This window comes from Physcomitrium patens, chromosome 8, assembly GCF_059467195.1.
Source record: "Physcomitrium patens ecotype Gransden chromosome 8, ASM5946719v1, whole genome shotgun sequence".
NCBI lineage: Eukaryota > Viridiplantae > Streptophyta > Bryopsida > Funariales > Funariaceae > Physcomitrium > Physcomitrium patens.
Window position 1 is genome coordinate 11264475 of NC_143417.1, and position 71261 is coordinate 11335735.

Genomic DNA, 71261 nt, shown 5'->3' on the forward strand with positions numbered 1-71261 from the left:
TTATGTTTTTAATAATAGAAATAAATATTGTCAAAGAAAAGTTTATTTGTTACTTTACTTGTGATAGTTTTTGTACATGGTACAAAATATGCTTTTGGTTCTTGTTAGCTACACCATGCCCACCTCAAAGAGACTTGATGTGTGGATTGTGGAGTTACTATAGTAAGTTCTAACTAACTTGTAGATGTATAGGTGAAGATTTGTAATGTGTAGATATAGATGTAAATATAGGTTTGTAGATAAAGATTTGCTCCAAGCTTCTTCTTCTTTTTTGTTAGCAAAGAACATTTAACATTTCTTTGCCCATTATATATGCAATTGTGTTTATTTCACCTTTATTAATAATCAATTCAATGCATTGGAGCAAGTCTCTTTTCCCATACAAACAAAAACTAAGATTGAACTAAGTCTGTTTCAAATTATTAATGTACATGCGTGTGCATGTGCAAATATATAAATAAAAAAAACTAGCGTAAAGTTTTTGATGTTAAAACATTTGTTTTTTTTTACTAATTTTTTTTTTTTGTTTTGTTTTGTTTTGTTTTTTGTTTTTAGAACAAGATGAAGCATATAACTATGAAAATGTTGGATAGAATCAAAATTTTAATGTTTTTTGTAAAATACACTCTATAGACATTTTTAGTGATACATTTCATTTTTATTGATAATTATTTATAGAATATATAAAATTAGATTCATTCAAAGTAAGAATACTATTTATAGATTTTTTGAAACAAATTTATTAAATATTATTTAATAAGTTTATTTTAAAAAATAATATTAAATAAATAAATTTATTTAATGATATTAAATAATATTAAAATTTATTAAATAATATTTTTATATTTTTTATATTTAATATATTATTAAAATAAAAATCTACTATAATGAATTTAATTATATAATATATTTCAAAAAAATTAAATGTATTAAAATAAATATTAATATCTTTACACAAAAAAGATAAAATAAAATTATAACACACATTTATTCAAAAAAACTTAAAAAAATTCAAAGACCATGTATTTTATTTATATAAAATATAAATAATTTAATAATAATTATTATTATTATTATAAATTTAATTTAATTTTATAATGAATTTCTTATATAAATAAGTATTGCATGCATTTGTTACATTCAATTTGAACAAATAAGAAAGCTCTCATTCAATGGTAGTCAATAGTTATTATATAGTCTATTCTAATATTTATTTCTTAATTTATTTTTAAAAAATAACAAATAATAATGTTTCACATATTTAACATATAAAAAACTTGCCTCGTAAATTAAGATATATGTTTCATAAAGTCAACATGTGTTGGAGGTCCTATAGAACATTGTCGTGTAGTTCCTAGTTAGATAGTATATATGGACGCAAGAATGTAGTCTTCTTTATTCCTATCAATGCCTTTTTAGTCTTTAGTCTTATTTCAAAACTTTCTAATCTTCTTATCTTTGATAATACTCATTGTAGTTCAATATATTACCATCTTTGAGTGACTTTCTAATCTTTTTGAGTAACATAAGCATATGTTGAGTATTCTTTCTTTGAGATTCATATCCTTGATATTTTATCAAGAGTGCTAACTCATTATTCTTGCCTTGTTTTAGAAGTGAGTGGATTATCCCACTTTTGTTGTTGTGTTTTGAAGGTTGTGGATTATCTACCTTTAAACAAACAGTTTAATTTTTTAACACTGATTTTTTTTTTAGATGGCAAATCATTATTTTTTGTAGAAACTTTTATTTGATGTTAAAGATTAAGGATTACCTTCTTCAAATTTGACTAGTGAATTTACTAACTTAATTGAAATAGAAAGAAAAATCATGGATGCTATACTTCACAAAAGTGAGAATAGATTTGTAACTATTACAAATCTTCACGAGCTTGTCTACACTCTTATGATGGAAATTTCAGGTATCACCAATACTAAGTATGGAAGTAGCATTCCTATACCTATAGAAGAAGTTCAAAATCTATGCCAAAAAATTGTGCAATTGAAAAAAATAAGTAAATTAACCACACAATTAAATTCAAAAACTCTTGCTCTTATAAGCATAAGGGAGCCAAAGATTAGTATGCTCAAGAATTTTGATGGAACAAAATCAAAATTTCAAGGATTTTTATAACAAGTTAAGCTCTATTAAAGATTGAATCTTTTCTAATACATCAATGGATTTATTTAAGTTGGGTTCATAAGTGTCTTTTTTTTAGAAGTACTCTCTTTTGGTTTGTATCTTTGAAAGAAAAGAATTCATGATTTTTTTATGATTTGAATATATTTTAAAAAGTATTTACGATTAAATTTAGAAAAAGTGATAAAAAAAAAATAATAGAGACTAAGCTCTTATTTTTACAACAAAGATTATGATCAGCCATCATATTTGCTATTGAATTCAAAAACCTTGCTTCACATCATGGATTGGAATGAAAAAGCCCTCATTAATTAATATTAATATAGATTATAGGATAATGTCAAATATTTATTAATAATAATATCAAAAATAGATTTTTAAAAATAATTTATCGCTCAAGCTATTGCATGTAACAATTAACTATTTAAAAGATGTCAAAAACAAAGTTTTAGCAAGAGAGGAATAATTCAAGTAATGATGGCAGCTCTTAAGCTTTCAAAACCTATTTATTAACACCAAAATCAATGCAAATTGATGTACTAGATTTTAAATCTTTCATTGAGCAAGAAAATACTTCACATTATTAAGAAGATTTATGCTTCTATTGTAGAGAAGCTAAACACATTGCTAACATTGTCCAAAGAAGCAACACAATTATAAAATAAAGAGTAAAATTTCCAAAGAAAATAATTGTCAGAAAATAATTTTCTTCAATTATAATAAGAATTATGTGGCTCATATCATATGCAACACCTAATAAAGATTTTATTCTCTTCTTAGTTCTCTCACCTTATTTTACCATAAATGTATGTTTAAGACCTAAAAATCATAAAGTCTTTTTTATTAGATTTAGAAGCCTCTACCTATGTCATAGACAAAGATTTTATCAAAAAATAAAAAAATATATTTAATCAAGAAAATCAAATTTGTACATATAGAACTCATAGATGGTTGTTTGGTGTCTTTTAGAGATATTATCTATGAGATTTTTTCTTTAAATATAATTATTAAATATCATAATAGTATAAAAATATTTAATACGATAAGATCTCTTTTCAACTCAATTATTTTGAGATTATCATGATTAAAAATATATAACCTCAAAAAGATTAAATTTCTTATAAACTTATTTTTTCTTCTAATTTTATTCAAAATTCCATTAATCAAGTAGAAATATGTAAGTCTAATGCGTCCAAACTTTTATTGGTAGGTGCAAGAGCTTTCATGCATGCAACAAAAGAAGGATCATCTTTTGCTATATATGCCACATCCATTTCTAATGGTGGAAAGACATCAAATATTATTTCTAACTAGTATCAATTTTTCTAGGACATCTTTGAAAAAAAGAATGCACATATTCTTCTAAAACATGGATAGTATGATTGTTCCATTGATTTGTAAGAAGGAGGTCAATCACCATTTGGATCAATCTACAGCTTATTTCAAAATGAGTTGACTGTAGTCAATGAATACATTGATGAAAATTTGACAAAGAACTTCATACACCATTCAAAATCTCCAACAAGAGCTCCTATCTTACTTGTAAAGAAGATATCTTTTGGATTTATAAACATACCAACGGCTTTTTAATATCTCATGAATGATATGTTTTGTGAGTTTTTTGATAATTTTATTGTTTGTTAGTTATATGACATTCTAATCTATTCTAAAAACATAAAAGAACATGAACTTCATGTTTTTTGAGTGTTATAAAAATTTAAAGATGTAGGATTATATACTAAGATAGAAAAGTGTGTAATCCATACTACTAAAATTGAATTTTTAGGATACACCATTTCCAAAGAAGGATTGATAATGGATCCGACAAAGATCTAGACTATCATAAATTGGAAGATTTCAAGAGCAATAAAAGATGTGTAATATTTTTGGGGCTTTGCCAATTACTATCAAATCTTCATAAAAAACTTTTTTCAAGTTGCAACCCTACTTACACATTTGACTTATTAAAGAAGCTTGAGTGGAGTAAAGAAGGCAAAGTATTGCTTCATGTTTTGAAGAAAAAATTCTTATATTGACTTTTCTAAGGCATTTTTCATGAAAATAAATTTGTCAAATTTTTCCTTGGATGTGATAGGAGCAAATAACAAATTCTATCTAGTAGCTTTTCTCTCTAAGATATTTTCAACAATAAAGATCAACTACAAAATCCATAATACTGAAATTTCTTACAATTGTAGATTCTTTTAAGAATAACACCATTATATAGACAATGCTTCTAATCTAATCATTATATACACAAATGATAAGAACCTTGAGTACTTCATATCAGCATAGATATTGAATTATCACCAAACTTATTGAAATATGTCATTATCAAGATTTGATTTTAAGTTTACATATCAATCTGAAAAACAGTAAGGTTTGTGAAATATATTTTCTAGACATTCTTATTTTGTATTAAAAGAAGAAGATGCAACTTTTGATCAATAAAGAATGGTTTTCTTGAAGCTTGAGCAATTTCATCTTTGAGCAATAAAATCAATATTGGCTATTGATTAAATTTTTATTAAGAAAATTCAGTCAATTATGTCTTCTAATTTTCTTATTTATGATATCAAGAATATTTTTTTAAGTCTCATGATACTTTCAAGTTTGAGTTTAAAAATAATCTATTCTATTTTAATTGTTGCTTATATAGAAACAAAAAGATATATATATATATATATATATATATATATATATAATCACATTAATACTTTCTAAGGATAGAATATTTTAAATATAATAAGACTTTAGAACTTATATTCAAAGATTTTTGATGGCTACAAATGTAGAAGGTTATGAAAGACTTTATATAGTCATGTGATATTTGCTTAAGATCAAAAACTCCTTGTCATCAATTCTATAGACTTCTCTAACTATTGCCTATTCCAAAACAACTATTTTTTTTTTTTTTATTTCTATAGATTTTATTATAGAAGTTCTAAATTCAAGTTCATATAACTCTATGTTTGTGATTATAGATTGCTTCACCAAAATGGTATATTTTTTATTATAGAAAAAATCTATTTTAGGTAAAAAAAAAAAAAAAAAAATTTCTTAATAACATCTATTACTATCATAGATTACTAAAAGATATTATATCAGATAAAAAGATACAATTCATATAAAGATTATAGAAAATACTTTTTGAGATATTGAAAGTGCATATAAAACTATGTTTGGCTTTTCATCTTTAAATTGATGGACAAATAAAATAGATAAATCAAGTTTTGGAGTAGTATTTGAGGTATATTATCTATTATCATCAAGATAATTAGACAATTCTTTTGCCATTGACAGAGTTTACGTATAATAATTTAAAACATTCTTTTACTCAACAAACATTTTTTTTTCCAATTATAATTATCATCTATGATTTGATATTTTTGGCTTTTTAAAAATTAATAATCTTACAATAAAAGATTTAATAAATTATTTGTCACAGCTATATGCAATAATGAAGGCACAATTAAATGAAGTTCAAGAACAACAAAAGATCAAAATGGATGCTTATTGCAAGAAACAACCATAATTTAATATAGATGACAAGGTATGATTACTTTGTTGTAATATCAAGATTACTTATCTCTCTGATAAGTTGGACTATCATAGGTTTAGATCTTTTCTTATTTATGAATAAGTCAATTTTATTGCTTATCAATTATATCTACTTGACTTTATGAATATCCATGTCCTATTCGACATGTTTTTTTTGAGCTATGTAAGACAATAAATATTTCAAGAAGAAAAATGCCACCCCTTCTTCTAGAAGTGGATAATAATCAAGAGTTTGAAGTAGAAGAAGTCTTAAATTCAAGATGGCACCAAAATAGATTAAAATATCTTATTCATTGGTATGGATATGATATTAGTGAATGTACATGACAGCTGGCAAAAAATCTTGCAAATGCAATAAAGAAGATTGAGACTTTTTATGAATGACATCTATCAAAACCACGATGAAGAAAAGCAAGATTTATAAAAGACGATAATTGCTCTTTGTGGAACTCATTTCTAGAAGGAATGGTAATGTCACAGACATACGTATTTATTCCAATAATTACTTATATGATTAAGTAGTAGTAGGTAAAAATAAATAAATTTTATAATATTTTCTAGAAAAGCTTCTTACAAGTGTCATAGACGTGGTTTTGACTTTATACATGTTTGTAGTTGATTGGTAGGTTAGAAACTTGGTCAACAAATGCCACCCCATTTTTTAAAATTCATGTCTTTGATACATGTCAGATCTTGTTTGAAATAATTTTATAAAATTAATTATATAATATTTTTTAATTATTATAAATAAGTTATTTATAATGATAATAATAATAATCATTTCAAAAAGCTTTATATATTGATATGTGCATCTGTTTTTGTGTGCACATCGTCAAATCAGTCTATGAATATTTTATTTATCTTTTCAAATAATATTCCATATTCATTCTTGGCCCAAAAATATTTTGTATATACTAGTCTTAATACTTCTCACAACAATTGTTGCAAATTACTTCTAATATATTTTTGTTCATAATGTGTTATTTCTAAGGTTAAATTTTTATTTTATTTTATTTTATATATATTTATATATATTTATATATATTTATATTTATATATATTTATATTTATATATATATATATATATATTTATCTATCTATCTAAAGGATTGTTAAATTGATCCTTATATTTAATAAATTAATCCATCTATCATCCTTAGTTGCAGATTCAACCATTTTTTCATTTATTTTCAACTTCTACAAATTGAACATTGGAAAATTATTTGATTATGGTTAGGATAGGTGAGTTGATTCAGTAATTGCTTGGATCAATTTAAAAATTCTCTCTCTCTCTCTCTCTCTATATATATATATATATATATATATATATATCAATTTATTATATAAGTAAGAGTTGATTTGCTTGCATTTATTAATACCACTTAATGAACATCATTTCAATCCATTTTCATTAAAGATTTCTAATAAAAAAGATCAAATTTAAAAATTAATAGATTCCACGTTAATCTTAGGGCCTATAGAATGAAAATCCAGCATGGCATTTGTAGTTATACCTTTACAAGCAACTAATCAAAAGGATCATTCACAATCAAATCCAACCAATGTCAACACCAAATTCTTGTTATTTGTGGTTCAATAATTGTACAAAATCCAAAATTTTAATTGGTGATTTTGTAAAGCAAAATATGAATATCTATGTAGAAGAAGAATATTTTTTCCATGTGCACCATCTATTGCCATATAAACATGAATTGAATTATACATGAATTTCAATAATAAATAGTACTTTTGTAGTTAGCAATTCAAATGAAGGTGTCCAAGTTTTAAGCCTAAGAGTTGAAGTTACCACAGTGTTCAATAGATCTTTGTATGAGATGTTTTATTGTCCTAATAAAAAAAATAAAAAAAAATAAATAAAATAAAATATTTATATTTGGTTTTTTCTATTGAATTATAAAGTTGTGACAAAAGAATATGTGAGATTAATAAATCTTGATGTAAGTAGTGCAATGAGCAATAGTAGATGATCAATAAATGATATTGTATATAAATTTTATTTCAAAATATAGTAAATAATATTAGATTAGATTATCATAAATTGCTTTAATATAAAACAAATTATAGTAGTGCATAAAAATGCAACAAGAATTGATCTTCATTTAGTTAATTAAGAATTAGAGGATTAGAATGAATACATTTTGATTTAGTTTTTTTGCAACTATTCAGGTATATTATAGGCTTATAGAAACTACATGTTTTAATAGTCAATTCTTCAATGTAAGGAAATTATAGGCTCTAATAGCTAATAACTCCAAAAAATATAATTTCTTTTAATTTCTTGTCTCAAAAAAAATTCAATACAAAATATTCTAAATTAGAGGTTATTCAACTTATTCAAATATAACTAAAATTTATTCAACATATCAAATGTACATAGACCTACAAAATAATTATAATAATACTAATAAAAAAATAAAAAATTATTCCAAATAATTTATAAATACTACAGAATAATATAAAATAGTCTATACAAAATAAAATATAAGTGATGATTTTAAAGAATAAACTATCATAAAAATATATTATGCAATAAAATTTTATAAGTTAATAGAAAATCTAATATAATTAGTTTTAATTTTGAAGTATTAATTGTTTGTATTTTTTTTTTTTTTTTTGTACCTATATTCTTATTTAAAAAAAATAACTTTACTTCAAATTTTCTAACAATAAAGGAATTATAATGTTCATTTATTTTTTATTTTAAATAGAAACTAAAACAAAATAAAAAAAAAACAAATAACACAACACATTAATTTAAAAAAATAAACATTAACAAAATGTGTTGTTTAAAAAATTAAAAAATAACTATTCACTTAGAGACTTAAGTTGTTTTACAAAAGATTAAGTCTTTTGGAAAACATTCTTTTGTATTTTAATAATACTATGATTTTTAATATGTGTAATTCAAAATAACGAATTAATTAATTAAATTGCAATTATATTGTACTAAAACCATGACATGATAGGAAAAACTAATAATAGAAGTATCATTGTTTTGATGACCATATACTTTTAGAATAGTTCTGTAAGTAGTTTCAAAACTGTATAAAACAAAACTTATATATTTTTATAAGTACATATTCAAAAATTTAACTTCTGATTTCTTGTTTTTAGTTCCCTGAACTTATTTTCAAGAAGATGAAAAGAATAAAAGCAAACAAACAGACAACCAAACAAACATGTATAGCACATGATATTATATTATATTTTAGAATTTTTTAGTCAAATATTTTAAAATTTTACTATTCAAATAAACAATACTTTCTCTTATGATTTATATGCAAGTTAATTATTCTTTATTTGTATATGTATTGCACTAAGAATGAATTCATAATTATATCTATAACACTATTGAGAAAACGTTTTAGTATTGTGTAATTTGAATCTCTTAAAAAACATCCAGTTTCTTTTGTTCTTTTTTTAAAACAAGTATAATCTTCATAACACTCAGTATGCACATGATACAAACATTATTGTCTAAAATTAGTGGTGTTGTGGTTTCTATTGTAACAACCATTTCAACATGCTTTAGGATTGTGTATATACTTAGTAAGATTTGCTGAGGAGAAAACCATTTAAAAGATTAAAAGTGGAAATCTAAATATGATTCACAAACATATGATATTAACAGACCATTTGACAAGAAATATCCAACTTTTAAGAATGATCTCATTTATATAATCATATTGGATTAGCTATTTGAAAGACATTTTCTCATGTTGTGATATTGTCAAAATGGCCACAACGATAAGTTTGACCTTTCTCCCAATCAGATAGAGACTTCTCCCCGAACATGACTATACTTTCTTATTCGATTATATGCAAGTTAAGGTTTAAAACACCTTACCAGTGACCGAGTATCAACATTGAAGGAGGTTACAAGGTACTTCAATGACGCCCAAGTCCACATTATAATCTGATCTTGAGCTGGAACAGGAATCAAAGCCCTCAAAGCATTGCTGAAATAATATTAGATAGGAGTGAGAAATCACCCAGATCTCTCCTGCAAGTTGTTGATACAATCCTGGATCGATTCCACCTACAGCGTTGCAACTGCATACCGATATTAGAATGTTCGTCATTAGTTATGAGAATATTTATTACTAGAAAGTTCAGAAGTTAAAAAATGGACCACGGAAAGTGTCAGCACAGCAAAAGCTTCGAAAACCAATGCCACTCAGGAATCATGTAAAAGTTTCGTGAGCAACGAGAACATTGGAAGGATGAAGTGTTTTAGCCAGGATTCCTGCCGAGAATTTGCAGCATATAATATAGAGATGACTATCAGCTTTGGCACGAAGGCCGGAACAAACATTAGGCTTCATCTAGTACTTTAGCGTTGACGTGTACACTCGTATCATTGATCCCCAAGCAGAAAGTGAAACTCCATGCACAAGATATTCGAATACAAAATAAGGATGCTTCCATTTCTCCTAGAGCTTATGAACACAAACGCTAACCGAGGTTGTCAAAAGATCAAAATCTACAACTGAAGCGAGCAACAAGCTACACCAGGTGTTTCGAGCACAAAGCCAGATAAAGCACCATACATCCAAACTTTCTATGGGTTCAGAGATGGTGATCATTGCCAGCTCAAGTGTGCCCCTCGCAACGATTGTTGCATTTCGGTTCATTTGCTCGTACTCTTTGTACATCTTGCATGAGTCCCACAAATTCTTCCTCATCCCCTCAAACTTTCCTGTGCTTCAATGTCCTCACATTTGCCAAAACCACCAAAAATTGCATCATGAGCTAGGTTCAGGAGCATGCTGGACGTCTGCTGCCATGCGATGAATCTATGGAACTAGTGAAATACAAGGTTGAATGTCTGGCAGTAGAAATATTTCACCCAGTCCAAGTGAAACTTGGTACAGTTGACCAGATCAGAACACGGCCACCCCATCTTCTAAAGAAGAGACATGCATAAGGAGACCAAAACTTCTCTTCAGAGATAGCTGTTGCCCCTTCCTGTGAATGAACGTAAATCCTTGAATTCGTACTGCGCAAACCTCGGTTTCAAATACAAGTTGTAAAATGTCAAAATCTTGGAGTTATCGTCTCCTCCGCAACTGTCTCCCGCTTGTTGTTGCTGGTGTAGCAGGTTCTATATCTTTAGGCGGGTCAGGCTCAGAATCATTGTCGCTGTCCTCATCCTTACGATTACTTTTCCTTTTGCTCTTCTCCTTCACTGTGCAAGAGGGACTAGTGTCTTCATCCTCCACTTTATCTTTCCTTTTCTTCTTCTCCGCAGTTCCAGGGCTGCTGTCCTCTTCTTCAACACTTGTGTTGCTTTTTCTTCTACTCCTCTCCTTCGCAGGGCAGGAAGGGCTGCTGTCCTCATCCTCAGTGATACTTTTCCTCTTCTCTTTCACGGCGGAGGAAGGACCTGCCCCGTTGGCCATTTTTGCAGCAGCTCTTTTCTTTAGTATCGCAAAATCGTCATCATCATCGTCATCGTTTTTCTTCCCTTTTGCTCTTCCTGCCTTGCCCCCATCAGCTTCATATACCTGGATCTTGACCGTCTTCTTCACCTCTGTTGTTGCATTCTCATGTTCAGTTACCTCATCATTGGCATCTCTTGGTCTCCAAATGAACAGCGACCTGCAATTGAAAAGAACACTAAAATTAGAATATCTTTGCGGCAACACGTTTTCTAAAAATTAATCATGAATAGCACACGGAGATGTTACCAAGATATTACTTGCAAGGATTTAGAACCATGTCCAATTCATAGTCACTTTACTACAGGTTTATGCCATTAAATTAATCCTAGCGTTGAAATTAGAAAAATTGGTGTGTGTGTGGGAGCGGGGGGGTATGATGGTGGTAAAATAACCATCTGCTCTAAAATAAACAATAACCAAGCTCTAACGCTTGTTCTATTGTAGGATAAACTCACCTAGAACTTCCTGTTGCCATGCAATCGAGTCTTGGATGCAATTTATTCACAGTACATATCGTTGTAATACTGGGATCATAGACTTGCTCCACCAGCCGCCCGTTGCTCACGTCGATAAAGTCAATAGGATGCAAAGCCACTCCATTAAAATCATCACTTATGTAGCGACCAATCACTATCAAACATTCCGAGCGGTCCTTAGGATCCCACTCGGCTTTGAAGGCCGTGATGTACCTATTGAAATTATGGCTGTGCACGATCTCGCGACTGGGTTCTGATAGATCAGAACATATATTGTCCCAGACTCGGATGCGGTTATCTATACATGTAGTCAATATCTTGTTTCCGGTAATTGGGCTGAAATATGCGGAATTCACCACTCGTGGATGAGTGAGCGTTGCTAAACAATTGTCAGGACTTAGCATCCTCATATCCCAGATTCTTGCCTGCATATCCGATAAATACAGACAATTTACTATGAGCATAAAAATGCAAGTGAACATTTATTTGAGCTGTCTATCTACAAGATTCCCAACCAAATCAAATGTTCAAAATTGTATCTTCTAGAAATGTTGTATACATATTGTCAATTCTAAGCAGTGTACTTGAAGAGAGAAAGTTGGAATAAGGTGCACTGAGATGTGAATAAAATAGTCAAATCAGCAGAATCACGCACCATATGATCATTTCCACATGTAATGAAAACATCAGGATCTATGGGATGACAATGCAAGCCAACCACTTTGGTGCCCTTCTTATGCACGGCCGTGGGTTTCCCAACCTCTTTGTTGGCACGTGTATCAACCCTGTGAAAACATAAACATTACCAAGGTATTATTCAACTACAACGGCGCCAAAAACAATGACCTGAAATTCCTGCGGACATGTAAGTAAAAGACAAAGCAATAAACTTAAAGCTTACTGGTATAGAAATCCAAAGTTGTCGGCCGTTAAGGCCAACTCTCTCTGGTTGTTGAGATCCATAGCATGAATCATCCGCCATGTTGAAGGACCCTGCAAAGTATACAAGCTATGTATAAACACAAGCATTGCTAAATTCTCGTAATTGATTTGGAACTGACGTGCAGAGCTCAATTTCAATAGAGAGGCATCTTCCAGATCATAACAGTTCATAAAATACGTACCGCCCATCCATCTGGATTAAGGTCGAGGACTTCATTGGATGTTCCTGACTCTAAATCCGTAAAGCAAACCTTCCCATCCGAAGAAGCTGTGTACATCATACCATCCTGCCAAGGATGGAACCTGCACACATATCTTACAGGTAAATCTGACTAGAAATATTGCGAATTGATGATGGTACTCGATACGACTAGGTACTCATATCCAGGACATCTTAATATCTAAGTTACACTACATAATATAATGACTAATATTACACAATGCACCAGCACGGCCAACACTTCTAAACCACGGAAGGTAGCAATTATATTACAAAGAGTCCCTTACTTGATATTGTTCACAAGAGCACAATGTATGTTCTCATGTACCGTTTTGTTGAAAACCTTCTCGAAGTCCCAAATACCTACTTGACCTCTCTGTTATTCCCGTGACACACCCAATCACGTGTAGTTTAGAGTAAAAACAATATAAATTAGCATTTCAAAACAAAAAACAAAAAAAAAAACAAAAAACAAAAAACAAAACAATGAAAAAAAAAATATAAAAAGTCAGAATTCATCACAGTTTATCCTCATAACAGAGGTTAAACACAGAATTCAACGCGTTAAAGATAGTCATATGTCAATAAGCGATCACCTTGTCGCCAGAAATTAAAATGTTGTCTTTCGTCGGATGAAACTCCAAATACGTCACCCTCCGGCTGTGCAGCCGAATAATTGCACTGTCCACTTTGTTCGGAATAGCTTGCGGCAGATGCACCTGATTCATAAATCGTAAGCAGAACTTTAAATGCATGCTTTATCTAAGATTGTAATTCAGAGAAACCCAATTCAACTCTGAGAGGGCACAAAAGTATAAGGATGTCGCAATGAAGACATTTTGCTTTCAAAAATGCGGCATTCCAGAGAATATGACGCTGAGGTAGCTTACTGTGGGTACGTGGCTGCGAAATTGCCTCTCATGCACGAAATCAAGAAGACCTAAAGCCCGCCTGCGAGGAGCAGCAACAACCCCGTGCTCCGTTGCCATTCTATGCGGACATGTAAGTGTTGTATGACCTGCACAATAGAAAACTCAAATACATATACAAACGAGCTCCGTCTTCAAACTGCAAGTTTGAACCACTAGTATTTCACGAAGTCTGCAAGATAACCACTGTAGTACTAATGGCAATTCCCTCAGCAGCACTGCAGATACGTACAGTGAATTCCAGTCAACAGTCGAGTGATTAACAAAGACGACGCAAAGAACATATGCAGCATCTTAGACCCCCAAAAAAAAAGAAAAAAAGAAAATCCTAGCATAAGCTCCTCAGGATAATCTCAAAAACACAAGAATGACAAGTGAGGAATACAGACCCGGTTTCTTGCAGAGGTAACAGGGCTTGTTAGGACAATCCAGGTACACAGAACCCACAAAACCAGCTTGATGGTCTTTCGCCTTACATACCTGTGAATCACAAAAAATAAATAAATAAATAAATAAAGATTTCCATCGATTATCAATAACATGTTCTCGATACAAGAACAAGCCTTATCTACCAGGGCATCATCAGCAGATCATGAAAATCCAAGCTCATCAAAGAAAATTGGATCTTCAAAGGACCATGATAACAACCATTCTTCCACCGTGGCAGCCCACACGATGTACTATTAGCGTCAAGATACTAGCACACAGGCAGTCCTAACGACACATTCCCGTCCTTGACTTTAGAAACCATGCATCATATAGGGGATCCAAAAGTCCTCTTCAACTCAGTATCAGTTTCTCCAAGAAAGGCTAAAGTTTTCGCTACTGTTACACAGTCAAAACCTTAAAATGCACATACGTGTAGACAAGCCATACCACAAGAGTATGTGCATCACCATCAGCACGGATGGACAGACATGTTAAAACTCCACCGTCAGCAAGTATGATTAACATACGATGAGCTACATTATATCTGTGCTACAAGCTGAAGGTACGTTTTACATAGAACGTTGATCACAACTTTGGAAGCCAAGGGATGTACTCAACAAACCTTGCAAACTTTCTGGCCCTTCAGACTGATTGTGATGCGAGCTTTCCTCTTTTTCTGTTTCTTCTCTTCTTCCTCATTCTCTTCCTCCTCATGTTCCTCGCCTCCGGCATTCTCACCCTCGTCACCCTCTGCTTCTTCATCTTCCACATCCTTCGACTCTTCGTAATCTGAATCTACAAACTCCTCCTCCTCCTCCTCCTCCTCCTCCTCTTCCTCGGACGACTCTTCCGCATCACTCTCTCTTTGCACCACCACCATCCGCTTCCGCATTGCAGCCCTCGTCATTGTCATTTTTTTTTTTTTTTTTTTTTTTTTTTTTTTACCCCCTCAAAGACTAATAACACCACACTTGCTCTCCTAAACCACTCCCACAGCTTAATCGAAATTCTCACAAACGCACCACAGCCACCAAATTCACAACACTCCAGACATAACAGACCCACAAAGCAACAGCAACAACAACAACGCACCCAAAAAAAAAAAAAAAAAAAAAAAAAAAAAAACAATGCCCTCAGGAAGGAAGGAAAAGAAAAAAATCGCTCGTTCACTGGCACACTTGACACCGCTCCAAAACAACAACCTTAATTCCCGGACTCTCTTCCTCTAGTCACCGATCCACTCACCCGCACACGAATTCGAAAGCGACATTGCATCTTCAACGAAACAGATAAGCAAGTGCGTGACCAAGACCCGCCTCTGTCCGGCAGCCTCAAGTTGCCGACAATCACGGCCGTTATGAGCAAAGTCCATGCCCGCCGCAACCCAAAGAAACAAAAGGGAGAAAAATCTGGTGCGGGAATGTGATAGAATCACCGCATTCTTGAGCTGAGCCGATGAAAAGCTGTGCGAGGAGCATGAGTCTCAGGTAGCTTCAGTGAGAAGCTTCCCAAGGGAACAAATCCCCAAAACCCTGAGCAGAGGAAGAGTAGGAGAAAGCTTCGGAACCCCTTTCAACTTCTTCTTCAATCTTTCTTTTATCTTTCTACGACGCTACTCGCTTGCCTCCGCCGCCTTTCTTTTATGGGTTGTTGTTGTTAATGGGTGCGCTGCTAAATTGGGCACCCGATGAGAGAGGTACTAGCGTCGATCCTCCTCCTCATTGTCTTCGTTGCTGCTGCGTGCCCCCGCGACATTTGTTCACGTCATGTGGCTGCGACACTTCCACAGCGCCGTCGAGCTTTGAGCGCCGATGGCGGAGCGAGTCGCGGTGTGAACGGAGCGGCGATGACATTAGTGTGAATGGGGTTTTGTGGTTTGAATGGATGGATGGGTGCATGGATGGATGTCTCTGTTAGTTGGGTTGGAGGGGGATGTGTTTGGGGGATGGATGGATGAGGGAGGGCTGGTTTGAATGCTTGAATTAGGGCTCTATTTAAGAGAATTTCGTATATTTACAAATAAATAAGTAAGTAAAGAGTTTTGAGATGCAAGAGAGATTGTTTGGATGAAAGGTCGTTCTTTCATACAATTTTTCTTATGCATATTAATATATTTTATTGAATGTACATATTTAGTATGTACATGAACATGTTTTTAAAATTTGGTCCATGAACATGTTTTTAAAATCTATAAGAAAAATATATATATATATATATATATATATATATATATATATTTTAAATTAAAAATATGTCAATATTTATTGTCTTTGGAATTTTATTACAACAGCTATAATAAAATATTTTTTCTAATATATATATATATATATATATATATATATATATATATATGATATTAATTTTTTAATGATTTTTTATTAATATTATTTTTAAAAAATTATAGTTGTTATTTTAATTTTTAAAATCAATTCTAAATATTTGTTTGAATTATTTTTATTATCATTAATATTTTTACAATATATTTATATCTTATCTTGCTAATACTCTTTTATAATATAATGAATTACCTTAAGACAACTCTATTATATTCTAATCACTTCTATAAATTCAAGTATATTTATTATTTAGACATATGAACATTATCAGTATTAATAAAATAAATTGCTACATTCTTAAAGATAAACAGTAGATTTATGTGATGGCATAAGAGAGTCTGCATTTTCTACTAAGTATTTATTATGGGGTGCAACAAAAATACACATTCCAACTACACTTATATTTTTGGGGTCTAAATTATATCTAAGAACAATTGCTAAGATATAAAATTCTATATTTATCTATATTATTTTGCCAAACTCTTAGACTCATGTTTCATAAAGCTTATGTTCTTGATTTAACAATATACTATTTTTAAGTTTTATGCTTTTAGTGTAGCTATACAATTTGATTTTTTGGGAAGAGCCATTTAAAATCATAGCATTATATGAAATAATTAAAGAAAAAAAAACATGTATCTTGCAAAAAAAAATCTTATTGAAGATTTCTAATTTTAACACATGACTATTCCAACTTCATTTCTTTGTAATCATTGATCTTTAAAATTAATATAAAGACAATGATACATATGTTTGTTAATCTCCTATCTTAATAACATCTTTTAAAATAATAATTTTTAAATTCTATAAAAAGTATACTTTTAGAAATTCTTCTTAGTCTTAGAAAATAACCATGAAGATATGTAGAAAGGTAGAAATATACAATGTAGGCCAATCTTTCATAATATAATAAAAAAATAACATCTTTATCAAATGAGTGTTGAAATGAATCATATTGATGCCTTAAAATCTTGTTTTGACTTACCTCTTAACTTATATTCTTAAAGTAGCAAATTATCAATTCTAAAAATATTGTATTGAATCTTACAACTTAGTTTTAATTTTAAGATAGGTTGCAAGTAATAATAAAACACTTTAAAATTTATGTATTATCTTGAAATACAAAAAGAAAGAAAATAAGAAATCTTAAGTGTCTTGATAAAGTTTTTTAGAAGATTAAGTATACTTCCAATCTTTTGACAATGGACCTTGATGAGATGAATAAAAAGATGTGAAATTAGACTTAAAATATCTTTCATCGTCACAATCCAAAAACTCTTAAATTATGACATTCAAAAAAAATTATTTCAATCAAAGTTTAATTTTTAAGATAGAAAATTGGTTTAATAGAAAGAATCATGTTACTCATTGTAAATTACCTTCATTACATTGTATGTTGTTTATCCCATTTGTTTCCTATGGATCTTTTGTAATGTTTTAAATCTTAGAGAGAAAATGCATAGATGACTTAATATATTTAGTTGAATTATTATTTCCATGTTACTTTACTTAATTCTTTAAATTCATTTTTTACAAGTTTCTTGTGGCATATTAATTTCTTTTGTTGCTTCACCTCCTATTTACTTAAATGCCTTATTTACAATGTAACTATTGTATCCTTATTTAGTCTACCGAAGTTCTAACTTCTCTTTATTATTGTAAAAAGAATAAATCTCAAGTCCATAAGAATCACTTTTTATTTCATAGGAGTAGATTATTCATTAGATTGTTCTATTATATAACCATTAGAATATACAAAGTTTAGGTTGGTGGATAGCAAGAACTTGGAGAAGCTATTTTTTGATGACAAACCATAGTACTTGGATATTAACTAATCAAGCTAAAAAGAAGTAGAAGTGTGACATTTTGTATTGATTTTTAAGCATGATTAAACTTTGATCATGTCAATTGCATCAACTTTACTTGCAAGTAATTGAACTTGTCTAATATTTTTTTAGTTTTCCAAGACAAGCTAATAAATTGACATAAGAATAGAAATTATTTTTAAATTAAGTATATTAAAAAATATATTTTTTAAAAAAAAAAAATAAATATATATTTTAAATAACCTCCATATTACATATAATTTTTGAGCATTCCAAAAACTTAAAAATAACATCTTTACTTGCTAAGACTACATCTACATTTGTGCATGACATTTTATTCATATAGTTTATTTTTATTTTTATATCAAAGCTTGAAACTACATGATTACTTAATGGTTTTATTATCAATTAGAAATCATGTCAATATGATGAAAGATAGATAATGTTGTTTTGGAGATTGTATCTATTTTTTCGGCCTCTTCAAATTTAAATCCATATATTTTTTACATAAATATTTCTAATTATAGTTACATATAATATGGAATTTAAATTTCAATCTTATATCATTATACATATATATATATATATATTAATTGGCTATTGAATTGCCACTATTAAGTCTTGTTTGTCTTTGAAAAAGCAAATGACTACTTTAATAAATCATTATTAGTTTCAAAAGCCATTACTACTTCCATCATTATTTCCTACATATTATTAGTTTTTAAAGTTGTGTCTTTTTTTTACAAGGCATATATATATATAAGGTTGAAATTACTATGGTTGCAATTTACTAATACTAAGCTAGCAATGGGTTGTAGTATTGGTAACAGATAACAATAAAGAATCATATTATAGAAAAAAATAGATATGTAGCTTTGTCATTGTTTTTCTTTGAATTTTAGATAGCTTATACCTATTTCTTCTTCTTAATCTACAAGACTAGTTACAATAACATTTTCTTGTTTTTTTGAGATATTAATACTATTATCTTTTCATGCCAAAATGCCTTTAATACTAGTTTTCTATGGTATTGTTATGTTAAGTAGTTTCTTATTAATTAAATGACTAAGAAACTCATTGTGAGAGGTATTGTATCAAGTATCACTAGTTGATTACTATCCTAGAAAAGATTTCATCTTTATTGACCATCCATTGCCTTACATTGGACCAAATAATGTGCATGTTTTTAACATTGTCAATGCAAAGAATATATACTACGTATAGAGTTGTAAGAGGATTTATATATATTCAATTTCTAAATTACTAATGATTTTTTTTATTAATTTATTTCTCCGTTTTTTACTACTAGAGTTTAGCTCTATTATTGCCTTTGTCTAATTGTGTAGTTCTATTACATTCATATCTTCTAAATTGTATGTTTTTCCATCTTTGTTTAATTTCTTGGCTTTCTTAACATTTTGCCTTAATTGACTGTTTTGATGGCCTTTAGAACTATACAAAGAAGTATAGTATTTGATTTGATGTATAGTTGCAAAATGAAATTAATACCAAAGTATTAAATAGTTATAATCAATTTGTACATACATCTTTTATTAAGAAATAAAGTTAGTGACAAGGATTTTCAGATTCCAACAAATTCTCAAGTGCATTGCCATATTATATTAGGATTCCAATCAATTTGTATTCTATAAGTCTTTACCATGAACTTCACCAAACTCACCAACAACCTTTGCAACAACTAACTTGAATTCTTTTGGTAAATATTTCAAAATAATTTATCTTAGAATATAGAACACTTTAAAATTAAATGTCAAGTTAGTGTTCCATACAATATTGTAGTCAAATGGCCAATCCCATGGTTTATATATTCAAATATCATAAGTAGTCTAATGTAAAGACAAAAGTAGGATATATTAGAATATGTCTTTTGATTTTATTCTAGTTAAAAATAAATAAATAAATAAATAATAATAACAACAAAAAAAAAAAAAAAAAAAAAATTGCTAATAGTTTTAATAGGTCCCCTCATTGTGCCATTTAATACATGTGACAATTGATCAAATGTCATATGAAATTTAGTATTTTACTAAAATAATAAAATATAATGACATGTTTTGCAACAATGTAGTTTTAAAAATTGTTAAATCAAAATCCACGATTATTTAACAAGAGATAATTTTTACCAAGACAACAAAGTAAGTATAGTTGTGTTTGTATAGCAACTTTTTTTTTTGGTTGTGCTTAAGTTGGGTGAAGAAAATCTTCTTCTCACCACTTTTTAAGATCTTTTGTTATACCACTACAAATCTCATATCTAGTTCTTGTTGAAAATCTAGTATGGCCATTGGAGGCACATTTCATTGCAAAACATTTGCACAAAATATTGGCTTAGGATGTCTTTATAAATAATAAAGAAAAAAAACAAAGAAAATACATTTTTTAAATTTTGTAATAAAATAATCACTCTTGTTACATATGGTTGGTGATTGTTATAATATTCCTATTTTTATCTTATTTAATAGTTATAATTAAAATTCTTTATCAATCAATTCTTTTAATGAGCTGCGTACAAAAAATTGTATTCAGCGAAATGCACTTATTTGACCCCCAGCTCTTCATGTCCTACAAATCTGACATACAAGAGGTAGAAACCTTCCAAACCCAAACTTAAATGAATATCTAAAATCAAAATGCGAAATACTAAACAAACTTCCAAACAAGTAAACAACTGTTTTATAATTTCAGTAAACTACATAAACAAGTCAATAAGTGACTTGTGGCTTTGGTACAGATATTCTACAAATCCTAGACAAAGCGTTTTTCCCTCTGTCTGTAAAAAAGAGCAGCAAGCACTACCTCATGAAGAAAGAGTTATGTCATGATAAGCAAGCAAATACGTCTGTCTTCTGTAAAGCACTCTGGTGACAAACTGAAAATTGATTTTTCAGTTTTTTCATAAATGTGTAAAAATCTTTCTGTGAGCTTTTAATTCATGCTGTAGATTACGAAACTTGTTCCAACCCAAATTTTGAACTGTTCGATCCCAGAGATTAAAAGAATTGCTATCTAGTTCATTATAAATTAAATGTCTTCCTTAGAACTTGGCGGAACCAGAACACGGAGCTCTTAGGAAGCCTGGCCAAGCCATTTTTGTAGTCTACATAGTAGATTCCAAATCGGACGGTATACCCTTCTGACCACTCGAAGTTGTCCAGTAGAGACCATGCAAAGTAACCGCGTACATCACAACCATCCCTGAATCAAGACCAATCACCTTCTCATTAAAAACGAATGCTGAAAATCAAGTTTGCTGAAAAAAAAAAAACACGATTTGAAAATGGTTTTACCTGACTGCCAAAAGCACATTTTGCATGTAGTCGTGATAATATCGAATTCGTTCAGGATCTTTTAACTGGTCTTCAATAGGCATAGAATCCTCTTTGTTGAATTCAGCTCTACCGTTCTCAGTGACATATAGAATTGGATTGTGGTACCGTTCACTAACCCAATTTAACAGCTTTCTGATTCCAAATGGAACCACAAATAACCAGTCCGAAGGTGTCTACAAGAAGATTAAATATCGTTAATATTGTGCGAGAAACGTACTTGATATCATATCTAGTGAATAATAGTATCAAAGTACATAAATCCTACATTTAAAAAATTGAAACCATTATAATCGCAAGGATTTGGACAGAAAATAGACAATTAAACGACTTGTTTTTGGTAGCCATCACGTGTTGAAGGCTAGAACCATGCTTACTGGATCACCAATAGGCACACCATCTTTGTAATATGTTTTCACGATTTCACCACTGATGCCGAAAGTTGCATACATTGAAGTATAATGATTTATACCAACAAAGTCTTGTGAACCTTTGACAAGCGCTGCTTCTTCTGCAGTAAAGGTAGGTAGATTGGAACCCAAATTTCTCCGCATAGACGCAGGATAGTGGCCATAGAATATTGGATCAAGATACCTGTCAAATAATTGAATTTATCAGTTAAATATCTAAGTATCGTCTACATTCACATTAATCGTATTCACATTAGTAGTATCATTAAGGTAATTAAGGATTTAATCATTCAATTGAATTGAAGAAATATCTCTGTTTCAACAAATCACAATATTAAAGATTTGTTTCTCTCACCATCCTATATATGCTTCAACGGCTTCTTGTGCAGCTTGTTTGTCAGAACTTGAATTCGAATCAAGAGGCTCAAACCACATAGAGTCTGTAGTTATTCCAATCATACCCTGCTGTGTATCCTGTATTCACAGAATACTGCAAAATTAAAAACTATATAAAAATTCAGCATTAACTACAACCGTGATAAACAAAAATGTAGATTTAATGCAAAATCATAAAATAATGATAATTGTGAAAAACAAAAATTAAAAATGATTCGTCTTTAGATACCTTGAATTCTTTTCGATAAATATCAACAGCATGAGCATGTGATAACAAAGCATGATGAGCAACGATGTATGGTTCTGTATCAGAATTCCCGGCCACACAAACTGGTGCAGAACATCGCCCTGGAGCCATCACTCCCGTCATATAACCAGAAATTGCAAAAGTATGAATTTCGTTGAAGGTAATCCAATGCTTCACTTTGGAACCCCACCTTTCAAAACAAAATCTAGCGTACTTTGAAAATGAGTCTCTGCAATGGGTGTCATTAATAAAAGCATGATTAGTATCTTTAAACAAAAGAATAAAAATGAAAAGAAATTCTAAAGTTAAATTCAAAAAATCCACAAATTAAGCATTGCAACAAACAAAAATCGACAGTGAAGACGTACATAATATCAGGGCTTAACCACCCTCCAATTGAGTTATCAAGAGCTTGAGGCATGTCCCAATGATACAAAGTGACATAGGGATCAATGCCGAGCTCCAAGACGTGGTCAATGAGGTTATCATAATACTTCACTCCCTCCCAATTCACTACGCCTACACCGTCTGCACTTGCATAGATGTTACAAGTATAAGTCTTTGCATAACTTCAACACTATTGAGCTTCACTAAAACTCCAATTTTATTGAATAAAACATTTGCGAAACATTGCATGCACATTGTTGAATTGAAATCAGGTGAAGTTTTCATTACTTGGAAAAATGCGTGTCCATGAGATTGAGAATCGATAAGCATCCATGTTCAAATCCTTCAGTAACCAAATATCTTCCTGGCCAAATGTGGAGCAAAATAGAAAAGAAAGTGCAGTATCAGTACGATGGGAAAGTTATTGAACATTATAAGGTATAATATTTTTCCTTGGTTCATTAAAAACCAAAACTATTGAAGAAGGTGCACAAACAAATAAGGGCACATGTGTTCATACTGCATATCGATGATAATGATCCACGGCAATATCTCCGGTCTTGTTTCCTAATATTTTGCCTGGCTGATGTGAGAAGATGTCCCATATACTCGCACCTTTTCCGGCCTCCCTTGCAGCACCTTCAATCTGCATGAAAACCAAAATCGATCGTAAGCAAGTGAACTCATGCACAACAGACAAAACACTATAAAAGAGTTCAACAACAAAACCATTTGGGCAAATTTACCTGATAGGCAGCTGTCGAGGACCCAAACACAAATCCTGAAGGGAAGCTTGACCTTTGAACAGTTGGAAGCTCCTCGATAATCATAGGTCCTTCTCGGCACTCAGCGAATTCTTGAAAACTTTGAAAGACAAGGCAAACTGCGATTAACAATAAGCAGGCTCCCTTGCAAGTAGCCATCTTTGCAGCCTCAAACAGAAGATCTTTAAAATACAACTCCAACGTTCGTGCTGTGCCATGACACAAGAAAAGAGTCACAATCTGTTCCACTCCCAGCCTTCAACAACGGCGAGGAAGAGCAAAAGCTCACTAATAAGAGGTTAAAAACCAGTAGACTATTGTAGATTTGAACCAACTATTTTCAAGTCTCGTAAAGTTGCAAAAGGCTTCCAGAAAGAATTCGTGGGCACCTTCTAACTACCAATGCGTGGTAGCACTGAGCTGGATTCAGCAAGGATACCAGTCCTACTCCTAGAAAAACAAGAAAACTCTGATTCAAGCTCGGAAGTCTATAGTATTCAACGATATAGCGTACTAAGTGCAGACTCACACAATGTAAAGTTGCTTTGTAAAGCTGGAAATGAACTCCCAGCCAGCAAGCAGGAGGAGTGTGATGCTACTCAACGATTATGCCAATGGGTCGAGTATCCCTGCTCAATGAATACACAAGATCAAGATACAGATTTAATCCTAAACACACTCGATTCACTCGCAAAATCACAACATTAGTAAGAGACTGTCTTGCACATTTACGCGAACCCATGCACCATTGTCATCACAATTATTCCCTAAACCATGTCACGATTGAAGCACAGTATAAGTAACCATGAATCTTCTTGACAAGGATATGGTACCGCTGGACGACATTCAAATCCATAGACGCCTCCTAAACGACTTAATACAAGTGGGATCCAATGTTATGCCAAGAACTACAAGATCAAATAGTATCACTCCGTTGAGAAAAAATACGCAATGACCTAACGTCACGTATCACACAACAAGGGAAGCAAAATTCTAACCTCTGCAGGTCACATGTTCTCCACATGCACCCAATTTGCACGAGTCAAATAATCAGCTACTGACCAAAGATACACAACCACAGGCTACATGACTGTTCCATCACATCATGCAACGTCGAGCTCAATTCTAAAACAACCTCTCTCACTCTTTCTCTCTCACTCTCTCTCACACCCCCGTCCCTGTCCCCCCCCTCAAGAACAAACACCTGAAAGCTGAATTGAATCGCATTCCTCAACCTGCTGAACGCAGTAATTGTACCCGTGCTCGACCTGACATCTCCAGTCAAAAAGCAACAGAAGTGTGCAATCAAGCCTGAGGATCTAAAAATAGTTGATGATAAGGATGAACCTTAGAGTCCAGGCCAGCCAGCCACCATAGGGGGGCGGTGAGAGATTATAGAGCCCAATTGTGTGTGTTTGCACCTATGCCCGCAGTAAAGAAAACGTCTCTGCTACGACCCCAGCAAAATCCGATAAGCGAGTAGAGACATCACTCCCCCCAACCCCTCTTTCTTGTGACTTGTGCAATTGTCCCATGGATAGCCAAAAATAAAAAGTTGTTTCTTCGCCGGTCGTGCACAACAAGACAGAGCGCAGACCAATCCGATGGAATTGCACTCCGAGAAAGACTTGCTCCCCACCACCTTCCTCTCCTCTTCCTCTTCTTCCCCGTTGCCGTCACAAACCCTCCACCCATCTCGGCAACTAAAGATCAGTTGAGTGTCCATCATTCAGCGTCGTCACGGTCCTACTCCAGATTCCTCGTTGCTCTGCGAGACCATATGACATCGACGACGAATCCTCGATCCCCAACACTAACTATACCCCACAGACGCATTTTGGACGTGTCCCCCGCCCCCTCGTCGGTTCCTCCTCGGTTGTTCCGACGCAATGCAGAAGTCGGCCTTTCCTCGTTCCCTCCGCCCTTGCCTCTCTCTCTGGATGAGACATATTTCGAATCGTGGATGGATGTGGAGATTCGTTGTAAAGGTCGTTTGGTTGGTTTTGGATGAATGTCGTTGACGTGGATTGGAACCGAAGGTTCGTTGGCGTGTTTGGTTATGTGTTCTTTTTTCTTTTTCTTTTTCTTTTAATTTTTTTTGTTTCTTATTGTGTTGAGAAAATGATGGATTCTTTGTTAGAGTGTAGTGTGATTTGTTTGCTACTTTTTGGTTGCCACCTCAACTAGATCATCTCAAAAGATACTCTTTGGAGTTATGGGATAAGGTAGGCAACCCATTTCCAATAACTTAAGTATTTCAGCATATTTACAATAAGTGTAAAAATAAAATAAAATAATCTCCATGTAGGAAAATAGAAATGAGGAGGACTCCAAGTGCTCTTCCAATTTGGCCCAAAAATGGAATTTGTATAAATACTTTAGCTAAAGATTCTCTTCAACCCATTTCCAACATATGGGCCAATCTAATTCCAATCATAGGCCAATTTAATTCTGATCAGAAGTGGGTTACAAAACTAAGAATCCAACTTTTACAAAACCAAGAAGTGTGGCACCTACTTATGCTATCAAGAGAAGTATGGCATCTAATTATATTATTATTCCACTCCAATCTAACACAACAATTGTCAACTATTGATAATTCATGCATACTCATTCCAAGTACAATTAATTTCATATATCAATCTCAAATTAACATTATTTTAATCAACCCCCAATCTATTTTTGATCAATGTGGATGTCAAATCTAGTCATCAGACTAACAAAATTAGATAGGCCTATATATTGGAAATAGAGGGATGGTCAACTATGGGTCAGCTGCCTTATTGAAAAGTAATGACAATCAATTATTTGACTAGGAAATGAAAAAAGAATTTTATCCATTTCTAATTTGTATTTATGATTTTAAACTCTGGCATAATAGACAAGGCATTATTGAACAAGTTTTGATATTTTATATTGACGATTATTATATGAAATTCTCTATTTAATATTAATTATAATGATATGAAAATACATATGATTTATTTTAGTAAAAATACAAATTTTATGTAATATCTCTCTATGGATATATATATATATATATATATACATATAATCATTAATTGAGATTTTTTTGTGATTTTTCATAAATTTTTTTTGTGATTTGGAAATAATCAAAGAATTTATTTATTTATTTATTTAACCATTACTGCAAACATCATTCTCCTTGTTGTGCACTTCCACCTCCATGGCATTGCACCATAGATGTCATATTGCAACCCTTGTTTTGATTGGTAGAAAATGGGGCCAACACCCTTCAATATCCTGAAAGAGTGAATGAAACTTTTAAAAAATTAAAAAGACAGACTCAACAGGAAAGATGGACAATACAGTTTTGTGACACTCACTTTTTGTTTGTAAATGTCAGCCTCCTTGTCTGATTTTGAGACAATCCACAAGGCTGTACAACAATATAGAAAACTACAAATAAATCTATGGCATCAAACTACTTTTGTTGCTGTTCCTTTCCATTCTGTTTGGAAAAAGGCATTACTCCAAATCACATGATGTGGTTGGCTATGGCTATCTACCTCTACTTTTTTGGAGTTAAATCCCCCAAAAATTTGATTTTGGACTTTAGGGTGGAGAGGGACATGAATAGTAGTAATAGTGTGTTTTTTTTTTTTTTTTTTTTTTTTTTTTTGAATTAGAGAATATGGGTCCAAATGTCTCCTTGCAAAGCAAGACAAATGAGCACATCATGAATGGGCTTGGAATGGAGCCCCCCCCCCCCCCCCCTCAAATGAATACTTGAGATGGGTCAAGGACCTCCAAAATGCCACCACTGTCTCAACAACAAACATGATGCAATACTCTCCCTCAGTCCCATCCTTCCCATTCCCTGCTCTAATTCTCAATTACAGGGAGCTCTAGGTAACTTCAAGTGAAATGACTCCTCTTTATGTACAGTTTTGAATGATAAGTTATATCCACTCCTTAAGTATGAGGGGTTACATAGATACCGTATGAATATATATGTTGCCTGAAATAACGGCTATCGCAGGCTAGGTTACTCTCTGCTCGCCTCCATAGCTTAGTGGTAGAGCGTTCCCTTCGTAAGGGAAAGGTCGTGAGTTCGATCCTCACTGGGGGCACACGTAGCCAATTTATAGTTTCGCATTTCATAATGCCCAGCAATGGGTTGGCATGTTTTTCACAACTATAGCTACACTCTAGTTTTGAGTCACAAAGTCTCTCACATGAGCAGGAAATTGCATAGCAACAGAAGCAGATATGTAAACAAGGTGAACTACAAAATACAGATAAATAATAATAATAACTAGGGTGACAATTATTAATTTTGACATGTATTAAAGATCTTGAAATTCTCTAAAGAGACATTCATGAACTCCATCTTTTTACATCAATATGTTCTTATTTTCATTCTCATCAATAGTGCTTAATTTTTGTGACAGCTTTTGAAACACATCATCAATCCAGATCAACAAATGATATTTGTTGATGACGAGTGTATTCCTTGAAAAAACCCACAAAAAATAAAAAAAATAAAAAAATATAACATATTTCATTTAGTTGGAAGAATGCAAAGTAAGAATCTCACCTTCTCCATGCGACACAAAACAATCAATTCTTTAACAACACCATGTCCCTTATATATATAAAGAGGGGGAAGTAGAAAGTAAAACAAAACAAAACAAAACAAATAGTTAATGTTTAAATACACTCACTGGATTCAAAGTCACACCACTGAGTCAGATAAAGTTAAAATCTCCAATCACAGAAGCCATGGTCAGTAAAAGAAATGACAAAAAAGAGCAAAAGAAAAAAAGAAAAGAAAAGAAAAAGACATCCAAACACTGACACACACCAACAAAATCCTTTTTCGTTGAGGATAACTGTTTAGGGTTTTTGCGGCTCCACCCAACAAAGTCACACACACTCGCGGGGGCTGTTGTATTTTGGATTGAGAGGCCATAAGTTAAGGCGCAACCAAACAATCAAATCTCTCGCTCGGTGATGGGCCGTGATCAGCGCGCGGTGATTTTGCACCACGATGGGGCAAGTGCCGGGGACATGAACTTATTCCAATCTCCACTTGGATGAGGTGGCGAATCCATGGCATGGGCCCGGCTGCCGTGGATCCGAGGCACAGTTCCCTCCCGTCTGGATAATGGTCGTCGGCACCTGGAGTGTGGTGGCCCGACTGCGTCAACCACTAGATAGGCTAGTGGAGCGGCGTGCGTGCCTGTTTTGTTTTGTTTTTGTTTTTATTTTGTGGGTGTTGTAATTGCGAAACGTTTCCTTGCTGTGGGGGTTTGACCCGTCTCTGCGTCGTCGAGTTTATGCCGTTGGGCTCTGTTTATGAGTGCAAACATTCATACCAAACTTGCGTTGCGCTGTGGCTCACGATAACCTCGCAATTATTCCATCGCCCAGAGCTTGCTCGTCTTGCATTACCCTTTCAATGAGCGCCATCTTCTTCTTCTTCTTAGTCGGATTTTGAGTTTGCAATTGGCGAGGGTCAAGTACGGAGGGAATTGTGGCCGAACATCTGGTTTGGAACTTTTGTAATATGAAACTATTGATATTGTTTTTCTCTTTTGAAAAATGACATGAAATTAAAAAGAAGAAGAAGAAAAAAAAAAAAACTTGAAAGAAGTGACAAATATGGATGTATGAATGTGTATATTTCAATTGTTTTTAGAAAATAAGATTTAGATTTGCAATGTACTAAAACAATTGCTCATTTACCTACTCTAAGTAAAGTTGTACATTGTGAATATTTTAAAGAAATCTTGTTTAGTTTTTTGAAGTAGTTCGTAAACTTACACAAATATTAATTTTGAACTATGATATAAGTGGGAGAATTGGCTTTAAGATTGTCAAAGTTGTGGAATAATTGGTTAAAAATTAGTGTCTTCTAAACTTGTAGAAGGTTTGTCATAGGATTGTATCCTTGCACCACTAAACTAAAGTTAAGGCTAAATACTAGTCATTGCACCATGTTTTAGGTTTTCTTTTTTGAATTTTTATTTTAATCGTTTTTGTTATAATAGTGGTAGCAGTAGTGTTGTATACTAAGAGAATTAAAAGTAGAATAACTTGTGAACAAATCCAACTTACAAAGATGCCAAAATTTCTAAAACACACATATATTTTCTCTTGGATTTCATACATAAAATTAAGATGTTGGCAACCCTCAAACCTTCACTTAATTGAAGGTTGTCACCATCCCACAAAACCCTCTTTAAGTGAGTCAATGCTTGCCATGTCAAAAAGTCATTGACATTTATTAATTCATACAATGCCTCAAGAAATTTTTGTTAATAAAAGAAATTATGTAAAATAAAATTACAAATTTATAATAAAATATGATAATAGTTTATTTTGTTGGAAAAAACCTTAATAATTCTAAATCCAAGCTATAAAAAATAGACCTTGAAATTATCACAAAAGTAACAATGATTTCAAAAAAGAATTTAGGTTGTGAATATTTATATCTTAAGACATCTTCTAAAGAAGACAATTGATGTATATTATCCAAATCTTTGTAAAATTCAAAACTTGGAATATGTATGTTTCAATCATAGGATCCAAATTTTGATCTTTGTGCAATCTAAAATCTAAAATCTAAATAGTTTTTTTATATAATGTCCTTCAAAATTGTGACATGAATAGTGCTAGAAAGAATTTGGAAGATTTTTATTTTTTTTGTTACATTAAAGATTGTCACTAGTATTTGTAATGTACTTAGACTTAGCTTGAAAAATACTAGTTTATTAGAATTGAGATTTTATATTGCCATAGACTTGGAAGTATGTTAAAAGCTTGAAATAGAAGTGAAAAATCAAACAATTGAAGTTATATAATTAGTCTTTGTCAAATTATTTAATTTATTTATAAGATGTTTTTGTATATTAAGGATAAGAATTTAAAAGAGATACATAAACAAGTGAGATGTGTATCAAGAGAGATGACAAAATAAAAATAAGAAAATATGTATATTTAAGAAGAAACTGGAATAGTTATTGCCAAAGACTAAAAAAACTAGAGACTCTTGAAACTAGACTAGAAGCAAGAAAGAATTTGATAAGAATGAAGATAGCTTCTTTCTTGCCTCTATATTTAATATCTAATTATAAGATATTTAGTGACGTTCTATAAGATCTCTAATACATATCCAACTTGTAAGTCACATATCTAATTTGTACAACAAGCTTTTTATATGTAAGTTGTATTTCCAACTTGTATCACAAGTGACCAACATGTCCAACACATGGCCAACTTATTGGTCATGTTTTTAAGCTATCAATCATTTATGGACATGCTTAAAGGCAAAACTGTATCTAGAAAGCCTTTAAGAAGCTTTTCCACAAGATATTGTGAAGTTTATCCTCTTTTACTTACTTCTATAAAACTTATATTATTTGATAATTATTGAAATAAATATTTATGTTTACGACATTGTATAGATATTTATTATATAATAAAATATTTTTCCATCTTATTAAAAGTTTAAATTAAAAAAATAAATATAAAAAATAATAATAGAAATTTATTAAAGAATAAAAATTTTAGGACCTCTACAATCAAATCTATTAGTTCTACAAATACATACCTTAAGTTAATTCAAAGTTAAAAAATAAATAATTCATTGGAAGAAAATAACTTCATTTTTTTGCAATATAAGCACAGAGATGTAAGCAAAAGTGTATTAAAGGATACAAAGATCAACCACACAAAGGCTATAAAAAAATTAAATAAAATAATAATATGTATGATATTTTACAACTATTATTTTATCAACTACAATTAGTTGCATAAACCATTACTTGGATTAGCTATTGGTTCAAGTATGCAAGAATATGTAATAAAAATTAAAGATTCTTTTATACTTAAGGTTTAGCCAATTCATCTAAAAACCTCTTTGTCGCAAGTTATGATGAGAACATTCAATTCGAGAGCTTTATAATGACATATTAGTCCAACCTCTCATCATCATTTAAACAAATTGAAAGAATTTGTAATATGAGCAAATTGCGGAGATTTTATAATATGTATAGATATTGAGATTTAAAAGGTGAACAAATATTGAATTTTATATATCAAGATTAAATATTCAATGTTTAATATATATATATATGATTTTTTTTTATAAACATAATAACAATAAGATTAATTCTTATAACATCTTTACAAGATCAACTAAGCTTGTTTTTAAATACAAAATTCAATACTATGACTATACTAAAAGCATTCCTTATTGAAATATTTGGTATATGCTTCTTAATGCTTGACTAAAACTTTAATCTTTAAAGATGTGATTTTAAATAATATAATAAATAAATAAATATATATATATAAATTATCATGGTTGAAGTATATATTTAGGACTCCAATTAGACCAATTTTAATCTCAAGAATCTAATAAAATTCGATCTTTATTAAAAAAATACTCTTATGGCATCTAAAGGGCGGATAAAAACTTTATCAAATTTAACATTATTTGCAAAGAAAACCTTCAATTGTATGATATTATATCAATTTAAAAAGTGCATAATTACTATTTTATATATAATATTATATTTGGTGGTACCGTTTTATTTCAAGTGTATTAAATCAAAAATTAGGCATCTTGTAATATTCGTATTTACAATCAATTGTTACTTAGTGAAAATATCTCATCTTTTAAGTATAGTAGAAAAACAATAGATGAATATTATCAACCTAATATTGTCCAAAATATACTCAATCATGTACAATCTTGTAAAAAAATACTTGCATATCATGGATCTAAGGACTATAAGTTCCCACAAGGATATGTATTTTTTAAATCTGGCATAGGCACTTTTATTAGATAATGATGCAAGGATTCTAGAATCATAGAAGGACCTTGCTCTATTGGATTTTTTTATTTTTTTAAATTTATTTCTATTTTATATCCATTCACTATATAATATGATCGTTGATACATAATTTCTAATCATCAATTAAGGATTTTCAACTTTTTGAGCTTTCAAGTAGAGCCCTTATATATATATATATATATATATATATATATATATATATATAAACAAAAAAATAAAATCATCATTAAATTTTTTATTTTTTATAACCATAGTTTTGTACATAGTGGTCTTTGATAGCCTAACTCACGTAACTAAGCTAGAAGGTGAGTCTATTTTTTGAAGAATTAAAACTCTAGAATTAAATTTTTCATGTAAAATAGAGGATTTTTTTGATATATATTTATATGAAGAAAAGAAATATTAAAAGCATCTCACTTGTACTCTTTGTAAAAATTTGAAGAGGACATAAGAGAAGATTCTATTCCAATCTAAGAAATATTCAAGGTCTATATCTTTAGGATTTGTATAAACAAAAACTAGTAATAGAAAGTATATAATTTACCATCTTCTCCCTTTTAAATCAATGTGTAAAATCAAATATTATATTGTATAATATAGAAGGACTAAATGATTTTTTGAAAGACTTAAAATTAAAGAATTATATGTAAAGTTTTATTTTTAAAATATGATATTCTCATCATAAAAGAAGTTGGTGTTGGTGAATTTTTTATCAATAGAATGTCAAGAAAACTAAATTATCAGTATTCTACTAAAATCAATGTAGCAAGTAGAGGTATTATAGTAAATAAAATTTTAATTCTATTATTATATTTCTTTTTGGAAATATTTGCAAGATATGTGAAGGCTATTTGTAAAATTTGATATATATATATATATATATATATATATATATATTTTGAAACTTCTTGTATAATTTTTTTTCTCATTATTTGAAGAATTAAAAGATGGTATTTTTAGTATCATTAATCCAAAATAACTACCAAAGTATTTTGTTACAAATAGGCTATAGGAACTCCTCAACTTAGTTTTATAAATATTTAATAATTTCTTAGATTTAGAATGATGAATGCTAAATCAAATACTTATAAGAGTTAAATATGAAATTTGATTGTCATTCATTTTAAATCAAAAATAGATTATTAGATCAAAAACTTTAAATAAAATTAGAAAAGTGTATATATAATTGTATAAGTTTACTTAACTTAATCTTCTTTCATCTTTTTATAACTTTTCGATTATTTTTCTAAGGTAGGATCTTCAATTTTTATGAATTGATATTTATTTATAATCTCATCAAGTTTCTATCTTATATTTAAATAATTTTTATTATATTTAATATTATTTTATAGATTCAATAATTCTTCTCACTATTAAAAGAGCAATACATATATACAAAATTCATCTCTATTATAGCTCTATTTGGAACTTCTTTCATATTTAATTTTTTAATACTTAGAGATACTTACTACTCTATGATAATTCTATATAAAACCTAATAAATGGATTGGTTTGTATAAAGTCACAATTGACCATGTATCAAAAAGTAGTATTCAAATTTTCTATTTAATATATTGGTAATATATAAAACAAATATTTTTGTCTTAACTTATCTTATTCATATGATTTCTTGTATTAGTATTTAATCTAAAAATCTCAACGTTGTTAATAAAAAAAAAACTTAAAGAAGACTACTATAAATTAGTAGATAACAAGAATCATGTAATAAGTTTTTGTAAATTGTTAAAGTTGTTTAAAAAACGAAGCCAACAAAAAAAAATTAACTTTGACTTCTTTAGAATCCAATTAATGAATTGATTTTAGACAATATTATATGTGTAAGTTATAAGTAAAGAACTCATAATATATTCTACTAAAGTTGGTAAAAATTATTTAAAATTAATACCACTACCAGTTTAATTACACACAAATGAAGTTTACTATTCTATACAAACTTCTAGTTTAATTCAAAGGATACTTGGTCCTACTCTTGTTCTTGTAAAGATAATATATTTTTTTTATGGCTTACATGACATAAAATTGCAAACATTAATATTTGTAGAAGAAAAATTGGTTCTACAATTGATATTCTTTGTGATTTATGCCACCCCTATATTATGGACATACGCATGTAAGCCAATAATTACATATATAAATAGGTAGAAATAAGTAAAAGTAGGTAAAAGTAAGTTAATTCTATAATATTTGCTATGAAAGCTTCCTAAAAGCTATATAGATATTGCTTTGACTTTATAGGTGTCTTTAATTGACTTTTTGGATTAGAAATGTGGTCAATAAGTTGGCTATGTACCACACATGTTGTTAGCTTAAAGACCAAGCTAATTATGTGGCCTACACGTAGAAAAACTTGCCTTGTAAGTCAAAGCATGTGTCCTACAAAGTCAAGTCATATTGGAGGTCCTATAGAACATCTCCACATAGCCTCTAGTTAGATAGTATATATAGAGACAAGAAACAAGCTCTCTTCACTTTTATCAACTCCTTTCTTGCTTCTAGTCTAGTTTCAAGGGTCTCTAGTTTTCTTGTCTTTTGGCAATAGTCATTCCAGTTTCTTTCTTAATATACATATTGAGTTATTTTTATTTTGTCATCTTTCTCTGAGAGAAGTCTCACTTGTTTATTTGTCTTTATCAAGTTCTTGTCCTTGACATCCTAAAAGCCAACTTTTATTATTTATAGTTTTTGGAATTGTCAACAAGTCCATAATATTTGAAATTGGACGACTTCTCTTATATATAAGATAACATCAAACTTTTGAAAATGTGATTTTTAAAATCCTTCATTTAGAAGCAAGATATTTTTGCTAAAACTTTAAATTTTGGAGTCAAATATTTTTCTAAGAGTTGGTCCTTCTCGAGAACATTTCATCCATAGGACTACCTAGATTCTTTTTTTTTTTTTTTTTTTTTTTTTTTTAAAAAAAAAACATAGAGTAATTTCTATATCAAAAGCTTGATCTAAAAAGGTTAGATCTAATCTGGACAATTCTTTTGGAAATTTGTTAAAAAACAATTCAAAAAACATCAAAAATATAAAACCATACTACTCAAGAGATAGTACAAATTATGAATGGCAAAACCCATACTAGATTCTAGAAATGACAAAGTAATTAAATGGAACTTTAAAATGCTTCAATATAGTGTGATCTTATACAAAAGTGTAAATGAGTTGGCTTTAATAGTTATTCCTTCTTCTTAGTAGTCTTAGCTTTGCTTTTTGGATAAAATTTATTTAGTATATTGATGTAATTTTCTTAATTCATTAATGTATTAGATATATCCTATTTATTTGTCAAATTAATAAATAAATAAACTTTATAACTATCAAATGTAATAATTATAATATTATCAAAAATAGTTATTACACCATTTGAAGTAAGTGAATAGATTAGTATCTTTGGCTTATTCAAATTACTTTGGTTTCATTTTATTTATAATTTTAATTTTAGAATTACTAAATAGATAATAAAGATGTAAGTTATTACATAAAAACTAACAACCATATATATATATATATATATATATATATATATAGTTATTAGAAAAATATGTATGTTAAGATAAGATTAGATATCTTAGAAACAATTTAAGGTTGATGAATAATAATTCTACTTATCACTTATCTTTCTTTAAATATACGTTACTAGAGTTGCAAGGACCATATCTCACAAACACATCTACTTTTATTTATTTTAGTCATATACATTATTTGGAATAAGATCCTATAGATTTCAATGGAGCAAATAAATAGATCTACAAAAATATTTGAGAGAGAGAAAAAAAATATTAACAATAATATTAAAATAAGTTATAAAAATTTCTTTATAATTAATATAAATTATATATATTTTTATTTAAACTTGAATTATATACAATATAACATGTTACAATAAATTTTTAGTGTATATCATTCTTTGAGTTAATAACTTTGTTATAAATAAGAACAAAAGAAATATTTAATTATCATATAACAATTCTTGTTTGAAAAGAATAGTTAAAAGTATGTAAATGAATGTATTACTATTGTTAAATTGAAAAATTTAAATATGTTGGTTAATGTATTTGTTGAAAGAGTCTTTTGTATTTAGATGTAAAGTAATAATAATAATAATTTTAAATAAATAAATACTATAGTTTTACAAAAATCAATGTTGATAAGAAAAAAAATTATTAATAAAGTACATAATTGATAAAAAAATATTTTGACAAAAAGTACATCTTTATTTTTATTTTTAAAAGTATAGTGATTTACATTATAAAACCTTGGAAACAAATATACATACAATTGTTGTATACAAATTGGTAGGATTGAAGCAATAAAAGAAATAATAGTAAGTAAGTTTTTATAGTTTTTGTGTAAAAACAAGAACAAAAATTCAAACAATATAAAAATTACCAACTACAATGATATATATAAATAAATGTTAAAATGATCCACCAATTTACTAAATTGACCCATCCTTTGAATAAAGAGGGAGAATAAAAAGGATTGGAATGAGAGTTAGAAACAAGAAGAGGTGAACAAGGAGGTCAAGATGAAGAAGATTAGGAATAAGGGAAGTTGGAATGAAGGCCATGATTGTAATGATAGTTTCTACAAATGATCCATTTTTTTTGAATGGTGGTTACAATAGGGTGGATCAATTTAGTAAATAGATAGGTCATTTTAAAATTTTCACAAAGAAATAAATAAGTATATATAAGTTATAAATATTTAAAAAACCAACAATAATATTAAAAAAAATTAAAGTAAAAGAATAAGCAATCAAATAAATAGTTTTACCTATAATTTAGAGAATTAAAAAAATAAAAGAAATATAAAAACAAGACAAAGGAACAACACTGCTCTTAATTAGAAAATTAACAACAAGACTCAAAGATAAAATTGTCAAGGATCTTCAAAAGAAATATAGAACAACTTACAAACAATATTGGAAATTATAGATACTATTGACATTACCAAAAGGATGCTAAGAATTACAAACATATAAATATGTTCGCCTATAAAAGACATTTATAAAAAAAATTAAAAACTACTAGTTTATGGTAATTAGTAAAAAAAATTATAACAAAGTCATTCTTAACTGGTGAGTACTTGTTTTAAGGATTCAACCATGTCTCTAATGTCTTGTCTCAATTCCTTAAGGAACCGTGACAATGGTCTTGTCTCAAACATGCGATACTGCTCTAAAGGTAGATAATAATATGGACATGTATTTATTTAATACATGTCCATATTATGCACGAGAAGCGTGCATTACATATATATATATATATATATATATTCGTCTGCCAACATAGATCAACAGGACCCGCAAAATTCAAGCTAACGTAGAAACCAAGAGGGAATATCTAGGAGTGAAGGTTTCTATAGGGGGGATGGAGAGCACTGTACACTACCAAAAGTTGCACAGATTGTTTCAGGTCTCAAACGCTCTAAAAACAATCATACATGAGAAGCTAGGAATCAACTGTGACAGAATATCTAAAATCGCTACTCTATACGTGAGAAGGTGAGAAATGAAACTAATTCTAAGCCCTGAAACTGCAACGTAAGAGAACAGAATTTTTTTTCCGTCCTCGCAATATTCAATACATGGAACACAGTTCAGATCAGCCAGACCACCTTCACACGTGGATAAGCTGGTGAAATCTCACCAAGAGAAACATAAAAAAATTGATATAGCATGCTCTTCTAAACTCTTTCTTCATCAACGACTTGCATATATAGCATGAAGAGGTGAATATATTATTGGACTAGCTTAGTGTCTCACATTCAAGTTCTACCTTGTTGAGATTTGAGTCAGAAATGAGCAAGAACTACTTGGTAGACTTTTTCTCGCGTTCCTTAGTGTTTGAACTGCCTCCTCCTTCAACCTTATACTCTTTGATATTGAGAGCTGCCATGCCCAAAGATTGACTGCCATTATACTCATCTTCCTCATCTTCTTCATCTTCGTCCTCTTCTTCCTCGGACCCTTCCTCCTCGTCATCATCTTCTTCATCATCGTCATCATGGTCGTGCCCACCACCGTGACTAACACCACCATAGCCACTAAAGCCTCCGTAGCCCCCATAGCCCCCATAACCACCATATTCACCATCTCCTGAGGTTCCTTCGTCATCATGTCCACCAGCACCCTGTTGCAAGCAACACACTGTTAAGTGCTCAAACTTGCGATTGACAGTACAGGAAGTATCAAAAAATATACGAGGTCCAAGAAAAGGACCATTCGACCTCAACAAATAAATAAGATTCAGGAAGTTAAGGAACTGAAATGCTCTATCCTCGCTCCTTGATATCAGCTTGCATACTTTCTTACTGTGATACGATCTTGTCTCGAATTGCAAGCAACTTAAAAGAAATTTTGTTACCTGCCGCCCATATTTGTGTATGCGCACTGACACACTGATGTCCTTAGTCTCCTTGAGCGGATAGGCACACTTTTTGCACATCAAAGCCTACACCCAACATTTATACCACCAATGTGAGATCCGGTAAAAACTCTTTGTTTCAATCATTTTCTAATTTAGACAAATGCAGCAAAGAAGGAGGATGCAACATAACTAAATAAATAAAATGAGAAATTAGTATACGCGCTGCAAAGCAAGTCAGGGAACTAGTGAGAAGAATATTCAAGCCAGGACTCTCCTTTGAAGTGGATCTCCCACATCTAAGTAGGGATAACAAACGGCTTTGGAAACAACTATGAGCTTGAATGACATGTCTCGGCGAATGTGGAAAGACAAAACTTCACGAAGATTTTTGCGGAGGGTTAGGGTGCATACCTCTCCTCTCTTAGCTACATTCGTAACACCTTTCACATGTTCATCGCAAAAGCAGATCTTACATCGCAGACATGTATACAGTCCTGTTCGGTTGCACGAAAGACAATGGAAGGTCTCAGTATCAAGCTGCTGACAAGATGCTTGATGCTCGAATTGATCATCTTCGCACAACCACATGTCGCAAGAAAAGCAACGGAACAATCGACCTCCGTGCTCCCATACTACACGCTCACACTCAATGCATGTTGCGTCGACTAGTGGACAGTTGCAGGCATGTGTGGTAAGACATTTCCTGGAGTGGCAGATGAAAGCTTCACAGAAATCACAGATGGCTCCCACCAGCCCAAGTCCTGCAACGAGAAGATTACCGTAAGTTCGACAATTTTCGACAACAATGTCGCCTAGAATTGGGCGGTGCTAAAAGTTTTGTTTGTGTCGTTTCTCAATTTACAAGTTCTTAGAGAATTTGCAAGCGTACTTGGGAAACATGTGGAAAGGTGGCTTAAATGAATCAGAACGATCGGAAATGATACACAAATAAGGAGAAAAACGTAGACATACCGCTGACGTTTTTACCAGGATGTCGCACCACACAATCAGAACTCGACGCCATGCACTTGATTTTCCCACATTGAGCACAGACGGGTGTCTTCGGATAGCTCGCACAGAAATAGCAAAATGCTCTGTTCTTTTGTTGCCTGGTGCACGAATCGCACGTCATAGTCTGGTTACACGGATGCTTCCCCAGATCGACCACATATTTCTTGTTCGAAATCTCCTTCTGCCGCAGCCGCATACCCTCAGCCTTCTTCCGAGCTCCAGTTTTACGTTTCGGCATCTTACCCGGCTGTAACCACACTCGGTCACTCCCACGCAGCCCAAACCCAGCTCCTGCCTGCTGTAATTTTAGGTCAAGACCAGCTAAAATGCATTGAAGTACCTACGCGCTGACTTCAATTCACACGCAAACAATTAGACTACAAGCATGGAGTACTAACACTACAATCTCCACCTCCACAGACACTCACTCCTCACTAGTCTTCCAAAATTCTGTACGTCTCCGCCTCAATCGCACTTCAACACGATGCTAAACAACAACAACAGCACACCAGCAGCAGCACCTCCAGAAAGGCACAAAAAAAATAAAAATTCTTCACGCTGTCCTATACATCTCCACGCACCATAACCTCAAATCCAAAACCCAAAAACACCACCCAACGCCTTCTCCCACAACAGACCTAACACTTCCTTCTCAGTCCTCCCACTGCTTCTGCTTCCCCGCAACCGCCCCACAAATGCGACACTGCGCTAACTCAATTCGACTCACAGCAACGAGCTCCGACCATCACTCAGAATTGCGATGATCTGCAAACACGAGGCTCCCGCAACACAATTCCTCTGCCTCGTCGCCGATTTATCGCATTTGCCAAGCTTGGCTTTGTTGCAAAGTGGTGTTCCACACAGAGAGCTTGCTGGGTATCTTTTTGGAATAATTAAAAATAAAAATAAAAATAACAATTTCTTTTCAATAGGTTTTCTACGAATTTCTTTACGTGGATATCTTCACTGTTTCAGTTTTATCGTTTAGGTTTCATGCAGATATGTTTTCTTTCTTTCTCTCCGATTTCTATCACTTTAAAGCACGAAAAAAATTAATAATAAATATATATATCTCTCTAAAAGCCTCTCTGAGTTCATGACCTGATAAGCTTTTGTACAAATGAGTACAAATTAATCCTTTGTTTTTCACCTTCTCTTGGGCCTATTGTTCTATTATATGTAAATAAAATGAACACATGAATAAGTAAAATCACCATGTTAATTTTTGTGATATATCATGTTATATTTTTTTGTGGGATGGGTTTTTGTATTAGTTTTTCATGGATGGAATATAATTATGGGTGATATTGGGTTGTAATCTATATATACAATTATAACTTTCGAATTGGAAAATGCTTCAACTTGAGTATGGTTAAGTTTGCCATTTCTCACACATCTCTAGAATGTAGTAGAAGTGTTGGCTCAAATATAACATTCAATTACCTTAAATTGTCAACTTAAGGTTTTTTAGCTATCTTGAGGAAGGGAGGAGGGGATATCATTTGGTGGAGAAATAAGATTTTGATGTGCTCAAAAAAATAAAAAAATAAAAAAAATGAATTGCCATTGTGGTTTAATTGAAAAAAAAATAACAAAGTGGTTTTTGCATTTGATCCTTGAACCAAGACATAGACTTGGCAAAAACCATTAATAAAAATAGTTTAAACCACCACCTCTATCATACTCAACCACCAACTTCATCCTTTTAAAGTTTGCCAATCATGGGTGGACTTGGAATCAATTCAAAATTATTCTAAATACTTCAAAGCAATTTTTGATTTGTGCAAGGTCAACTTTTGACAAGGTCTACGAGTTGGTTTAGAGACATGACATGGTTTCAGGTATTCTAATGTTATTTATTGATCAATTTTGATGGCAATGTTCATTGTGCAACTACTTATAATGATTTCCAAGCTACTCCTATGTCTATGTCACCCAATTCAATATAACTAATCTAGAAATTGTATAAAACTATTATAATTGGGAGTGGTTTGTACAACAATTCTTGCTAGTGTATCCATTGTATACTAGAAACTATAGTAAGAGTATATCAAGCATGGCTCTAAGATCCAATATAATTGTTTTATCTAAATTTTTGGCTCTAGGACTTTGCAAACTAAGTGCCATGCAAAATTGTGGCTTTATAGCAAAACTATTTTGTTACCAACTAATTAGTGCTCTTTGTTTTGTGGAGGCTGACATGATTTGTAAAGTGAAAATATTGTGCTTCTTAAAACTCTATAAAGAATTGTATTTTGGTTTATAGGTATTAATGAGCCATTTTAATTTCTTCTTTATATAAGTCCAAGGATTTATTTTGTGCTCCAAATTTGCCTTAGTATTGGTTATTTTGGCTTTTCAACTTGAGAGTGTAATGTTCATGTACTTTTAATAGATATGTTAAGGCACATGGCAAATAATTCAATGAAAAGCAATTACAATGGGTGAGGTATAGAATCAACTAAAACTATATTATAGTATAGTTGTTGTTATTATTGTTGTTGTTGTTGTTGTTGTTGTTATATTTATTAATTTATCTTTCATAGAAGTCAATTCTACAAGTTGATATGTTGTAAACTTTTGAACACTTAATTTAAAAAGTTAACCGTAGTGTTTATGTAGAAGTTGTAAAAAGTTTATCATTGCATCAATTTTGAGCAAACACTAGCATATTGATGTTTTTGTAAACTTTTTCTATTTTTGTATGTTTTTATTTATAAATAAGTATTTTTTTGTACAAAATATTTTTCTTACAATGTAGTTATTTATACTTTATATGCAAAAGATATGTATACATATTAATTTTTGATATTATAGAATATGTTATTTTATACAAGCAAATTAGTTTCTCACTAAGATATGTATATGTATATGTATTATATTATGTGTAACTTGCATCTAATGAAAATAAAAATCATATCACAAATGTACTTGAATAGTTTCAATAGTCTTTCAAATCCTCATTTATATACTAACAACAATAAAAATACACGAGCAAAATGCAATATTCAAACAATTTTTTAGTGCACATGGTAGCAATTTGAATATAAAATAAATAGAAGTAGGATGACTTTCAAAGAATATTAATGATTGACACAATACATTTATTTTATTAAATTTTGTTATATTTTATTGAGTAAATAAAATGTTTTAAAAGTAAAAGATTTAATGAGTACATAATGATTTCATAGAAAGATTTATTAGAAATTTCTATTATTACAAGATATTTTTTGAAAGATTTCTAATTATGGTATGTTATATAGTTTTATATCATGATTATATATAATTTTATAGCAAGATTATAGATGGAGAAGTAATATAATATAATAGAAATAAAAGATTGATATAATCTTGATATAATCTTGATACAAGATCAATCTTTTATTTCTATTATATTATATTACTCTTCCATCTATAAATAAGTTAAAATTATATCTATATATATATATATATATATATATATATATATTTACATATATATATATACACCTACATACTAATATGGATAACTCTTATTGTGTTATGGAAGTAATTATTGAAGAAATAGATACAAAATCATATGTATTTAAAAAAAATTAACACAAAGTAGTTATTTTTTTACTAAGTTCTAAAACAACATATACACAATTGAAGTTCTATCATGCTAAATACTACAACTTGCTAAAAACTTTTAATGATTGTTTACAAAATATTCTAAAAATCCACCAAGTAAAAATATGCTAGAGGGACATTGCCCTACTCTTTATTGGAATTTCCACAATGATATCTATTAATGGTTAGCAAGTCTACCATACTTTATATTCAACAAGTAGACAAAATACAAGACAATACTATAACAAAAACTTGTTAAAGGAAGTAATTGAAGTGTAAAAAAATTAAGAATCTTAATGGATGGACAGAATATTAATATGATTTTTTGATTGGAAATAAGATTCTATATAAATGAATGGCATTTTAATACTTCATCTTTTAATTCCTTCATGCCTTGCTTTAATGTTATCGCTAACTTATGTTGTTTATGTAAAATATTGTTTTTCATTAATTAATATTGTGATAAGATTTGTCATGACAAAGAAAATTGGAAACATCTAATTTCATAATTATGTTTGATAAAGTTGGTTGGCTATGCTCTTTGTTGTCATGTGGTACTACGTGTTCTAATTTTAAAATTATTGTGCTCAAATTTTAATGCTTGGTTGTGTAAGTTAAAAATAAATTATCTTACATGTAGATAAATATATTTTACTTTGATAAAACATTATATGTGTATCTATATATATATATATATATATATATATATAAAATTGTGGAATTTATTATGTTATATTTTATGTATAAATAAAGATTTGATTTCTCATTGATCTTTATAAACTTCTACTCCACCAAATGATTTGGACACAAAAGCAATCTCAATTAATCTTTTAGTGATTTTTAGAAATCAAATATTATATATATATATATATATATATATATATATATATATATATATATACATAATTATTTTCTTTTTTACTCATTTGTCACCAATATTTACAAATAATATGATAACATTTATATGCATTTTATATTATAATTTGACATTATAAGATTTACAATAAAATTTATATTTTTTGATTTTTTAATTTTTTTTCATTATATGGATATTTTATCACAAATATGTGTAAGTTAACAGAAAAGAAAGAAAAAACATTATGTTTTTCATGAGTAATTGGAAAGTAGGCAATTTTGACAACCATAGAAAAGCCCATAAACTAACAAAGTTCATGAGCTCTTGTTGTTAGAGTAATTATGCAAATATATTGTTCATATTTTGTGTAATTTTTTGATTATGCTATTTAAAAAAAAACTATGAATTTCTATTTTTAATACATGGTCTCATTAGAGACCATGTTTTGTGATTCTTAAGATGAAAAAATATTCTATAAGATCAAAATTTAGGAAATTCTGAAAAAAAAAAAAAAATCTATTATTTTACAATATATTTTAAGAATTATATATATATAGACATACATACATCATACATGTAGTTATTTCAATGATGCCAAAACTAACAAAAGTAAATTTATTTATTTATTTATTATCAATTTGTTCAAGTTTCAAAATTCACATGCATACATAGAAGTAAATATTATTACTACTATTGTCACTATTACTATTTTTATATTATATTTAGTATTTTAGTTTTTATATGTGTTGTTAAGTTTAAGAATTTACATATTTGGATGATAACCTTTTACTATATCTTTAAACATAGATTGTTAAATAAGAGAATTACAAAGTAGATACTCATTTTTACTATATGGGCACATCTCCTTTATTACAAGGATACCTCCTTGTGCCACACCAACAATATACCACTACCACTAGTTTATCAACAAGTTAGTTACTAAGGTTGAAAGATATTAAACACTAATCCACAACATAAGAACATCAATAATACATAAGCTAAACAAAGAAAATAAATAGAAGATAGTGTCAACATAGTAGTTCTACTAAGTGGACACCTCCCTTATATTATTTGTTTAGTTTGCTTTTATTAGCTCCTAGTTGCTAATATTCATGTGATATTGGTTGTTATTTTTTGTGTTGATGTTTATGTATCTTTTAGATTGATTAGTATCCATCTTGTTAAAAAAAACTTATAGCAATAGTGTATTGTTGGTGTGATACTAAGAATTGTCTACATAATAAAATAAAACAAAGTGTCCATCTAACAATTCTCTTAAATAATTGGTATCCTTCATTCATTACTATATGATGTTTTAAATAATTCTCAACAATTAGTGCATTGAAATAATTATACAAAAAAGATAAAAAATAATAACTAGTTTTATAAGGTTTTGTATCTTACATCATTTTTTTACAACAACATTGCTTTACATCATAATACCTAAACACACATATACCCACTTATACACTTTCAAAGAAGAATTACTTGGATCACTGCACTAAAACAAAACTGAACTCAGGATGCTGAATTCATGAATTAGTTTATGTATATATATATATATATATATATAAATATATAAAATAAAATAATATAGATCTTTCTCAAAAAAGGTGAACACAATGCTTGAATAAACCACCCTCGTTCACACCTTTACAACCGCAACCTCGAATGCCTTGAATAGCTCTCTCTCTCCCCCGTACCAAAACCGTAATCCTAATCCTAAAACGACCAACAGACAAACTCGAATCTTGATTCCTCACGCAGCATCATCTTCATTGCGCAACCCACCACTCGGACTGAGCGGAATTCAAAGGCTCCAGGGAATCAAACACATCCGCGGTGAAGTTGGTGATCACGCTGTCAGGGCTGCAAGAATCGGCGTCCTTGCTGTTGCACCCGCTGTACAAGCTCGCGTCCTCGCTGTACAGCGTCGGCAGCTTCTCCCACTGCTGGCTGGTGGTGAGGAACAGCGGGAACTCGGGTGAGAAGATCTGTACATTCTGCATCAGGGAGCCATTGGATTGCAGTAGAAACTCCAGGTAGTTGTTGTTGTTGCTGCTGGTGTTGTTGGATGTCGTGTTAGAGTTGCTTTGAGGGAGTGTTGAGTCTGTGAGTGAGAGCTGAGAGCTGAAGGATGAGTGAGCCGGGCTGCTGCTTTGAGGAGCTCTGGCGATGGAATTGAAGGAATTAGAGTCGTTGCCGGAGTCGCTGGTTTCGACGACGGGGTGCTCGAAGCACGAGAGGATTGTGGTGGAGCGCGTCTCCCTTCTCGAGCGCGGCCTCTGCTTGATGGTCCTCGTCATGCGGGATGCTATAGTGACGCAAGGCGGGGCAGATGCGAGCGGCTCGACGAGGCTGGTCAGCGGGTTTCTGTTGGCGCCCTGCTTGGTCATGCCGGTGCATGGTTCCTTCTCGCACGTTCGGAGTCCTAACTCTCCTGTTGAATATGCACCTTAATTCATAGTTCGGTTTTTGAGCTTGTGGACTCTTTTATGATTAGACGTGCACATTATTGAGATAATTTTGACCAGTTTTAGGGTTTTGAATTGTGTCGTATATTTGGAAGATTCTGATGAAAGGAGAGTGGGAGGACATTGGAGTTCGTGGATTTGTAGGCATATTAACGGTTTTTATGTCTGTGAGGTAAGTTGGAGTGGAAGAGGTCTTGCCTGCAGGGATGTGGTCGGAGAGATTGTGATGGCTGCTCAAAACATCATCAGCTTCCATGGAATTGAAGGTGTGGACTTGGTGGAGCATTTGGCATCGGGTGGTGTCTGTGGCGGAATCCCTGAATTTGTTGTCCCCTTCTGCAAAGATGAAGTGGGGGCCCATGCCGCTAGCAATTAGTGACGCGGCTCCTGAAGGGCTGTGAATCTGCAACCAGTGATATATTGATCATTATGACATTATATCCTTCGAGCATATTCGTTTATCATCGCTCGTCGTTCATTCCATGGTTCACTAATGATTCATTCAGTTCTTTCCTCTCTTATATTATCTCAATTGCTTCTACGCTGCCACTGATCATTAGCTCAAGCTGCCACTCTGTCCACTGTTCAAGAACATAACTCAGCGAATCTGACATTTCTCTAGGTTGACAACCTAATGACTTCCATCAATGGCTTAGAGAAATTTGAAATGTGGGGATTAACCTGAAATCCCCCGAAGTCTGTTGACTGCGGGTCCTTGCTTAGGTCTGATGTATCGGCCGAAGCATCTGTGCTCCCGGAGGGCATCTTGGGGCGTTGCAGAGCTCGCAGGATCCGTTTTTGTCTCGTGCTCCAGAAGTTCTTGACATCATTATCAGTGCGACCTGGTAGGCAGCTGGCAATCTTGGCCCACTTGTTGCCCAGCTTAGCTTGCATTTCCACCACCAGCTTCTCCTCTTCAGGTGAAAATTTGCACCCACTCCTATTTGATTCCCCAACCGTTTTAGTACTATGGACGAGTGGATCGTTATGGCACTTTATAACTGACGCAACAGGTTCTCTTTACTGCTTATCTACTCTCCAAAATAAGTTTTAGCAAACTCCTACGGCTGCATGAATTGATATCTTTTTGGAAACGGTATTCCAAAGACTCTTGCTGGCGTTACTGCTTAACGTTACACTCGTTCCATTGAGATTTTGTTTTGAAAGGCCCTGCTTACACTTAAAAGTCACATTTTTGTCTAATTCTGAAGCAGGTGTGCCCAATTCGACCAGCCTGCCAGAACGCAGCAGGAGTTGGACATGGTTCATATTAACAGTTACCAATTCAACACCTCAAAACGCTGCACATGAAGATCCTTCGCATGAACCATTCCAGGAATGATGCAGCTCTGGAGCTCATCCTCAGTCCTGAATCTAATAGCCGTGACCTAAAACCAATGAAATTAAAAATAAAATGAAAACAAAGACTGCCCTCCGGAGTGTCTATTCTCAAAGGAAAGCTCTGCAAATATGGGCTCATCACTGTTAAGAGCAATCTGAGAGTATCTCAACTCTGTGGACACTTCAATGATTTACCTTTTGAGATCAGGTTTGAGCTTGTTCACCCACCGCAAGCGACACGATTTTCCTGTCCTGGGCAGCAACCCCTTGGTTCTAATGGAACTCCAGTCTCGAGCCCCAAATTGTCGAACATATTCCACCAGAATCTCATCTTCTTCTGGCATCCATGGCCCTTTTCTCAACACCTCGTCCCCGGTTTGCACCGACTTAAGGCTCATTTTGTTTGACCCTGAACCTCCTTGTACCCCAAAGTTTAGTTGTGCCACCTATCTACTAAATGAACTGACGTATGTTAAATCTTTAATCCCAACCGAGACGTTGATTCGAAGTCGTGTAGATCGATTCGAGGCCTTGTCAATCACAAAGCTAATCTCGTTGCAAGTGTGAAGGAAAATTCCCGTCCTGCAGTGCTGCCCAAGTTGATGCAACACCATCACACCATAACCGGACCAATTCCGAATGTGTCTGCTCTAACTGCACAGGGTGTCACAAATAACACTCTGCTTGGTAATCGTGCATTGATCTGATTTTGTAATGTGAAGCAAACTGAGAAGGAGAAAAAGAAAATTTGGCATGCGTGATACAGACGTGCATCTTTTACATATCTATATATATATATATATATATATTTGTTATGATTCCTGACTATTCTTCTTAGCACAAAACAGGTGTGTTGCATTGCAACTTGTGAAACTCAGCATCAACTTTCTACAATGCCATTGACCTCAACATCTTGTTGCAGCAGAACTGTTCATGAGTTTCTACAAATGGCGGTATTTGTGAAAACCTGATTGAAGAGTTCCGAAGGTTGCAGGTTTTTTAAGTGTGCCAAGAATTCGTTTGGAATATTCTTTCAGATTTGACAATCTCCGTTGTGAGGAGGAAATATCCTTATAATTTGATTGCCTGAGCAGCAAAAATAATTCGAAATGTGAACTCTTGTTCCAATTTGTGATAAATCATTCTCCTTCTCCTTCTTCCATATTTATTTATTTGTTTACTTGAAAAATAGTCTTCTTCTTAATTCAACTTAATTCAATCAATTAGTAGGCCTCTGCCACTATGTTCATTACAATATTGCAGCATTGATTTTGAATACTACAAATAAAAAAATAAAAAATCATATTACGATTTAAACTACTCACACATGAACACATTTATATTGCCAAAAAATGATAATAATAATAAAAAAACGAAGACCCTATCTGCCTTTACGTGCACAAATAAATACATTCCACCATTATTATTCATTTATTTTAATTCTTTTCTGTCCAACGAAAGAATTACAACGGGAATCCATCTATTCAACCCTTTCTGAAAAACAGCATTTTAAACACAACACATTACATTAAGTTGCACCAAGAGAAAAACAAATAAATAAGTGATATAATACAAAAAATTACTAAGGCTCAAAACAACAAGAGAAACACTACATTTATTCTGTCAGGACGCCACAAAATCGAAGTCGCTCACAACAATTTGAGTTCTTAGAAAATGAGATCGGCAAAGCCTGTGGACCCACAGAGCTGGAATAGCTGGAAGCTGTCGGCGCCATGGATTTTGTCAAGAACCTGCCGAAGCTCAAAACCAAGAAAAGCCCATCAACTCAGCTGCTTCAGCACTCACTCGTCCCACAACCCAAAAAACCAATAAAAACAATAAATAAAGTAAAAAAATCTCGCACACATTTCTCGCCACGCTCAAGAAATATATATTTTCCCATTCAAACCGCATGTTGTGTGTAGGTTTTTGCAACACAGATAACTCAATTCCACTTCAGTTTAGCTTTTGCGTTCGTATCATCAGTTGAGCTATATTGGTATTTTAAACTGTAATAAAACTGATGATTCTGTTGCTGTAAACATGAGGTTGATCCTTGAACTTGACTCCACCAAATTATAGTATCAAAATTTATTTGAGTAAGAAGCAGAGAAAAGCATACCCGGCAGATGCAAGAGCTTCAAGTGAAGGTGGAAATAAGCTTTAATAATACTGGGTGACATGGTTTTGGATCCAGCTGCAATGCTTCATGAGCGATGGTCCTTGTTGGATTAATAACTTCCCTGGTCTGCTAAAAACAAAATTTTACAAAAAAAATAATGAAAACAAAACAAATGAATCACAAAGATTTGTATAGAAAAACGAGGGTGCATTTACAGTAAAGTCATTTCTTTATGCTGTTTTTATGTCTTCTTGCTGAGAGAACTACATAATTGAAATTGAAACTTTGCAACTCTGTTTTTTTAACGAAGTGATATGTGGGTACAATGTTTTTTTAACGAAGGTTTTATTTTTCTTTATTCATCTTCTACTTGGTGTTGGTGGACCTAAGACAAAAAAATTACAAAAGTATAATAAGAAGGAAGTTTGTTCATTTTGTGAACATGTGTGAGGTGAAGGCAAGAATAGTTTTGGCTTTGCTTGACTTGTTATAAAATTGATGTGTTGGATTTCTTGTAAAACATTACAACAAGTGTTTTTTTCTTACTATTGGAAGCTCATAAACAATGCAATTTGCATTAAAATCTCATTATTGTAAAACTTTTGTCATAGTTTTCAAAGAAATTCTTATTTTGCAATTGCACAATTTTAAAAACATAGAAAAAAAAAAGGGATGATTATGTAACTTGTAAATACTTGTAGGTTTTTATTGTTTCATGCATTTAATTCCTCACAAGTTTTTTGTAATTGCGAAAGAGTTTACAAGTGAATATCTCACAATTGTATCTAAAAAAATGAAATGTAGGATTTTGTTGACATTGTCACCCAAGAATATATTGATCAATGATGAATGGACAATGATGTGCATAAAGAGATCAAAAATAAAAATGAAAAGAACATATCATTAAGCAATACAAGTGAAAAAACTTCTAAAGTTAACAAAAAAAAGCCGTAGAGAGAAGTGGAGAAGAAATGGAGCGGTTACGGTTATGACTTTACTTAATTAGCAAAACAATTCTAAATGCACTTGTGACGGTTATAAATGTGACAAGAATTATTACAATTAATTTAGGATATTTTTGTGAGTAATTTCAAATTGAAGCTCTTAGATTTGAAATATTTTTCTTATTTAACTATTTTCGTTTAATTTTTTTTCTTTGATGTGCATTTTAAAAATGATTTTTAATCTATTGTTATTTTTTCAAGAAAATAAAAATTACTATAATTGTCATCTTTTGAGCATGGGTAACAATTTCTTTTCATAGCACTAAGCACATAGAATTTTTTTTATTTTCCAATTAAAAAATAAATAACTTACACACAATTGCACTCTACAAATTATTAATGTTTATTTAATTCCAGTATTAATTTAAAAATTAAAATTTTAATCACCATAAATCACCAAATATCAACTTTATCAATTTACAATTGGTGTTGAAATTTAATTGTTGAAATTCAATGCATTTCAACAATTCATTTTAAATTCGAATACCAAAATATTCATAGTTCAGCAATAGAATAATCTCACATAAAGGAATTTCAAATAAGCCCAAAAAATTACTAATGAACCAAAAGTAAATGGCAAAAAAGTGATGGCCTATAACTAACCAGTCACTAGCACTTTTTCCTTCACAATAATCCAACCAGCAAAACAAAAGCCACGGTCGTGGGGTTTTGCCGCGGGGCATCTAGTGACCGTCTCCAGTTTGTTGGTCACATTAGCAAATCTGATGCTTGCTTGAGTTGCATCTAGTTTTTCTCTATTGCAGGGGCTTGCCGGTGTAACATATAAGTTCCTCTTTCTGTTACGCAAGTAGCATATCTTACCCAAAAAAAAGAAAAAAGAAGAATTATAATAACACGGGTGGTGCCCAGAAGTGCCATCCTCACTATCTGCAGGTAGTGTGTTGCTTCAGCTGTAACAAACAAATCGAGCTATTACATAGCATCACAAGTCTCGGCATCCAGGACCCATCAGTGTACCGCTTTCCATGCTCATTTTCAAAAACCCACTTCTCTGATTCAGCACCTCTAATATTCTATGTGCGAAATGAAAGACTTGGTATCCTTACACTCGTTAAGGTTTCTGTACTCGTTGACGCTTGAGCATCGTAGTAAAGTCTTCAAGGCCACCACTGCATTAGCTTCCCTCTTTTGACTCACCAGACGGGTGGAAATCCAATTTCAAATCAAGGTGTTACTCAAAAGTGAGATGCATCGGCCATCACGTAGTTCCTTCTCCAGGGATGTCAGCTATTGGTTCGGTTGTACAAAACCCACATGCAGGAGTTGGTACAGACGTTGACGGAGTTGATAAAGACGTCTGTGGAGGAGTTACAGCAGACGTCGACAGAGGAGCGGGTGTAGACGTTGATGCAGGCGTAGATGAGGATGTGGATGCAGTAGTTGAGGCAGGGGTTGAAGCAGGAGTAAGTGCAGGTGCTGTCATCTGCTGCTGAGGGCTGGATCCCCGTGTTGCAGGAACTCTGGAGGTGGGGCTCGGTTTGCCAGCCTGGCTGGGTACCTGAGAATTGTTCCGAGCTGCTTGAGGCGGTACAGTAGGAACAGGCGACGGGCTTGAGTTTCCAACTGGGTGAGGTGCTCTATTGAGATGGTTTTTTGACATGTGATGCGAGGTCGTTCGTTGTAAACTTGTATTAGATGTAGCCAACGATGAACCACCTAAGAAAAATTACATGCAACAGTTTCAATTTTTTTGCGACATGACTAGTGAATTTTGGCATAAAAGATGACGCACAAAGAGCTAAAAGTGCGAACCTGAGCCGGTGCGGATATAGTGGATGATTCCTGAACTGCCACCTGCATTGCCATTTCCAGCTTGATTCGATAGACCTAATTTGGACCTAGGAAGCCCACCACTTCCGATATGAACCACATTACCAGATTGAGCTGCCTTAAGTAGTGAAGCAGCTGTTGAGGCTGGTGCAATTCGAGCTCCTGCTGCCATTGCAGCGGCTTGTATCATAGGATCGGGACCGTGTACGCCCTTAGAACCTCCTCGTGACACTCCAGTTGTCATGTTGCGCGATGCAGAATATTTACTATCCATGGGAACAGATGACGTTACAGGTTGTGTACTCGTGTAGAACATTTGATTGCCAACAGCAGAGCCTTGACCTGGTCTCCATACAGCTGAGGCATGAGTGTGTGATCCACCAGCTGAACCCTCGTGGACTGCTCCCTTAAGGGTTTGTAAGGCGGTAGAGGCTCCAGCTGTCGCACCACCACGCATAGATGTCTGGTTATGTGCTTGCGGCCGCTGAGCAGGAACACCAGCCCGGCTGGTTGAAACACCTGGTGCAGGCAGAGCTCGCGCTCTTTGTGTTTCAAGGACAGAAGCAGTGGTCTCAGTGCCACTGGGAGTTGTGGCTCCAGGATTTCTCTTGCCAACTGGAACGGTAGAAGCAGAGGAAGGTGGTTGCTTCATTGGCGTAGGAGCATTCCCAAAAGGCATAGCTTTGTCACCCGGTCTTCCAGTATCCTTTTGCATGCCAGGCCCTGCTAATGTACCAGGTTTGGGACCATCCAGACGCTCTATATTGTTGTAACCGGATGCTAAGAGACTCACTCCAGAGCCTCCATACCCTGCTTTTTCTTGAACTTCTCTCCTCTTTCTGATCAGAGCCCATCTCTGCAAGACGAGCTAGATGGTCAATATTGTAAACAAGACCCCCAACTTCAAACAAAAAAAAAAAAAAAAAAAAAAAAAAAAAAAATCGTTGCTCGAGGAAATGTCATCAGAATGATAGCAGCCAAAAACAGGACCGGCGACAGAAATGAGCCACTGTAGGACAACGTCTACAAGACAAACTGGCAATAACCAACCATGAAATGATAACGTAGCACAAATGTCACCCACTTTCCATCAGTTTTGTAAAGAATCGCGAAACATAGAAACAGCTTGGACATAATTCAGAGATATAACGCTATGTTTAGTTAGATAGCAAGAGCATTTACTTAGCAAAGAGGTTATTTTGACAGCAACATCAACCACCAGAGGAGTTGAGAGTGGGGTAGTGCCTGTGATAGTTGGGAGGCACTGCGATCAAAGTCATAATGGTTCTTCAGAACAGTTGTCCAGTTGCCCTCACCGTACTTGTCCACAGCTGCTATGAGTGCCAAGTCTTCTTCGGGAGTCCAGAGTCTTCGCCTCTTCCGAGCATCAGATTGGTTCATGACTGCAGCCGGATAAGCAGCCTTAGTGCTCGTAGAGCAGGAGAGGATTGCAGCCGATTCCCCATGCGTAGCTGCACACTGTGTTGCACTTGCTAAGTATGGCACTCCTGCTGTATTAGGAATGGGAACCAATTCGGCTGACTCATCTGGTTTGACCAACAGACCTGATCCCTGTCCGAGTTGGTATTATTGGGTAGAAAGCAAATCAGTACACATGTCTCAAGGATTGATTTCGAAGGCTCCGAGTCACAAAGGGCAGCGAGAATACGTGGAAACGAGGCTTAAAAATAAAAGACTACAAGGACTGAACAGAAAGCATCACAGGCAGCAGGGTAGAATATTTCCATGTCTTCCAAACTTGGGAAGCGGACACAGAACTCAAGAACCAATTAAAATAGCTTTCTACAGCAATGTCTGGTTCAAGGGTGATGACATTCTACTCGTTGAATTAACCTGATGTGAGAAGAATGCCGACTCCATACGAAGTGCAATATATTGAAAAGAGAATGGAGATTTGCGATACCTGCTGTTTATTGACAACCGCATTGTCTGCAGCTTGATGCCCCACACCTGCCTGACCAGCATTGTGTTCCATTAATTCATCATGCTCATGCTGTTGCAAGTCTGTCTGCATCTCAAGAAAAGTGCAAGATGTCAGCCTTTCTCATCCTTAAGTAAGGAAAGAAGGAGGATAAATGCAGGCTGTTACAACCTTGAGAGAAAAACAAGTGGGTCAAATAAATAATTTATCGCCACAATTGCAGCGTACCTTCACAAAACTGGATATGCTTTCTGCCACGGCAGCGCTGACAGTGGGAACAGGATCCAACTCAACATCAAGGTCACTATCATCGTCCTGAAATGAACAAATCCTAAGAGTGAGAACAGAATATCGAAACATGTGACAGGATCTTAAAACCATTTTCCAAACCGTCTACTGATGTCGATACAGATCGTCATTCTGCTCAATAGAATGAAGTGCCGACAGAGAAGACAAACTGCTGTGGATGCTACGGCTGTTGAGACACTTAGTAGGCCCTCAACAAAATATTGAACGGTAACCTCCAATGAAGCACGAAGTCTTGCCTGTCTTTAAACTTTAAGGGTTTTCCTGCAGGACAGCCCTTGTACTTAAAATGACGAGCCCCCTTCATTCAAGAAAACTTATTTCAAAGATTCAAAGCAATAAAAATCCTACTAAGAAAACTACGCTGGCAAAAAATCAGAAGAGTAGTTCCTCTAGGGTACTGAAACACCCCAAAAATCTAGGCACTTACTGAGGCTGTTGGGGTAAATTTGAAAACAACAGATAAAACAAAGAAAATTAGCCATAAAACGCCATACCAACGGTGCCTCGTTGTCTTCAAAAGAATCCTCCAGCTCCGCCCGATAGGCAAGGCTTCGCCACACGGCCTGGTACTCCTTCGGGTTCGTAATGCCCGTGACCGTGCTCTTGCACAGCATCACCCAGTCCAGCTTCGGCGACTTGCATCTTGCAATCTCCCGCAGCATTGTCACAATCGTACTCGCCGAGTACCTGCCCTCGCCAAACATCTTCACTCAAATCTCTTGAAGAGAAAACAGGAAAAAGAAAAAGAGAAAAGAAAAACCCCCACCTCACAAACATCCTTACTCTCTTCAGAAGAATCCCAAAAATCTAAAATCCGTGACAACACCTAAAAAGAAAAATACACAAACACACAAACAAACAAACAAAATGACAAAAATAAAAATAAAAAATAAAAAATGCTCCTAATTATCAAATTTCCTAAACCCCAAAATCCTCTACGCAAAAAAAAAAAAAAAAAAAAAAAAAAAAAAATCCTCAAAACCCTCCAAAAAAATATCTCAACATTCTCAACAACAACAATTCTACAAGCCACATCCATGGTCACAAAACCCCATGAAACTTGCTGCAGAATCGCATGAAAGCCCGGAAACAAGAAGAATGGCATACCGTTTGACAAGTGGAGCCAAGTCGGTATCGGCAAAGGGAAGTTTAACAGGGGCCATGTGAGCTCAATCGCTGGAGTAGAGTGCCCAATTCGCAATAGTGAACAACTTGCGGTATCTACATGATCGAACGACGACAACGACGACGCTACGCGGTGAGCGGTGTCGGTTCGAGCACAAAATTCAGCTCGCTTGCTTGCTTGTTACGTGCAGAGAGTGTTGTTGAAGGTACGATTTGGTGACGCTCTGGCTCCGTCTCGATCTCGATGCTGGTCTCGGCCTCGGCACTCGGCGTGGGTGCTTCCCGTCGGTGCTTTCGTGCTTCGAAAGGGTTTGCGACGAGGACCTCGACGTCCACTGATCCACTGTCTTTCTCCCCCACGGTATCAAACATGCGCTCCTAATACCGTGGAACACGGTCGAGGGGTCTGCGCACGGTATTGAAGATCATTCACCTATAGTCGCTCACCATTCTCGTTTTTCCTTCCACGGTTTTGAATGAATGTGTACCGGTAGCCGTGGGATCAGGACGTCTTCTCACCGTGGTCTGAAATTGTTGTGCGAAGTTTGTTTGTTTGCAAAATTAATTAGTGTTGATTGTGCAAAAATGTAACCGTATGTTAGAGGATTTATATTTTTTATATTTTTTATATTGATTTATTTGATTTTCCCTTGATGAATTTTTTGTTGTGCATACAAAGCTTTGTAGGCAAATTTTCTGATGAAATTTAACACATCATATTTGTACTTGTTTTGAACTTAAATCAACTTTTGTAACTTCAAAATATATTGAGTTTTGAAGTTTAGGGGTAATATGCTTAGGTGATATAGAGCTGTATCTAGTATGATTATTATGTTGACGAATTTCTTTTTACATTGTAATAGATCTTTGAACTGTCTCATGTGGCTTTTTAAGTGACAAAACATTATATTGTTGATAAAATCTATCGTGTCAACAAAATTACAATTGATAATAAGATAAATACAATGAAAATAGTTATCTCCAATAAAAAATTGTAATTCATTTATTTTTTAACTTTTATAAAATGTGGAGCATGAAAATTGTGGTTTCTAATCATTGCATAATGTAATTTCTTGAGTTTTTGGGTACAAGTTGAACCCTTTTAGAATGGTAACAATGAGTTTTGATCCTAAAAATTCCATTGTCTTCCATATTCATCTTCCATTGCAAGTATATGTATTTATTAAAAAAAGAAAATTCAGCAATATAGATTGAGCTGAAACTTTACAAACGCCTTAATATCAATGAGATAATAACTCTCTAGTTGTCCATCATAATTTCAATTAATGTCTTTAAAAGGTTGATGTTTGTTTCTATTAGACTCACTACACCACAATAAACTAATTAATCAAAAATTTGGACAACTCTTTTTAATTATGACTCATTGTGATATTTACATACAAATAAGTAATATCTTCTCTACTCACGCATTACATCTAATTATTTTTTTTGCCTCCATCAAGCAAAAAAAAAAACTTGTAATTGTTGATTAAGTTAAAACTTTACAGGTTGTTCAATGATGAAATTTCCATTTTCTTCAGCAAGTTTCCAACCTCAACCTTAAACAAATATGAATCAATCTTACTAAGACAGGCGTAAATACACTTCAGGTACCCAGAATAGATCAAGAATTCAAGATTCCAACCTAGTCTACACCGTGATAACAAGAAAGATAAAAAAAAAAAAAAAAAAAGGAAGATAAAGTGATTGTACATAGATTCTTTCCAGCCAAAATGAAACAAAGGATTATTAAAAAGAATTATCATATCTTCCTCTGCAAAATAGTCTCCTGCAGTCTTTTTTTTTATTTTATTTTCTCATGTATTTATTTTCCTTCAATACATAATATTTGTTACTCATGTCACTCTTTGCATACTATGATTTAAAGCAATGCTACTAGCTTCATCGCAGCTCTGTTACCCACTCACAGCATTGTTTCTCACTTCCTACTTTGAATGAAACGAACACATGTGAAAAAGATCACCAGTGCTGTGCTTCATAAAAGACATTCATGGCAGCCACCCCAGCTTGCTTCAATGCTTAACATTGGTCCTCGAGTGGAAAGGAAGAGCCGTTCATCTCATATTCACTTTTGGCACTTCAACGGATAAGTCTAGGGCAATTGTAGAACACATTTGAAGTTCGAAAATAATTCTGAGTTAAAACATGTGGAAGAGACAAAATTGTCAGATTATATCAAAAAGTTAAACACTGCGCTTGTGTGCATTCACCCGGCATTCAGAAGTGCGAGATTTCTGCTGGCTCCAACCGCAAAAAGCCTGCAAACTATTTTGTTCTCAAGTTACTAATCTAATCCATACAACCCAGTCAACTAATCCTACTTTGATTCCTACACATAAAGAATTGATTCTGCTAGACGTTGCTACAAGAGCATGTGCAACTGCCTCTCAAAATCCGCTGAACTCAGTATCTGGGTGGGGGCTTGTCTCCAGCCAAGTTCACTCTCAATTCCCTACCGTCATAATCGGCGCCGTCGAGGCTCTCAATGGCAGCGTTAACCTCAGTCTCACTGGACAAAGTCACGAACCCAAATCCACGTGACCTACCAGAGTCCCTTTCAGTCGCAATTCTAGCTTCCAGAACTCTTCCGTAATCCGAAAATAGAGTCTCAAGAGCCTCCTCGTCGCACCTCCAGGACAGGTTGCCAACGAACAGCTTGTTAGGACCATCCCTCTGTCTGCGGTCCCTGCTCCCGGACCTGTCTGATCTGGGTGATGATGGTTCATACTCTCTGGTAGAAATCCAAGAGTCAATTAATAAAAAGCAAACATAATTGCAAGTTCAAGAGTAACAAAAAGAATCATGTAATAAGCGGTACACATGAGAAGCAGCTACAATACAGAAAATCAACATGATAGAGCGAAGTAATGCATTATCCAGCCAGTCACCACTGTAGTATCCCTAATTGAATGGAATTCGTCCAAGACGGTTCGGGTATTCACAAACTTCACTAACCATATAAACATGAACGAATAAGACGACGAACATAGCAAACTTTATTGTCTAGTACATTTCCTTGCATGCATCCTCGCAAATACAATCTTCGTAGATTAAGAGACCAACAAATCACACACTTAATAAGTACAACAATGTCCTAAAAAAGTCAACAAAGCAAACCTCAGTAAGATTCAAAGACTTATGGATATTGATATAAATTTATTCTCAATACCTGGTTGGGGGCTTCTCTCCAGCCAAGTTCACTCTCAACCGCCTCCCATCGAGTTCCGCGCCGTCCAGGTTCTCAATAGCAGCATTAGCCGCAGCCGCACTTTCCATCGTCACGAAACCGAACCCACGGGACCTTCCAGAATCCCTGTCAAACACAACCTTGGCATCCACCACAGTTCCGTATTCTGAGAAAAACGAGTACAAAGCAGCTTCATCACATCCCCATGAAAGGTTGCCAACAAACAACTTATTAGCATCATCCCTGGGCCTTTCCGACCGCTCCACGCGAGGCTTGTCCTTCTGCGACTGGGGGTAGTTCACCTTCAAGGGTCTCCCCCCCATGTCCGTTCCGTCAAGCGCGTTGATCACAGCCTGGGCATCCTCAGGAGTCGCCATAGTCACAAACGCAAATCCTCGGCTCCTCCCAGAAATTTTGTCATAAATGACTTCCACAACATCCACAGTACCGTGGTCACTGCAAATCTCAGCAAGCTGGGCGCTGTCGCACGTCCAGGGTAAGTTCCCCACGTACAGCTTCGTTTCAAATTGCTCCTCCTCCGCAACAGGGGCTGCAACGTCGCTACTGCCACCGTCGGCAACAGAATCCACCCCAGACACCGCAATGCCGTCGTTACTAAACCCGCTGTCATTGTCAACCGCGCCTCCCATGATATCATCCGTGACACTTCCATACAACTGCTTGTCCAATTCCTTGTCCAAGTCAGATGCCCTGGCGACAATCCCGCCAATCAAGCCACTGCGCTTGGTCACAAGTGAGAAAGCAGAGAACGCGCAGCTCAAAGATGAGCCCGAGACAGGGGCTGCCATGCTCAAAAACGAGCCATGGCGACTCGAATTGGTCTCAGCGCGGGCCACAGCGGCGACGAAGCGCGGAGTAGAAACGGCCATGGTCATGCTGGCGACCGACATGGTTGGGGAGGCGCGACAGCAACGGGAAGAGGTGCGGAATTTGGCGAGGAGGGAGGCGGAACAAAGGCAGAGAGGCGCAACACAAACCCCAAAACCCTAGCGAGAGAGAGAGCTTCGTAAAGAGGAGCTGCGGAGCAGATATCTGCAGCGGAGAAAGCCCCTCGACGCATCTGGATAAGGCCCAGCTGGCTCAATCTCTTACCCCAGCACCTCCCCTCCATCTTTGCGGTGTGAACGGGGCTTTCCCACCCCTCCCCGTTCCCCTCATCCGAACGAACTCGCTCCCTACAGAGAGCGCGATGAGGGGGAGGATTCGTGGATAATAAAGGCCAAAGTTTTAAAAAGCACAAAGTAGTGTTCAGAAGGGGATATTTCAGAGGAGGGTTTAATGATAAAAGGATGGGATTTCTCACATTACATATATTGTTTATTAGGCAATGCAGGAGTATGTTTGTTTGGTGGATGTGATCAGTATGCATAGATAGTTACCTCATATTTGATGTGGTTAAAATAGGTTGTGAATATATTTTGGATGCAATTTGTAAAATTAAAAGAATGGTCGAAATTTTTATTTTTATTTTTATAAGGCAGTGTGCATGTTTTTAATTGGATCCAAAATTGCATAGTAAGCATATTACAAAGCTATAGAGAAAGATACATTAAATGTTAGTGATCCCAAAGAGAATCTAAAAACTCAACTATTTGTGTAGGTAATTTTCGTATTGCATGCCAAAGAATCAAATGTTTACCAAATTTTAAGATATAGATTGATTATCAACTAAATTAGATAGGAAAATTTCAAACAGATATGCATATATATATATATATATATATATATAAATTAAAAAAATCCAGAGCTTGCTTGTGATGTTCAAGATAAAAGTCTTAAAAAGAATTATTTAGTTATATAGAAATGGTTTATTTTAACCAAATGATAGTTTTAATAATAGTGATATTTGATTCAAATGATAGAAAGATAAAATTATGAAATTTAAAATAACCCAAAAATATAAATTATGTATATATATATATATAATATTATATTATGGATCTAGCATATCAAATTAGAAGGAGTTTATTCTTTTACAATTAAAGATTAGATTAAAAAATATATAAATTATATCAAATTAAAATTACATTAGATAGAAAAATAATATATATATATATATATATATATATATATATATATGTATATATATATAATCCAATCTTATCTTAAAAAGAAAAAGTTATAAATTCTAGTATTAATTTTTAAATCATTATGAAATTATATACATTATTAAAGGCTTTAATAAGAAAATTTGAATTGTATTAAAATCTAAAGTAGTAGAAAAAAAAATTTAAAGTGTTAAATTTTTTAATAAAAGTATGAATAAATAATTTTTAAGGAAGGATACAAATTATGTATTAGCTCAAAAACATATTAGTAGATATCAAAGTTGGATTTTAGGAATTACATTGTTAAACTATATCAATAATTATCTAGACCAATTCATAATTCTTATAAGACTGAAAGAATAAAATGGCTATATGTGTTACTTTCTAACTTTTTGTTTAATTAATAAGATGTTTGATTTGAATCTAAAGCATGTAAAGAGTCTATGCTAATAAGAATTAAGATAATATATACAAGTTTCAATTAATGGATAGAAGTTTCAACAAAATTGAATCCTACATGAAATATAATGTTGCTTAAAAATTTATATTATTAATAAATATTGTATTAAAAAAATTTGTGTCTTAATGACAATTTTTTTTGTATAAGATACAAAATGAATCATTTTGATGTAACAACAGATAATCATAAAAATAAAATCATAAAAATTTAAGATTAATAAATTTATTACTAAAATCATTGAAATAAAATATAATTGTTGTTCTTACAATAATAGAGATTAAAGAAGTCTATAAAATCAAGGATATAGAATTTTTTCTTATTAACAAGAGTTCTAATGTTAAAAAATAATTGAATATCTTTTCTTATTTAAAACCATTAAATATATCTTAAAATATATTTCATAATTTTTTACAAATAAAAAAGTTATATTATTCAAAAGTTATGTAGTGCTTAAAATACATATGTTTTTGAAGACAAGAACTCAAAGAATGAAAATTAAGTAGTATAATATCTTTCAAATAGAGATGACAAAGAATAACAAAGAAAGTATGTATATTCTAAAAAAATTGGAATGACTATTGCTAAAGACTAGAAAATTAGAGACTCTTGAAATTAAACTAGAAGCAAGAAAGAAATTGATAAGAATGAGGAAGGTCTCACTCTTATTTCTATATACACTGTCTAATTAGAAGCTATGTAGTGACTTTCTATAGGATCTTTAACATATATTTAACTTATAAGACACATGTTTAACTTGTAAAGTAAGTTTTTTATATGTGTGCCATAGAGCCAATTAATAGCATAAGTGGCTAATTTATTGGCCAATTAATATTAATCCGTGGTCAACTTTTTGGTCAAATTTTTAAACAATTAATCACCTATAGACATATATAAAGTCAAATTTGAGTCTATGAAAATTTTTATAAGATATTATGTAATTTATTTATTTTTATTTATTTCAATCTAACTTTCTTTATCTTAGTAGTTATAAATTTTTGTGACATTTTTCTCCTTTTTTAGAGACAACTTTTATAAAAAGTGGTATACATGTTGAGGAAGTCTAAAATATAGCAAATTCTACTTGCTACATACTATGATATTTGTTTTTTTTTAAAATTAGTTGATTGGTCCACTCAACCATCAATAGTATCTCATATTAGGACAAGAAGATTACCTTGTTATTGGATCATTGCTAAGGTCCTTATAATTGCATTAAAAAGAAACATATAAAATATCAACAAGACTGGTTTTTACTTCCAATAATATCATGAAACATTGGAAGTTTCTTCTAATATTATAATATTAAGTGCATTATCTCTTACCATCTATTCAAGGAAGAATATATTATTCTTAAGGAACTTCATTTCTATTATGTTGTCTTGAAAGTTGTGACAATCTTAATGCCTTATTTAATAACTTCAAAAATAATAGTTCATAAATTAAATCTATTAGTTGTTGATTTTCTATTTTTCTAGCATTATAAATATAAATAAACTACAAATAAAGATAAAAGATATTACAATACAATCTTCATTGAAATTGCTTTATTTTATAGCAAATATTTCCTTAATTGAACTATTTTGATGTATTTGTTAATGAAAAGCATTGAATTATTTTACCATATTTGTAAGATTTATGGATAGCTTTGATGTTTGTTTATTAATATCATATCCGTATCAATATATAAGATATTTCAATCTATTTTGGTACTATTTTTAATCTAAGTCATCTTTTATCTCAATTTTTTTAATTGTTGTTTATTTTTATAGAATGAAGTGATATTTGTATTCTTTTTGATATATATATATATATATATATATATATATATTTATGATTCAAGAAAACATACATGAAACATAAAATAGATTTTTATAAATTTTGATAGATGTAATCAATATAAAATTAGAATGATTTGTTCATGAAATGAAAATGGTCTAAATCTATTGTAATTCAACTTGTTAGAAGGACAAATAGTCTTAATAATACAATAAAGTAACCATACGTTCTTGCCACTACATAATTGAGGTTGTTCCTTGCAACAAGCATCTATATTGATTTTTTGTTATTCTAGATCTTTATTTAATTGTGCAATTATTTTTGCATGTAGTTTTAATAAATAATTTTTTAAATCTTTTATTACTTATTAATTAAATTTAAAAAAAAATCAAAAGTATCAAATTATGGATGATAACCATAATTAATATTTAGTATTAATTATTTAATAGAAGAGTTTATCATATTATTTTAAAATTCTAATAATAATAAAAATATTATTCAATCATTTTAATATTAGTTGATGGTACATCTCAAATATTGCTCCAATGTTTGATTTACACTATTTTTTCGTGTATCAATTTGAGAATGGAAAATTAAAAATAATTTTATGTCTACTTTCAATATCTTGAATAATTTTAAAAAAAACCTTAATACAAATTGAGTCTTTCTATTAAATATAATATCTCTTGATAATCTATAATAATAATAAAAATTATCAAAAAAAAACTTACTGGAATTTTAGTGGAATTTTAGTATAAAATATATCATTTTAATGAAATGATCCACTATCTCTAAAATAGAGTTATAAAAATTCGAAATTAAAAGATTTGTGATAAAATTCATAAAATAAAAGATTATGGTTGTTTTGATATAGGTAGTGGCTGAAACAAATTTGTGAAGTTGATGATAAGGAATTTTTGATATTAAACAAATATCACATGGTTGTAAAAATTTATTAATTTCTTTTTATATTTGAAATTATAAGAAATCTCTTAAGATTGATTCTATTGTCTTGATTCGTCTAAAGTATCATATAGCTGGAAAATTATGATAAGCTTAAAATGCTTGAAATTATAATTTACTTTTTAGAACATTTAAGAAAATTTTAAAATGAAGTAGATTTTTTTTGAATTAAAACTTAGAAATATTTTGAAATTTAGAAGAATTATTTTTTGTATTATGAATAAAAAGATTTGATGACATACTTGATTAAACTTAATAAAAAAAGTTGAATTAATAAGGAACATTGATTTTATTATTTAAAGTTAAAATTTCTCTAAGTTCGTAAAAATAGTTCTTTATTAAAAAAATCTATATGTTTTTCTTTTGGTACAAGATAAAATTATTAAAAAAAGATATTTGATAAATCATATTATTTTCTTGATTAATAAGTAACATTAAATTCAAACTTCAACAATAACATGCTCTAACATGCTTAGTGACAATTCAACATGTATATTAATATAAATTATTATGATATATATAAATAATTACTGGATAAAAATCATATTTTAAAATAATGGTTCTATTTTTAAAAAGACTTGGCAAGTACAAGAAGCTCTTTGTCATAAATTACATAATTGATCTTAATTTTTGAAATTATCTTGAATAAAAAATTAAAAGATGAAGTTTGTTATATACTCTTATTTGTAACAATATTGCATCCATGGCAAATTTTTATGCATCTATTGTTGAAATAAAAGTAAAAGTAGAATAAATTACCTTGTGGAGGATATTATCTAAAGTAAGTTGCTAATAGTCAAACGATTGACTCTTGGTATATAGAAAGAGCATCCTATGGATATAGGATGAAGTCAAGGACCAACAGTCAAAGTCAAGAGGATAAAGTATGAACTAGAAAATATCCATATACAATATAAGAGTAATTAGTGTTTGGCATAAGAGACCTTTGTGGTTAGTAAGATGCCAAAGGATCCAAGGACCATAGGATACCGTCGAGGTACGTTAGATACCAAAGGATCCTAGGACTAAGGATTATGTGTGTAAAAGTCAATGAGTGGAAGTTGTCTTGAAGGGCAGCAACCACAACCTATAAGTATTGGGTGTTGGAAGTATGAGACATCTTACTCCATACTCTTTTTGTGTACAACCTTACTGATGCTATGTATTGTGACTTCAAAGTTCTATTTCTTCAATAGGTTATGGCCCCACTCACCTTTAGTTGTGAGTTTTGAAGTTCTTTGAAGTTGTTTTGTTGTTATGAGGAGTAGATCTTATAGTTGTTACTGATGTTAGAGTTTGATATCTTCTAAATTTCTTTTTGCATCTAGTTCTTGATGTAGTTATGCACTTACTTGTTGTGAAGTGCATTCATGGACTTGGACATTTTTATACACTTCAGAATGTTGTTTTAGAATAGTAGTGGTTTATTTCTTTGCTGACCTACCTCATTGATAAACTAACATTGAATTTTCATGTGTTTTAGTTCCTAATAGATCTTCTTATAGTCATTAGAGATGTTATGAGACATTAGAGGTGATAAAAGAGTGGAAAAGCTTGTATGAGAGTTTTTGATAGTGTGTAAGACTTGTGAAAAGTCTTATAAGTGAAGTTGAGAGTGATCAAAGAGTGAAATCACTAATTTACTCACAAAGAGGGCATTTTGGGATTCTAAGGCAACAACACCTTCTTGTTGATTTTGAGAGTTCTACCTTCTCTTTTCTTGATTTTTTTTGATACACTCCTTCTTTAGGCATGGCTTCAAGTAACGATGAGGATTTGAGAGTGATTGAGAAATTTAGAGGTGACAACTTCTACCATTGGAAGAAGAAAATGGAGCTTTTCTTGGCTTCATTGGACCTTTAGGATATTATTGATGAAAGTGAAGAGCCTCTTAGTGATGATGCTGATGTCAAGGTGAAGAAGGAGTACAAACAATGTGAAACGAAGGCTTTTGGCATGATTGCAACAAACCTTGATGATGCCAACTTTTCACATGTAATTGCTTGCAATGGACCAGCGGAAGCATGGAAGACTCTTTACAACATCTATGAGAGTAGAAACCTTGCTAATATTCTATGGACAAGGAAGAAGTTCTTAATGGTAAAGATGGAAGAAAGAGATGACCTCATGGCTCATGTCAACAAGGTAAAAGCACTTGCAAATCAACTAGCAATTATTGACAAGCCAGTCGATGATAGAGAAATTGTGTTGACATTGCTCATGAGCTTTCCCGAGTCCTACAACTACCTCATTGTGGAATTGGAGTCTATCAACATGAAGGAGCTTACCATGAATTATGTCACATAAAGACTTGCACATGAAGTAATCAAGAGGAAAAAAAATGAGCTTCAAAGTGATGATTCGGCTCTATTCTCAAGACAAGGCAAAGGTAGCTTTCCATACCAATGTGATAATTCAAAAAAAAACATAAGGAATTGCTATATTTGTAGAAAACTAGGTCATTTTGCTAGAAATTGCTACAAGGCCAAGAGAGGAGATAAGAAAAATGCAAATAATGCTAGTGATAGTTTTGGTGGAGATGATTATACTTTCATGGCAAATAAAGGAGCCTCCATGGCTGCCATGTCTAAGTGGATTATAGATTCGGATGCCACTAAGCACATGACACTATACAAGTGTTCATTTGACACTTATGAAGCAATTCCATCAACAAAAGTATGGTTGGGAGATAATGGTATGGTACAAGCCATTGGAATTGGCTCCATTGTGGTGGAGATTGTAGTAAAGGACCAAATCAAGAGGATCACATTGAAGGAAGTCTTACATGTACCAAAGATGAACAAGAACCTTCTTTCGGTGAGCAAACTTGTATCATATGGTTGTAAAGTTCAATTTGACATGGATGGATGTTTTGTGAAGGCATTGAGTGGACAACATGTTGTCAAAGGCCTTAGAGATGGCAACCTCTACTTCATCAATTGTAAGAAGGTGAATGGAGTTGAAGTGGCGACATATGCTAATTTTCCATAAAATCAAGACAATTTTGGCATTTGGTATCAACAGCTTAGTCATTTGAATGCCAAAAGCATGAAGGAGCTCCAATCTATTGTAAGTAGCTTGAAACTTGGTCAATTTAGCCATGATACTATGACACTTGCTTGTAAAGGTTGTATCCAAGGTAAACAATAAAGGGCTTCATTTCCAAGTGGAATTGCAACATGTGCAAGCAAATTGCTGGAGATGGTTCATTTTGATGTTTTTGGACCAATGAAGACACTATCAATTGGAGGAACAAGGTACTTTGTGACATTTATTGATGATTTCTGAAGAAAGGTGTCGATATACATCATTAAAGCCAAGAGTGAGTGTTTCTTAAGATTTAAAGAATTCAAGGTACTTGTAGAGAAGTAATGTGAGTACAAGATAAAAGTATTGCGCACGGACAATGGATGTGAGTACATGTCAAAGCATTTTGATGAATTTTTGAGAAATCAAGGCATTGCAAGATAAACCTCTACTCCTTACACTCCACAACAAAATGAGGTTGCTGAAAGAGCAAATTATACTATTGTGGAGATGACAAGGAGTATGCTTCATGCACAAAAGCTTAGGCATGAATATTGGGCAGAAGCTATGGTCAATGTAGTGTATACAATGAATAGATGTCCAACAAGTGCACTTACATCAATGACTCTCAAAGAAGCTTGGAGTGGCAAGAAACCTTGTGTTTTACACATGAAGATCTTTAGATGCATTGCTTATGCAAAGGTACCAAATCGCATCAGGTCTAAACTTGATGCAAAGAGTAGAAAATGTGTATTTGTTGGATATTATGAAGGTACCAAAGCATATAGGCTCATGTATTTAGAAACCAAGAAAATCATTAAAAGTCGTGATGTGGAGTTTTTGGAGCACAAGAGTGCTTGTGAGCACTTAGAGATGTGTCAAAGTGGGAGTAATGGTGTGTTTGTGGATACATATTTAAATCCAACAATAAAAAAAGAAGAAGATGATGATGATTATACTGAAGATGGTGGAATTTCAAATTAAAATGAAGAATCAATGAAGGTAGATCATGACGTGCCTACAATTGCTAAAACCAGCAATGAAGACAATCAAGATGTTGAAGATGATGATGGTGATGAGGAGTACCAACCTTTAAGTATGAAGAGATAAGTTTTAAGAGAAGAGAAGATTACAAGAGCTATTAGAGTGCATGAAGGTAAATCTTCATCAAGTGAAAGGAGATATCTTTAAGAGATCGAAAACAGCTTGGTACATGGTGGAAGAACCACATCTTTTCTCAAGTAAGTAAAGAATGTGCAAATATTGCACTCCTTGTTGATCCATTGAGTTTGTGTGATGCAATGAAGTCTACGGATGCTATGAAGTGGGAGAATGCCATAGAAAAAGAGTACATATCACTCATAGATAATGGAATATAGGAATTGACTCAATTTCCACCAAATCGATCTTCAATTGGTTGTAAGTGGGTGTTTAGAACCAAAAGGGATGCAATGGGCAATATTGTGAGATACAAGGCTAGGTTGGTTGCCAAAAAATATTCACAAGTTGTTGGAGTTGATTTCAATGAGACATTTGCTCATGTGGCCAAATTCACTACAATTAGAACTATTGTGGCAATTGGGATAGCAATGGACATGGAGATGCAGCAAATGGATGTGAAGACGGCTTTCTTAAATGAAAAATTGGAAGAAGACATCTACATGGATCAACCTCAAGGATTTGTTGAAGATGGCAAATAAGACCTTGTTTGTAAGTTGAAGAAATCCTTGCATGGGCTGAAGCAATCTCTAACGGCATAGTACCAACATATTGATATATTCTTTGTTAATGAAGGGTTTGTAAGGAGTGAAGCTGATCATTCATTGTATCTGATGCAATCAAATAAGTTCATATTGATTGTCATCGTCTATGTTGATGTTTTGATTATCTCAACCAATGCTATGAAGATGATAGATTGGTTAAAGGTAAAGTTAAAAAAAAAAATATGAGATGAATGATTTGGAAGAGCTTCACTATTGTTTAGGAGAGGAGTTTATGAGAGATCATGCTAAGAAGACCATTACAATGAGTCAAAGTAAGTATATTGAAGAGGTGTTGAAACGATTCAATATGGAGGAGTGTAAGTCTATTGGAACACCTTTGGAGGCCAATTTGAAGTTGATGAAGCTCACAGAAGAAGAGTTTGCTGAAGTTGAAGGACAAATGCAAGGTGTTCCATACAAGGTAGTAGTGGGCTCACTAATGTATGCAATGGTTGGCACAAAGGTGGATCTTGCACATGCTGTGCGTAATGTGAGTCAATACATGTCAAAGGCTGAACCAATCCATTGGGCAACCATCAAAAGGATCATGAGGTACTTAAAAGGTACTTTGAACTTCAAATTATGTCTTGGAGGTGATAACATTACTATGCATGATTCTTGTGATGTGGATTGGGCTGGAGATGCAAATCATAGAAGGTCAACAATGGGATATGTATTCTTTGTTGGAGTGGGAGCAATTTCATGGAATTGCAAAAAACAACCAACAATTGCAAGGTCAACAATGGAAGCGGAATACATAGCAGTAAGCCATGGTGCAATGGAGGCAATATGGCTAAGACAACTTTTAGAGGACATTGGAGATGTACAAATGGAAGCAATTATAATGAAGTGTGATAACCAAAGACGTCTTGTATTTGTAAAGAATCCAAAATATCATTTAAAGACCAAACACATTGACATTCAACATTACTTCATAAGAGAAAGGATTGAAATGGGAGTGATTGATATGAAGTATTATGCAACGAAAGACATACTTACTGATATGTTGATGAAGACATTAGTAAAGGATAGACATCACATGTTGACTAAGGCATTAGGATTAAAAGTCTTTTGACCAATAGCAAAGTGGGAGTGTTGAAGTAAAAGTGAAAGTAGAATAAATTAACTTATAGAAGATATTACCTAAGGTAAGTTGCTAATAGTCAAACGATTGACTCTTGGTGTATAGAAAGAGCATCCTATGGATATAGGATGAGGTCAAGGACCAACAGTCAAAGTCAAGAGGATAAAGTATGAACTAGGAAATATCTATATACAATATAAGAGTAATTAGTATTTGGCATAGGAGACCTTTGTGGTTAGTAAGAT

The 71261-nt window shown here is 32.6% G+C and overlaps 6 protein-coding genes, 1 long non-coding RNA gene and 1 other non-coding gene across 16 annotated transcripts; 2 read left to right on the forward strand and 6 right to left on the reverse strand.

The window, feature by feature from the left end:
• Positions 1 to 10121: 10121 nt before the first annotated feature.
• Positions 10122 to 15592, reverse strand: LOC112285391 (protein DAMAGED DNA-BINDING 2). Of its 2 annotated transcripts, none has more exons than XM_090252552.1 (11): positions 15407 to 15592; positions 14784 to 15044; positions 14122 to 14212; positions 13694 to 13821; positions 13400 to 13522; positions 13091 to 13179; positions 12766 to 12886; positions 12543 to 12634; positions 12297 to 12426; positions 11621 to 12066; positions 10122 to 11322 (listed from the first exon to the last, which is right to left on the reverse strand). In XM_090252552.1, the coding sequence occupies exons 1-11, from the start codon at positions 15434 to 15436 to the stop codon at positions 10773 to 10775; spliced, it is 2061 nt and encodes a 686-aa protein (XP_090108678.1). In that variant the 5' UTR covers positions 15437 to 15592; the 3' UTR covers positions 10122 to 10772. The 2 variants fall into 2 exon arrangements, with proteins under 2 accessions (XP_090108678.1, XP_024381946.1); XM_024526178.3 differs by having other exon boundaries at positions 14784 to 15140; positions 15407 to 15534.
• Positions 15593 to 20994: 5402 nt separating this feature from the next.
• On the reverse strand, positions 20995 to 25782 carry LOC112285392 (beta-glucosidase 6). Of its 5 annotated transcripts, none has more exons than XM_024526180.3 (11): positions 25222 to 25782; positions 24404 to 24503; positions 23857 to 24083; positions 23631 to 23756; positions 23399 to 23474; positions 23092 to 23251; positions 22706 to 22952; positions 22436 to 22554; positions 22048 to 22264; positions 21632 to 21846; positions 20995 to 21539 (listed from the first exon to the last, which is right to left on the reverse strand). In XM_024526180.3, exons 3-11 carry the CDS (start codon positions 24031 to 24033, stop codon positions 21359 to 21361), a joined length of 1518 nt encoding a protein of 505 aa, XP_024381948.1. In that variant the 5' UTR covers positions 24034 to 24083; positions 24404 to 24503; positions 25222 to 25782; the 3' UTR covers positions 20995 to 21358. The 5 variants fall into 5 exon arrangements, with proteins under 5 accessions (XP_024381948.1, XP_090108679.1, XP_090108680.1 ...); XM_090252553.1 differs by having other exon boundaries at positions 25079 to 25241; XM_090252554.1 differs by lacking the exon at positions 25222 to 25782 and adding an exon at positions 24873 to 25087 and having other exon boundaries at positions 24406 to 24503.
• Positions 25783 to 27896: 2114 nt separating this feature from the next.
• On the forward strand, positions 27897 to 27968 carry TRNAT-CGU (transfer RNA threonine (anticodon CGU)). The gene has a single exon. It is a non-coding gene; the product is annotated as a tRNA-Thr (tRNA).
• A 10300-nt stretch (positions 27969 to 38268) lies between these two features.
• LOC112286184 (uncharacterized) lies at positions 38269 to 40949 on the reverse strand. Its single transcript, XM_024527854.3, has 4 exons — positions 40073 to 40949; positions 39512 to 39861; positions 39098 to 39184; positions 38269 to 38863 (listed from the first exon to the last, which is right to left on the reverse strand). Exons 1-4 carry the CDS (start codon positions 40347 to 40349, stop codon positions 38543 to 38545), a joined length of 1035 nt encoding a protein of 344 aa, XP_024383622.1. The 5' UTR covers positions 40350 to 40949; the 3' UTR covers positions 38269 to 38542.
• Positions 40950 to 45922: 4973 nt separating this feature from the next.
• LOC112285534 (uncharacterized) lies at positions 45923 to 48771 on the reverse strand. The gene is made up of 4 exons (XM_024526440.2): positions 48569 to 48771; positions 47714 to 47972; positions 47231 to 47435; positions 45923 to 46998 (listed from the first exon to the last, which is right to left on the reverse strand). Exons 1-4 carry the CDS (start codon positions 48769 to 48771, stop codon positions 46334 to 46336), a joined length of 1332 nt encoding a protein of 443 aa, XP_024382208.2. The 3' UTR covers positions 45923 to 46333.
• LOC141045668 (uncharacterized) lies at positions 47815 to 50129 on the forward strand. 2 transcript variants are annotated; one of them, XR_012217969.2, is made up of 4 exons: positions 47815 to 47952; positions 48247 to 49060; positions 49222 to 49484; positions 50001 to 50129. It is a non-coding gene; the product is annotated as an uncharacterized LOC141045668 (long non-coding RNA). The 2 variants fall into 2 exon arrangements; XR_012217970.2 differs by lacking the exon at positions 50001 to 50129 and having other exon boundaries at positions 49296 to 49489.
• A 1793-nt stretch (positions 50130 to 51922) lies between these two features.
• Positions 51923 to 56990, reverse strand: LOC112286062 (uncharacterized). Of its 3 annotated transcripts, none has more exons than XM_024527601.3 (7): positions 56649 to 56990; positions 56036 to 56228; positions 55461 to 55547; positions 55215 to 55319; positions 54536 to 54769; positions 53273 to 54146; positions 51923 to 53176 (listed from the first exon to the last, which is right to left on the reverse strand). In XM_024527601.3, exons 1-7 carry the CDS (start codon positions 56702 to 56704, stop codon positions 52719 to 52721), a joined length of 2007 nt encoding a protein of 668 aa, XP_024383369.1. In that variant the 5' UTR covers positions 56705 to 56990; the 3' UTR covers positions 51923 to 52718. The 3 variants fall into 3 exon arrangements, with proteins under 3 accessions (XP_024383369.1, XP_024383368.1, XP_090108682.1); XM_024527600.3 differs by having other exon boundaries at positions 54536 to 54862; XM_090252556.1 differs by lacking the exons at positions 56036 to 56228; positions 56649 to 56990 and adding an exon at positions 55778 to 55802 and having other exon boundaries at positions 54536 to 54862.
• Positions 56991 to 58835: 1845 nt separating this feature from the next.
• LOC112285874 (RNA-binding protein CP29B, chloroplastic) lies at positions 58836 to 60883 on the reverse strand. Its single transcript, XM_024527184.3, has 2 exons — positions 59857 to 60883; positions 58836 to 59418 (listed from the first exon to the last, which is right to left on the reverse strand). The coding sequence occupies exons 1-2, from the start codon at positions 60783 to 60785 to the stop codon at positions 59091 to 59093; spliced, it is 1257 nt and encodes a 418-aa protein (XP_024382952.1). The 5' UTR covers positions 60786 to 60883; the 3' UTR covers positions 58836 to 59090.
• Between the last annotated feature and the right edge of the window lie 10378 nt (positions 60884 to 71261).

What these genes read in the sequence shown, in the direction of transcription:
- LOC112285874 (XM_024527184.3), bottom strand. Translation starts at nt 60,785, where the DNA reads ATGTCGGTCGCCAGCATGACCATGGCCGTTTCTACTCCGCGCTTCGTC. An exon ending in GGAGAGAAGCCCCCAACCAG is followed by an intron (nt 59,419 to 59,856) that starts GTATTGAGAATA and finishes GATTTCTACCAG; the next exon opens with AGAGTATGAACCATCATCAC.
- LOC112285391 (XM_090252552.1), bottom strand. Translation starts at nt 15,436, where the DNA reads ATGCAATGTCGCTTTCGAATTCGTGTGCGG. An exon ending in GCTTTCGAATTCGTGTGCGG is followed by an intron (nt 15,045 to 15,406) that starts GTGAGTGGATCG and finishes GCAATGCGGAAG; the next exon opens with CGGATGGTGGTGGTGCAAAG. An exon ending in TTAATCCAGATGGATGGGCG is followed by an intron (nt 12,635 to 12,765) that starts GTACGTATTTTA and finishes TATACTTTGCAG; the next exon opens with GGTCCTTCAACATGGCGGAT.
- LOC112285534 (XM_024526440.2), bottom strand. Translation starts at nt 48,771, where the DNA reads ATGAGCCTTAAGTCGGTGCAAACCGGGGACGAGGTGTTGAGAAAAGGG. An exon ending in CTCAAACCTGATCTCAAAAG is followed by an intron (nt 47,973 to 48,568) that starts GTAAATCATTGA and finishes GGAATCAAATAG; the next exon opens with GAGTGGGTGCAAATTTTCAC. An exon ending in CTCCGACCACATCCCTGCAG is followed by an intron (nt 46,999 to 47,230) that starts GCAAGACCTCTT and finishes CATATTCAACAG; the next exon opens with GAGAGTTAGGACTCCGAACG.
- LOC112286184 (XM_024527854.3), bottom strand. Translation starts at nt 40,349, where the DNA reads ATGCCGAAACGTAAAACTGGAGCTCGGAAGAAGGCTGAGGGTATGCGG. An exon ending in TCCTGGTAAAAACGTCAGCG is followed by an intron (nt 39,862 to 40,072) that starts GTATGTCTACGT and finishes TTCTCGTTGCAG; the next exon opens with GACTTGGGCTGGTGGGAGCC. An exon ending in TACACAAATATGGGCGGCAG is followed by an intron (nt 38,864 to 39,097) that starts GTAACAAAATTT and finishes TGCTTGCAACAG; the next exon opens with GGTGCTGGTGGACATGATGA.
- LOC112286062 (XM_024527600.3), bottom strand. Translation starts at nt 56,704, where the DNA reads ATGGCCCCTGTTAAACTTCCCTTTGCCGATACCGACTTGGCTCCACTT. An exon ending in TTGGCTCCACTTGTCAAACG is followed by an intron (nt 56,229 to 56,648) that starts GTATGCCATTCT and finishes TGGCGAGGGCAG; the next exon opens with GTACTCGGCGAGTACGATTG. An exon ending in CGGTTGTCAATAAACAGCAG is followed by an intron (nt 54,863 to 55,214) that starts GTATCGCAAATC and finishes CAACTCGGACAG; the next exon opens with GGATCAGGTCTGTTGGTCAA.
- LOC112285392 (XM_024526180.3), bottom strand. Translation starts at nt 24,033, where the DNA reads ATGGCTACTTGCAAGGGAGCCTGCTTATTGTTAATCGCAGTTTGCCTT. An exon ending in ATCATTATCATCGATATGCA is followed by an intron (nt 23,475 to 23,630) that starts GTATGAACACAT and finishes ACATTTGGCCAG; the next exon opens with GAAGATATTTGGTTACTGAA. An exon ending in ATGGACACGCATTTTTCCAA is followed by an intron (nt 23,252 to 23,398) that starts GTAATGAAAACT and finishes ATGCAAGTGCAG; the next exon opens with ACGGTGTAGGCGTAGTGAAT.